Raw genomic sequence first — 72,089 nt, forward strand, 5'->3', positions numbered from 1 at the left:
GTACTGTAGCGACCCTGGGACAGTTAAATAGTTTGTGTGTTATGTGTTACATTATATTTCGTTGTCCGCTATGCCAGTTGTTCTATGTGCATGTATTGTAATGTTCTTCTTGTCAATCAGCGTGGGGGCGAATCATTAGGTCAGCTGGGGGAGGGCCTTGGAAGAACAGGAGGGTGGGGGCCTGCACGCGAGTGAGACCGTGTTGGGGGTTGCCGGGGTAACCGGGGTTTGTTTTGTGTCGGTTTTCTGCCGTTGGTTACAATGTTACGGGTTTCAGTGACCTGGTTTTGGTTCATTAAAACTACCTTCAACTACTAATGACTCGACATCATTATGTCACCGGCGAGGTCGTTACAGTACTCTAAAAAATAACGCTTAGTTTTGTACTCTAAAAAATAACGCTTAGGGGGTGGGGCATTGGAGGAAGGCGGGATGATTTGAATGTGCTGTAATTCTCAAATGCAACAAAGGTGAGAGTCCCTTTAAGAGTGAGGAATTGAATGCTGGAAAAGTTCTTATTAATCATGGGGATTATTAGACCTGATGAGGTGTGCTATGACATTGAGAAACTGAATATGAACAAAGCATGTGGTCTTGACCAGATAACAGCAGAACATATAAAACATGCTTGTGGTAGAATACCTGTCTTGCTTGCTATGTGTTTTACTGATTTGTTAATGCATGGCATACTTCCATGACTCTATGTTGTCTGTATTGTTTGTGCCAGTGATCAAAGTCAAAACTGGGAAAATCTCCAGCATAGAAAACTACAGGCCAATTGCTCTGGCAGCATACTGTCTAAAGTTTTAGAAATAATTATTTTAGGTAGACTTAGTGAGTATGTGGAAACCACTGACAACCAGTTTGGTTTTAAAAGTAAACTTGGAACAGATCATTGTATATATGCACTTAAAGAAGTCGTAAGTAAGTACAGACGACAGAACTCTACCATGTTTATGTGCTTCTTAGGTGCATCAAAAGCATTTGATAGGATTAACCATGGTAAATTGTTTGTCAAACTCCAAGAGCGAGGGGTTCCACCTTACCTGATAAGGATTTTGCAGTTCTGGTACACACAACAAACCATGCAAATTAGTTGGGTCAGTAGTTTATCTGCACCCTTTCAAGTCACTAATGGGGTGGGACAGGGTGGCATTTTGTCACCTGTCTTCTTCAATGTCTGCATGGATGATCTTTCTAAGAAGCTTAAAGAGTGTAAGACTGGATGTATGGTGGGAGAGAGTCTTATCAACCACCTCACATACGCTGATGATTTCGTCATCATGTCTCCATATAGTGCTGGGCTACAGCAACTGCTCAAAGTGTGCTCTAGCTACGGCGTTCAATATGACATTAAGTTCAATCCTAAGAAGAGCGTTATTATGATTGCTAAAACTAAAATATAAGGAGGATCAGAATCAAAAGTTTCCCTCATTCTTACAGTCTGATCGTACTCTAGAGGTGGTTAAGAAGGTAAGGTATTTAGGTCACATCATCACTGATGATCTGCGTGATGATGATGATGTCCAGCGCCAGTGCTGTAAGCTTTACGCACAGGCCAATATGTTGGCACGCAAATTCCATATGTGCACGGAAGATGTTAAAGTAATGGTTTTCAGAGCCTACTGTACTCCATTTTGCACAGCTCAGCTCTGGTGTAAATATAAAACACCAAAACTGAAGAAGCTACAGGTAGCGTATAATGATGCGTTTAGGATCATCCTTAAGCTTCCAAGCTGGACAAGTACTAGCTCTTTGTTTGTGACTAGTAATGTCCCCACCTTTCATGCTGTGTTGAGGAATTGTATGTAAAATTTATGTCGATGCATTGGAATCGATGCTTATATGTATTTTAATCTGTGTGACCTCGTATTTGTATTGTCATGTCATTTGTATTAGTCTTGTAAATGGAACTTTGAGTCCGGAATAATGTATTCATATCACTACGTTCAGTTCTGTCTTTCTGTCAGTTTCTCTTTCTCTATCAATACCTTCAGTTCTTTCTTTCTTTCTGTCTGTCTCTCTTTCTCTATCACTACCTTCAGTTCTGTCTTTCTGTAACTCTCTCTTTCTCTTTGACTACGTTCCGTATTTGAAGGGTAGCTATCTCACTACATTTTTATGTGGTTATTAGAATTTTCCAAATCAAACAAGCTGAAACAAGGGAAGAAAAGATTCATGAGCAAGAAAACATTTGGTTGACATGTTTATTTATAAGAACACAATACCAGACGTGTACATTCAGCTAAAACAATACGCCCATCAGAATAAAAGCTCATTGGCTTTGTGCAGTGCAGTCAGCATTATTTTACAAACAATACATTGCCATAACAAAAATAAAATAAAACATTATATTTATATATTACCTAATAAACATATCAACCACTCTTCATAATGTTTCATTTTATACTAACGGTCGTCTTATTTCCTTTTGAATGAAGTTTCTCTGTAACATTTACATAGCCTTGGCAATTGGCGACACACTTTAATGAGCCTATCAATTACATTGACGACTCAAACATATTGAGATTGGGAGACAATTACGAAAAAATACTTGCAGTGCTAGTTTGATGTTCATAGTTGGCACAAAATGCAGAGATCCAACTTACGAAATATACTGTAGCATTAATATGTAATATACTACAGTACGCAATATACTAGTGTGTCATATCCTGTAGTATTTGTTATATACAGCAGTATGTAAGATACTACAGTGTGTCATATACTGTAGAATTACTATCTCATATACTTAGTATCAGATATATACTGTAGTATATTATAAACCTTTACTATGTATGTAATATGCTACAGTATTTGATATACTAGAGTATTTAATAAAATGCAGTATTGAATACACTGCAGTAATATACTGGAATATACTACAGTAATATACTGTAGTATGTAATATACTACACTACAGTATGTAATACAAGACAAATGTAGAGCTATGCATCTTAGATGCGGTGGTCTAGGATACTACATACAGAGGGCAGTACCATTGTTCTGGGTTTTGGGGTCTATAGGGTCTGGGTCACTGAGGGGTCTTTATAGGCCTTGGTCAGTGAAGGGTCTCTAGAGGTCTGGTTCAGCGAGTAGTCTTTATAGGTCTGGGTCACTGAGGGGTCTTTATAGACCTGGGTCAGTGAGGGGTCTTCAAAGGTCTGGGTCAGTGAGGGGTCTTTATGGTCTGGGTCAGTGAGGGGTCTTTAGAGGTCTGGGTCACCGAGTAGTCTTTATAGGTCTGGGTCAGCAAGTAGACTTTATAGGTCTGGGTCAGTGAGGGGTCTCTATAGGTCTGGGTCAGTGAGGGGTCTTTATAGGTCTGGGTCAGAGGGTAGTCTTTATAGGTCTGGGTCAGTGAGGGGTCTCTATAGGTCTGGGTCAGTGAGGGGTCTTTATAGGTCTGGGTCAGAGGGCAGTCTTTATAGGTCTGGGTCAGTGAGGGGTCTTCAGAGGTCTGGGTGAGTAAGGTGTCTTCAGAGGTCTGGGTCATTAAGGGTCTTCAGAGGAAGTAGGGCGTGGTGGTGCGAGGAGGGATGACCCGCTCCGAGTCAGGGACGGCGCGGAACAGCTTGGGCTCCCGGGTGCTGGCGTCCTTGAACACCATGATGGAGGCGATGTTCCCACAGCGGTAGCAGTAGTTGGGGGCGGACCACACCGTCACCAGCTTCTCATCAAACATGAACTTGTAGCCCTCGTGGACCAGCTGGTGGGCCCTGCAGATCAGCTTCAGGTTGTTGATGTGGACAAACTGGGGGAAAGAACAGAGTCAGACCTGTTAGAATGGACTGGAGGGAAACATACAGAGTCAGACCTATTAGAATGGACTGGAGGGAAACACACAGTTAGACCTGTTGGAATCGACTGGAGGGAAACATAAAGAGTCAGACCTGTTAGAATGGACTGGAGGGACACACAGAGTCAGACCTGTTAGAGTGTGACACAACCCTGTTTCTTAAGAACTATGGAGTAGGCACATAATAATAATAATAATATAATAATTAATTACATAATTACCTACATTTCGCCTCTCATCTGCTTAATAGGTATTACAGTTTTTCTAAGTTGCTTTGGTACATTTCTCAGAATTGAAATTCCCAAAACGAACTGCTCAATATTCGCATCATTGTGTCACTTGTACACATCAAAAAAGCAGTTTCTCATTTATTTGAACAAGTAGCAAATGGTTTGCAAATGATGATGTACAATTCTCTGCTCTTTCCTGCATTATCAATTGCTTATGTCATGTTGCTCAAAAATGTATTAGTTTTTCTCAGTCGCTTTTGTGCACAAGTGACACAATAATGTGAAGATTGAGCAGGTAGTTTTGAGAATTTCAATTCTGATCTGAGAAATGTACCAAAGCGACTGAGAAGAACTGTAAACCACTGTGTATGTGTGTGTCTTTGTGTATGCATGTGTGTCTGTGTCTTTGTGTGTGTGTGTTTGTTATGGGGGTAAAAAAAACAAAGATAGAGGCATGGTTGTGTCTAGGATTGATGTCAAAGTGTGATTCACTTGAAATGGGTGGGATAGGCGGTGCTTGGGCTGTGAATACCTTGTGTGGTCGCTCACAGTCCTAGTAATTATTGTAATTAAACAATATTTATTTCGCGATTTTATGTTTTATTTCTAAAAAAGGTTTTTGAGAATCTTCACCAAAACTGAACCCACATGTTCATTTGTACGACATAGGAGAATACGTTGGCCTCCACACCTCGTTGGTGACCTTCGCCCCAAACAGCCAGCCGGCGCCTCTTGGACTGATGGCCCAGGTGTCCACGTCCTCCGGGTCGGACCACACCAGGTCACAGAACGCTCCCTTGTGGGGGATCTCCTGGTTCCTTTCGATGGTTCGGATCTGGTCCAACGTTTTGATGTCAGGCGATAGACCACCGTGTACACACAACACTTGCTCATCCATCAGCTGACAGACGCACAGACAGAATGACAGATTCAGACCAGTTCATATTTGGTTCTTTGGATTTTATATTTGATATATCACTTCTTTATTTGCATCATCATCCTTGTAATTGGGTTGTAATTCTGTACTAAAACATCCCAGCTCATTACTTATAAGTGAAAGCTGGCAATGAAGTGTTTCTGATTCTAATTGTAATGATGCTGATAATAATGCTCATGTGTACTAGTTTTGGTGATGCATCATCGTTTGCGAAGAGAATATATTTTGTGTCAAACCATGTTAGAGGAAAAGTGGAATTACTTTAAAACTCGAAGGATTTTTTTACTTACTGCAGCAACTGTCAACATGTCGAATACTTTGGTACAGTATCTCCAGGCGTTGGCATTTCCATATTTGGTTTGGCATTCATCTGCAAGCCACGAGAGAGGCCACCAGGTTAGCATCTGGGCTAATGGTGTCAGGAATAGGAATTTGATGACGGGACCAGGATTTTACCATAGAAGCCGTACACCTGTGTGATCTGCCGGCTCTCGTGGTTCCCCCGGAGTAGGGTGATGCGGTCCGGCCACTTGGCTTTCAGGACCAGCAGGTATGTGAACGTCTCCAGACTGTAATACCCCCGGTCCACAAAGTCCCCCTGAAGACAGAGGATGTAGCGCAAGGCTGGTTAACACACAGAACAGCCATCCTGAAGACAGAGGCGGTAACAGACGGTTAGTTAACATACAGAACAGCCATCCTGAAGACAGAGGAGGTAGCAGACGGCTAGTTAACACACAAAACAGCCGTCCTGAAGACAAGAGGAAGTGATCTATCAGTGATATACAACTAACCACTTAGTGACTGACTACTACTCATCAATTAGTGAACTACTATTCACTATTTAGCTAGTTAACTACAACTTATAACTTAGTGAATTGCTACAAAACCCTTAGTGAACTGCTAATTATCACTAAGTGTGTTGAGATTCATATATACCTTAACTTGGACATTGATATTATGGTAGATGTTGATAGTGTTAAAACGATGTTGGTAGCAGATTCAAAAATAAAAAGAAGTTGGGATTGCAGGATTTTCAGACATAAAGATCAGGTCACGAGCCAAGAAGTATTGTTAACTGCTGGTCTAGGGTAACCTTCAGGAAGCTGGAAATGAGTCTACAGTAGCAACAAACACATACCATGAAGATGTAGTTTGTGTCTGGGACCTGACCGCCTGTCCTGAAGAGCTCACAGAGGTCATAGAACTAAAACGCAAAGAGAGGAATCAGTAGAGAAAGGACATAGTATACAATATAATTTAAGTAATTAGAAACTACAATTCTGTTTCTTTCAAGTTAATTAACAAGGTATAGATATGGTTATATGAACAAATAAATAATGATATTTCAATGCTTACATTGCGATAGTTATGGTGATAGTTTAGATTTGAGATATCTAGAGGATAATTGATGATCATATTTTAATGATCATTACGATGATCATCAAGATAATTTCTCAAATCTTAGAAGAAGATGAGATCATATCCAAGAACTGTAGGAAAGATGTATTCACTAATATTTATTGATCAAAGAGTAATGGTGCAAATCTTGTGAAAAGCATAACCATCCTGGTCCTGGGGAGTACGGTAGTGTGTGGTCTGACCTGTCCGTGGATGTCCCCACATACTGTGACGGGGGTGGACACGGGCTGGACGTTGGATTCTTCCAGCAGTAGGTCACACACATAGTCGCATAATCTCTGTGATTTGGAAACAAAGCAAAACATTGAGGACAGTGTCAGTACTGTTGTGGTACGCCTACGTAGGCCTGCAGCACGGAAGTTCTACTGCTGCAGTATTTGATTCATGCAGAAGAACAAGACCAGTTGTTGACACTAGTACATTATGTGGTTTGAAGGAAATGGATCACATTTACAACATTGCCGGTGGTAGACCTTGCACATATAAACTTCATATCAGGGCACACTTAAGTCTACTAAACTAATGCCCAGGGACGTCTTTCTTAACACGACATTGTACATTGATTGAAATGATCAACCTGTAATAAATGTATAATGAATTTCTATGCACAATACAACCAAAGTTGTGATGGTATTGAACCTGAACAATAGCAGGCCTAACGTTAATATAGAGCAAATGCTACCAATACAAATCAAAGGTTGATGTGATATTTACAGATAACCAATACATCCCATCTTTCCCATGTATACGCAGTTAGTGGGCTGGTTATTCGTACAGATATGGGATACAGCAGATATGGGATACAGCAGCTCTACTGCATCTAATCGCGTTATTATTACACAACAGCGAATGGGCTGTCTGCATGTGTTGGTAAAACCAACACACACATCCCCGTCCACAATACGTACCTTGAGGTCGTTCTCTGGGAGGTATTTACACTGCTTTGCGATCTCCGCATATTTATCCAGGTCCAGAGGCGCCATTGTACCGTTGATGAGCCCCCGGAGCGCTTCCTGAACAGGGCCTGTCTGCGCCTTTACCGCCCCCCGCTGGCCGAGGGTGGGAGGGCAATGTAATATAATAATAATACTGGAACAACAATTATGTTGTTATTCAAAGTGGATAATGTTTGAAAGTGCTTTAACAGAAAATGAAAAAGTGTCATGTAGATAAACAATTCCAAATGACAAGGAAGAAGCATTATCAGGGTTCGCAAGTAAACTGAAACAAATAATTTAATAGATCATGAACAAATAAAAAAATAAATCATAAAAACACACATTCAACTATCGTTAAGTCAGAAAAGTAGCAGAATCATTTATTCAGATTTTCAGTGTAAAATTGATTGAATATTATATATTTTTACATTTCTATCAGATTGTATTGGATTAGATTAAATTATATCAAATTCGATTATGTATATTATATATTACATTTTGAAATAACATGAGATGGATACTTTATTCATCCATGAAGTTAAATAGGCTACATTCGCAACGGCATTACACATACATTAAAGTACCAATATAAAAGGTAATATCAGGTTATAATAAAAAAAAAAATAGGAATAAACAGTGACGCCTACCAATTGAGTACTACACTAATACAGTCAGGAAAATGTTATTAAAGTATCTATAATTCCACTATGACGTAGGCCTACATATATTATACAATTACAACATTAAATCTGCCTATGCGTCAGGTGAACTCCATTGTTTGTATACAGCCTATACACGCATCATGTGGTAAGGGTTTTTAGAAACGAAAGTTCAATATACGTTGTTGTCAAAAATAAAAACAATTTATTTATAATTTTCTGGAAGATGGAAAATACTTGCAATGATCAATCGTAATATAGACAGTAGATTTCTCCAATGAGAGGGCAGGGTTACGGTTAGGGAACGCCCACAGACCAGCATACGGACTCCAATTGGCGGAGGTCAGATGGCCCACTAAGGTAGGTTGTTGAGTCGCGTCTGGTTCATAGGGCATCCATCAGCCACCAGGACATCCATGGTGAAGAACACCCGCAGCAGGTCCACGAAGGGCAGTCTGAGACTGGCCGATATCAGGGCTTACATGGAGAGCTGAACCACCATAATGATGTTCATATCCGGGGTGTTACTGTTTATTCTGTATGGATCTATCGGCTTTACCGACGCGGCGCCCCGCAGCGCCTCCTACGACTCTGCGTCGCCGCTTTCCAGGAGGCTCCGCTCGGCCTCAGTGACCGAGGTGCTCCCCGGCACCTCTCTCCACCAGCTACCGGAGGACTGGGGTGTCCTGCGGGCTCTAAAAAGACTCATCCGTGCGCCGGGCCCCCCTTTAAGCGCACAGGACATCGGCGGCAGCACAACCCCGGCCAGGCGGCCGGGCACCGAGCCTTTCTCACAACATGTCTCCAGCTCGGAGTCGGACTGGAGACGGAGACCAGGAGCCGCCAGGAGGTCCACCGACGCTCAGACATCCGTGTTTTCTCCGGAGAAGATGCTGCAGATGGTCTCTATGATCCCCCAGCGCACTGCGAACGATGCGTGGTCAACGGATCACATCGACACGTCTGTTCCTTCAAAGGACCAGGGCCAGGGTGAGTGTGTATTACTGTCAAATGACGAGCCATTCAGTTCATACATACGTATAGGCCTACATGGGGCCGTGGTGGACGTTTACACAACACAACCAATCCTCACAACAACACATCTGAGAGACTACGTGTGGAAGAGACGGGCCGCGGGTTTTGACGCAGAGAGTGTCCCAATGAGCAGATCGCAACAATGGCCCCAAATCTCCCTGCCCTGACAGCTCCGCGTCATGCAGCCCACAGTCCCCGCCGCTCCGTGGGTCTTTACACCACACGCGTCTCCGAGCATATATTGGCACAGAGTCGAGATATTGTCGTTACAGCTTAGTAGCCATAGTGGATGTGGGAGAAGGGGCGCCGGGAGAGAGCTGCGTGCTGCTCTATATCCAACCTCAGAATGGAATATGCTAATCCTTTTGTGTTGCGACAGGCAGCGCTTTTTATAAGGAAGGGAGAGTCACGAGCACCTGCTGAGTACCGACCGGAGTGTTTAATAGCATCATTTTGACAATAAGAGGAACGCATCTAAACAAAATGGCCATGCAGGCAAAACCCCTCTCCCTCTCTGTCTCTTTCACTTCCCCCCCTCTCCCTCTCTCCCACACACAACCCTCAGATCCTGTTAGTGTGTGTGTGTGTGTGTGTGTGTGTGTGTGTGTGTGTGTGTGTGTGTGTGTGTGTGTGTGTGTGTGTGTGTGTGTGTGTGTGTGTGTGTGTGTGTGTGTGTGTGTGTGTGTGTGTCTGAACATGGCTTGCTGACTAGCTCCATCTCACTCCTCGTCCTCAAGAGTGGAAGAAGAGTGAGAGGGAGCTAGTTAGCAAGCCATGTTTGTTTAGATGTGTCCCCCCCATCCCCCCTGCAGAGATCCGGGCTGGGTCCTTTTGTTCTGCTCACCGCTACACACCTACAATAACATTCACCTCCTCACCTGGAGGCAATAGGAGGTCCCCCCCCCCCCCCCCCCCCTCCCAGGTGATACCACAACTCAGGGCGGTTGGTCACAGGGTTCGTCCCGGAGGTGAACCCAGGTGTGTTTATACCCCTCCCCACATCATGAGCTCTGGAGTCAGCCATGGGGCTGACATGGAGGCCAGCCTGAGGTATGGGAGCCGGGGATGTGTCATCACATACCAGACGACAGCACGCCACCTGACGTCAACCACTCAGGACAGGTTCTGCGGCTCAGCACACAGACCGGTCTGGTGGCTGCCAGACAGCCGACCGGAGTGATTTAAGAATGGCGTCTGGTCATTTCCATATGAGAGGGAGAGGGAGAGTGTAGATGTACGTTTCAATGAAAACAAATCCCTTTGAATTTGAATTGGAAGCAAGAGAGAGACATAAAACTCTGTCCTCGTGTAAGGACTGGGTGAGCAGCAGGGGGAATTGGACTCTTTACAAGAGACCCCTGCCTGATATGCACACGCACCTGCAGGTTTCAAATTTGTACCACATCCTGCTCTGCATTATCGTCGAGAATGGTTCTGAGTTGTGGTAACTCTGGTGTATCAGTTAACATTGTTTTGGAATGGATGTTTCAAATCATGGTTAATAATCTGGTTGTTAGGGATGGGAATCAAACATTTGCATTCGATGGTGTCTTGCTTTCTATTGGTTGATGACTGGAGTACTGGCAAAACACATGACTTCACACACAACGCTTCCGCCAGAGATTCTTTCAGACTAGATTGAATGTAGCGTACACCACCTATGGAGGTGGTTTCAAAAAGGGTTACCTACATCTCTTGTCAACGTCAAACAGAAAACATCTGTTGTATCGCCCTCTTGCAACTGCCTTCAAATGGAGATTTGAAAAGGGATTGAAAACCCTCTGTTACAGGGGAAGCATTGTCTCTATATGGTCAATAAAATACACCGTCTAGATTAAACTGTCTTGTCTAGGTCTCACTAAGTTCTAGGAGATAGTCTTGGGTCCCAGTCTCTCTAGGCTCTAGCCGCAATTAACTATGGGAGGATCCTGTTGTTCAAAGTTTTGTCCAAAGGTTCTGGTCAAAAAACTGATTACACTGTCTGTCTTACATGGATAACCGGCTATTGATGTTATTGACCATAAACGTAATCAGCACGGTGCTCAATATGGAATGAGCTGGGTTGGTTTCAGAAAGAATGAGCTTTATGAGATTAACCTGACGTGCCGCATACACAGCCCTCTGACGCCTACTGTACTAATTAACACCGTTATTACAATACACACATTTTGATTTCCACTGAAGAACACAAGGCAGTAGACACAGTTGGGTGAACGTTAATGAATGAAATATTGGTTGTGAGAAGATTTGTGTGAATGAAACACATGACACCATTAGCCTGCCTGTCAACTCCACCCTGTCAATCCATCTTGGTTTTCCTGCTGTCTCGTCACTCCTCCGTGGGGTGGGAGCGGGGTGGAGAGAAGGGGTAGTCCTCCTGACTGCACACCACACTCTGCTCCACCCAACAACTCGCCCACTCTGACTGTGTAATGAATAATAGATGGTGTGCAGTCCATCACCCCCTCACCTCCGCTCACCATCCACCTACACGCCGACTGCCAACCGCTCATCTACAACATACATTCACCATACATCTGTTGGAATATAACGGTATACACTTAATGTTGTGATATGAGGTGAGCTACTTCATGGACGGATATTGTGACCTTACCAAAACAAAAAAAAATTAATAATGACATGACAACATAAGCAATATTTCAATATGGTTAATAGTATAACATGACTACATTAGCAATATATAATTACTGTTAATAATAACATAACCTCAATACAAGAACATTGTTAATAATAACATTACAACCTAAACAATACAGAGCATTTGTAATAATAGCATTGCAACATTAACAGTAATGTTAATATAACATTACACCATTAAAAATCCAACAATACTGTTAATAATTACATGCATTAACACTGACATCATCACTGCGCTGTAGCCCTGTGTCATCATTGCCATGTGACCCAGTAAGGGCACCTCTAAATAGTGTGTGTATCAGCGTGTACTTCTAGAAAGCATCAAAATAAATAGGGTCACACAATCATCATCATTGGATCCACAACATATTCTGGTTCCAATTATATCAATTCTTCAAGATATGATCAGACATGCTTTGCCCGTACGGCATCGTACAGTCCGTTATCCCTGTGTCTGTGTGTGTGTGTGCATCAGAGGTGGCGTGTAACTGCAGCACCGGTGGCGAGGGCATCCTGGACCCAGAGGAGTGTGACGTCCCGACCGGCCGGTGCTCCTGCGTGTCTGGCTACAGCGGGCCGCAGTGTGATGACTGTGAGGACGGACACTTCACCAACGGCACCGGCGGCTGCCTGCCCTGCCAGTGCGACTCCTACGGGGCTGTGGACCCCCTTTGTGACAGGTGAGGTGCTTCCTGGGTTACTTGGTCACCTGGTTACTGGGTAATTTACTCTGCAGACACCTTTACCTAAAGCAAGCCTCTGGTAAAGTGACCCAAAATGGGTTTCCATCCGGTTGGAGCTGGATCCCCCAACAACATACACAGATCAGTATCTATGGGTTGAGTCCCATATACACACAGATATTGTATTGTGGGTCCCCCTGGTGTGAAGAGACTTACAAAGTATTTGAAACAGCGTTGTTGCACTAGGTTAAAGGGGACATATTATGAAAACAACCTGGGACTTTACCTGGGATTTGGGGTGTTGTTTTGGGTCTCTGGTGCTCCTACACGCATACAAACTTCGAAAAAAGTCAGTGCATGATTTTTTGAGTGAGATATGCAATTCTGAAAGTACCCCGCCTAAAGTTACCAAATGAGCGAGTCAGTTTCGGCTCCCCCTCCTACGTAAGAAGGGGGCACAGTAGTATATTACCTCCCACTTCCCAACTCCTCTCCAATCAGAGCATAGCTAAGATTTTGTGGACCAGCGGACGAGCTGCTCCGGCGGGGGGAACTCTGATGGCAGCCCAGCAGCTCAGCTCTGGGAGTACAAGCCCTTTCTCTGCCGGACTTCCGCCGAGCTCCCCCCGCCGGAGCTGCCAGTCCGGAGGAGGAGACATTGAGGAGAAAGGGATTCTAGTCCCGGAGATGAGCTGCCAAACTGCCGCAAAGCTACCGCCGCCGTCAACGTTTTTTTTCCTAAAAGCTATTTCCAGCAAACAGCTTCAAAAACATGTTTTCTGGAACTCAAATACTATGTTTACATGTTTGGAAACACCATAATATGTCTCCTTTAAGGTTTCATTCATAAACTTTGCAAAGACAATAACATTATAACATTATAACATCATAACATCATAACATCAGCAAAGTCTAATATTATAACATTAGTTAAGACTAAGATTAGAACACTAGTAAAGACTATACAATAATAACATAACTGAAGACTATAATATGAAAAAAACATTAGTAAAGACTACTATTATGTAAACTATCATAACATTAGTAAAGACCATAACATTAATATTCTAACATTAGTAATGACTATAACATTAAAATAATAATTAAGACTGATAATATTATTATACAATTTGAAGAGCTAATGAAAACTCTGGGTAAAATGTGATGTTTCTGTGATGTCACTACAGTTGGATAGTCTGTTATGAATCATGTTTTGCTTCATGATGTTGTGAAGTTTTACCAATTTTTAATGATTTGCCGGAAATCGTTTTCTCTTTATTCCGTTATTTTCTTAGACAGACCGACAAGACAGAGAGACAGGCAGACAGGCAGACAGACAGACGTTGAGATCGGCAGACAGACAGACAGAGAGATTGGCAAACAGACAGACAGACAGCTGGAGAAACAGACAGATAGATAGACGGAGAGACAGGCAGACAGACAGCTAGACGGAGAGAGAGGCAGACAGACAGACAGACATACAAGATCGTCCGACAAAGAGACAGAGAGACAGGCAGACATATAGACAGACAGATTGGCAGACAGACAGACAGAGAGACATGAAGACAGACAGACAGAGAGACAGGCAGACATGAAGAAAGACAGACAGACAGACAGACAGACAGACAGACAGACAGACAGACAGAGAGATCGGCAGACAGAGAGGGAGACAGACAGACACAGACAGAGTCAGACATACAGACTTACAGACAGACAGACAGACAGACTGACAGGCAGACAGACACCCTGACAGACTGCAATGGGGTAAAAATAGAGGTCGTTTTTATGTGCGTGCTTAGCGGTGGGGTGTGCGTTGATGTGCAGCAATGTGTCATTCTGCAGTAAACACCATCTAGCCACTGGAATGTGGGCGAGTCTTACTCCTATGTGGACCAATCACGGAGAGACAGAGGGAGTAGGTGACTTTCCAAGTGGGCTTGGAGGGTGGGGGGGTCATGGCAGGGACAGCAGGGGACACGGAACCATAAACACACACACACACACACACACACACACACACACACACACACACACTAGAAGTAGTAATGCTATCCCCCCTCGGACTGTCTAAGCACAAGGTCTCTCGCTCTCGCTCTCTCTCGCTCTCTTTTCTTCTACCTCTCTGGTTCTTCATGGCTCCTATAATAGCATATCATATTATATAATACTATGATAATAATAATACTATAATACTACTGCAAGGGGTGTGTTTAGGGCCGTCTGGATCTGCAGTTATGACCTGCTAGACCTGTTAGTGGGAGGAGCCCGGTAGAGTCTCCTCAGTCTATCATCATCACCTTCATCATCATCATCATCACACACAGCAATTAGATGACATTCACCATAGCCTTCTTTTGGAAATGTCAGCTATTCCTCTAAACACTTGTCAGACTCGTGTGTAGTTAAACCGGATTGTCTTTGTTGTAGTGGATGAACACATCCTTACTAATCTGCTATGTTTTTTGCAACTTAACCTGACTTCCCTTTAGTTTTACTTGTTTAAGATGACATCAAATGCATCTGTCCCTTCAGCACCTGTCACCCTCCTACCGTCCCTGGTAGGAGAATCTTTGTCCGGGCTCCTTCGCAAGGGCCCTCAGGATTTGGGGAGTATCTCCTCTAAGTCCTCGGCTGGGGGGGGGGAGGTTTTGTCACTATGGTTACCAACATAGGGATGGCGCTTCGAGCAGATTCTGCTGAAAAGCACTTAATCTCGTTGGGCAATTATCTCTCTAATCTGACTGGAAGAAGAGAAGCAGTAAATGTCTCATCGGCCAATCAGGATTTTTATTGAGCCTGTCAGCAAGCCTAATCTGGTGATTCACTTTTCCACTTTATTCACCATGTGCCACCACCATATTGGTGGCACCATATAGTCAGGGGGACTATATAGTTACCAATGTAGTCCCCAGTCAGGTTGTGTGTGTCTGTGTGTGTGTGTGTGTGTGTGTGTGTGTGTGTGTGTGTGTGTGTGTGTGTGTGTGTTTGTGTGTGTGTGTGTGTGTGTGTGTGTGTGTGTGTGTGTGTGTGTGTGTGTGTGTGTGTGTGTGTGTGTGTGTGTGTGTGTGTGTGTGTGTGTGTGTGTGTGTTAGTGTGACAGGTCATTAGGGAGCAGGTACAAGTTAGACAGTAGAGAGACAGGTCATTAAGGAGCAGATAGGGGTTACACAGTACAGCAACAGGTCATTAAGGAGCAGGTAGAGGTTGGACAGTGATTCTTGTAAACATAGAGCAGGTAGAGGTTAGACAGTTAATAAAGAAACAGGTCATTAAGGAGCTGCCCTGTACACAGACAGGTCATTAAGGCGCAGGTAGGGGTTAGACAGTACACAGACAGGTCATTAGGAGCAGGTAGGGGTTAGAGTAGACAGTACAGAGACATGTCATTAAGGAGCAGGTAGGGGTTAGACAGTACACAGATAGGTCATTAAGGAGCAGGTAGGGGTTAGACAGTACACAGATAGGTCATTAAGGAGCAGGTAGGGGTTAGACAGTACACAGATAGGTCATTAAGGAGCAGGTAGGGGTTAGACAGTACACAGACATGCCATTAAGGAGCAGGCAGGGCTAACTCTCTAGCCACTAGAGTATCCTGATATATATATATATATATGTATATATACAGTAGATCTACAGTTCTGAATTTGACCCAGACGTAATCCAAAATTGATTTGGGTCAGTCTGTTGAGGTGCTCATGCATTTTTCACTGCGCCTTATCGAGCCAGTGAGGCGGGGACCGATAAAATATTGATTCCTGGCCCAGATGTTTCCTCTCCTCCACAGCTGGACTCATACCATCACCACCATTCATCATCGAATTACTATCACTACCATCATGATTATTAATAATGATCCATTTGATATTTAAGCCATTTGATATTTAATAAATAAAGCTAGTAGGAAAGTTTAGATGTACTTTATCACCCAGAGAGGATACCTGGGTTTCCCAGGCAGAATACAGAATTAAAAGAAAGAAACCAACAATTTAACAAAATATTCTCCAAGGCTTACATCAAATGACTATGAACCCAAATTGAATGCTGCAAAAATGCATTCAATCCCATCCTATAACCGATATATGCTACAAATTAAAATGATGGCCCTACCTCTCTCTTTGTTTACAAGAATCTTACTATTGACATTCCCAAAGCCCAGCCAGCCAAGCTACGCTAGTATGCGTCACACAGTTGCACAGCGAGTTAGAGTTGACCGAACTCTGTTATTTCTTTTTTTTATTCTGAAGGTCTCCTGGCTACTAATTGGCTGAATCGTACACATTGCGACTTTAATGATAATAATGACAATAATAATAATGATTATAACAAATTGCATTTATATGCCGCCTTTTTTGACAATCTAATAATAATCCCTTACAATGGGATTTAAATGAATATAAGATAGAAAACCATACAACTTTCAAACATTTAAGTCATTACAGTCGCTACTCTGAGGAAATGCAAAAACACAAAGGGCACAAGGCCACTGATGACAAAAAGGGCAAAAACCGAACAAAGAAAGTAGAGCCAGGTCACCGTCAGGAGAGTAGTACAGGAGCAGGCAAAAGGAGGTAGTGTCTGGTACTTTCTCGTCTACAACATAGACAACGCACCGATATCAAAATGACTGAACACAATACATACTGTAAGGGCGTGGGTCGGAACCCAAAACATACAGTAAGGGCTTGGGTCTGAGCACAGTACATAACAGTAAGGGCTTGGGTCTGAACACAATACATACAGTAAGGGTGTGGGTCTGAGCACAATACATACAGGGATGGCTTGGAGTTTCAGAATGAGAGACAATGATCAACAGACCGAATACAACGATCCCTACCAGGCTACGCCTTTGAAGAAACCATAAGAGATTTTCTTTCTTTTTTAAGATGTTACCCTTTTTATTGTAGAGTTAAACAGGAAGCTATACGAGAGAGAGGGGAAGACATGCAGCAAAGGCCCACGGGCAGGAATCAAACCCGGGTCGCTGCGGTAAGGACTGGACCTCTACTCGGTGAACCACCGGGCACCCCAAGATTTTTCATATTGAACTAGTTTCACTAGTTACATTCATTACATTACATTCTAACAGAAGACATGCATTAGGTTTTATTTTTGGGTAGTTATGGTTAGTTAATATGCTGTTATAAATTATTTGACACTGGTTGCAGAGACCTGTTGGACCATTGTAGTTGGTCCAACAGGTATTTTTTAGTTTTGTTATTGTTTTTGCCATCAGCTGAGCAACCGGCATTAGCTAGCTATCCCGAAACACCTACACCCTCCTGTTTAGCACCTGTTCAGCAACACTCCTGTTTAGGGTAGGGCTGGGCGATATGGACCAAAAGTCATATCTCGATATCTTCAAGCAGAATATCGATATAAGATAGATATCGATATTTGTCGAAGGGGGGGGGGGGGGGGGGGGGGGGGGGGGGTTGGCGCGCTCCGTGCGCAGATTTGATATTACTATTTCTACCGTTCGGAATTGAATAGTTTGATGGTTGAATAAACCGTGGACTAGACACTGCCTTCGCCTCGTATTAGAGAATATTATAATATATAACATCACGGCCAAAAGCTTTGTGCGCCTCCGAAATATTATGAACCGTACGTGGGGGGGGCGGACATGACATGCTATTTTTTGTATTCTTTAATATAGGTATTAGTGGGCAACTAACACAGTATTCAAAGACGTTCCCGAAATTCTGCCGTGCAGCCACGGTACCATGCGCTGTTTACAGTGGATGTATGCAATGGCGAGGCGCACATAGCCTTCAGCCGTGTTCTGTAAATATTCTAGAACACACGGGAGGCATGTTGCAGTTCATGTACTTCAGCGAGTCAAAGCCAAATTTCCTTTCCCCCAATTCCTTCTCAACCATGGCTCAGATAACCCCCAATACAGTCTCGTTGTGGAAATACAAGAGAAAGTGTGTGTGTTCACACACACATGTGGCGCTCGCACGGTCGTGTCTCATTGGCGGGCCAACGTCTCTGGGCGGGCCAGGCAGAGTAAGGGGAGGAGCTTAGATGCTTTGTGACAGACCAAGACATTCCAAATCAGTGCGCTTGAGCCTCCGTTTTTTCAAAGGCGAGCAGAACAGCTAGTGCTCGTTTTACACCAAACGCAAGTTTTAGCCACTGGGGGACCATAGGCAGGCTAGGGGAACTCATATTTATGTTAGAAAACCTCATAAAGTGAGATTTTCATGTCATGGGACCTTTAATGTTTTATGTTTGGGTCTCGCGGAGTGAGAAACCTTAAAGTTACGGTGGAGTTCCCGTTATTACTTACCTACCGTTTCGATTTACAATTAATATTCGAATGGTTGAATAAACCGTGGTTGAATAAACCGTGGACTAGACACTGCCTCCGCCTCGTATTTGAGAACATTATAATATATAATATCACGGCCAAAAGCTGTGTGCACCTCCGGAATATTATGGACAGAATTGCAACCCTTTGGTTGCGACAGTTTTTAAGCACGCTCCACAAATTATGTGATTTTGTAATTCGTCAGACAACTTATATCCAAACCATTTCCATACTATGGAGCCGTTGGTCTTTCGCTTGCAAACAAGCTCCTCGGAGCTGCATGCGCAAGCGGACTCCATAGCTGTGTTCGAAATCGTTCCCTATCACGGATATAGTGCACTATATAGGGTGCTCGCCATTTTGTAGTGGTGTTCGAATTCTCAGTGGTTAATTTCATGCACAATATTGTGCACTTAAAATACCCAATGAATAGTGAACGATTTCGAACACGGCTCATGTTTCAAAAAGTGACGTGAGTCAGTGGGGGGGGGGGGGGTAGGCAGAGACTGTAGCTGTGTTCGAAATCGTTCCCTATCATGGATGTAGTGCACTAAATAGGGTGCACGCCATTTGTAGGGTGTTCGAAATCTCCGTGGTCCACACTTAAAATAGGCTACATACGATGTTCCCTACATGTTACTCCCGTATACCACAATGCAATGCGGTCGTGTTTTTCCGGAGGAGAAGAAGAAGCTGAATAACCGCGAAAACTAATACATTTAATGATGGAGTCTCCGGCTTTCGTTTAGAGATGTCAACAATTTATTTGGGATTTAACATAGAATATTTAACATTCAACATCAATACAACCTCCAGCTTTCCTCGTGAGTGCCTGGTATGTTTACATGATGTGGGCGCATCTGTCTGCGTCACACAAATACCCGGCGCATTTACTGACGCAAATGACGTTTAGAAATGTTCAGCGTAGTGTCCGAATTCTCGTTCCCTATTCCCTATATAGTGCACTATATCAGGTACACTATATAGGGAATAGGGATCGAGTGTATAGGGAACGATTTCGAACACAGCTTGTGTGTGTGAGCCGGAGGCAGAGCGGGAGAGACATAAGCAGAGTTACGAAATAGCAGGCGGCAGGCGCGGTTCGAAACTGGTGTTATTTGGAACAAATGTGCTGTAATTTCAACTTAAATTAAATTATATCGATATTGACGATATGGTCTCGTTTCATATCGCGTTTGAAAAAATATCGATATATCTTAAATATCGATATATCGCCCAGCCCTAGTTTAGGGTTTGTCCACACACAGACTGACACACAGAGAAATGTAACTCGACCTGCTATGCAGAGGAATGTTTTTTATCTAGAGTCTTAATTAAACTGTTTCTATTCTATCTCTTCTTCTATTGAATACTGAATAACATTGTGTTTCTATTCTGTCTCTGTTGAGAGAGGAGGAGGTAGAGAGGTGGTCACTGCGGAGAGTGGAGGAGGTAGAGAGGAGGTCACTGTGGAGAGGAGTAGGACGTAGAGAGGAGGTCACTGTGGAGAGGAGGTAGAGAGGAGGAGAAGGTGGGGAGGAGGAGGGTGGAGGGAGTGGAGAGGAGGAGAAGGAGGAGGAGCTGGAGAGGAGGTTCAGTCTGTGCCCTCTGGCGTTGGTCTCTTAAGCATACTGAGCAGCGTATGGCCGTGGCCATGGCAGCAGCCGCCGTGGGAGGGGGTTAATCCTTGTTGTCGCCAATGTAACACTGACCCAGTTAGCGCTGTGTGGCGCTAGCAGAGAAAGCTGCCGCTGAAGCGCCGCTGGAGCGTGTCGACAACCCACACAACAACAACCCCTCACCCCTTCTGCCACGTGCCACGTCAATAATTCATTGTTATCCGGTTCCTGTTTCTGGAAGCCCTATTGCTTATATTCGTTCAATGAGTGACTTGATAATGTAAATATGATTTTGTTTTCAAAATGTGTGATCCTTTTTGTAGGGCAATCATTTAATCTGTCTATATATATGTCTGATGGTATGTGTCTGTTTGTATGTGTATTTGTCTGTGTATGTATGTGTGTCAACAAGTTTATGTTTTTTTGTTGACCTGGCCCCGCCCCCGCCCTCTCCCGGGTCTCTCTCGGGCCCCTTCCCCTCCCGGGTCTCTCTCAGGCCTCTCCCAGTTTCCCTCAGGCCCCTGCCTCTTCCGGGTCTCTCTCAGGCCCCTCCCCGGTATCTCTCAGGCCCCTCCCTCTCCCAGGTCTCTCTCAGGACCCTCACCCTCCCGGGTATCTCTCAGGCCCCTCCCTCTCCCGGGTCTCTCTCAGGCCCCTCCCCCTCCCAGGTATCTCTCAGATCCCTCCCCCACCCGGTCTCTCTCAGGCCCCTCCCCCTCCCTGGCCACTGCTCATCATCATGAAGTGCAGTGGTTGTGAAGTCAGATCTTTGTGTGCTGAGCAACCTGGCGTTGCTCCTCATTGGTTGTATTTAGGTCATTGTGTTCATGGGCCCACAGCCAATCACAGAGTACATTGAACTATTAGCATTTAGCATCATTATTAATACTGTAGGACCCTGAACTAGTATTATACTGTAATGATTTACCATAATTATTAATGCTGTATGACCCTGAACTTGTACTGTTATGATTTACCATAATTATCAATACTGTAGTACTGTACCTTGAACTAGTATTATACTGTTATGATCTGGCATCATAATTAATATTCTAGTACGCTGAACTAGTATTCCTGCTATAATTTAGCATCATTATTAATTCTGTAGTACCCTGAACTACTTTTGTCCTGTTTGCCTTGAGCACCCTTACTGATGCTGTAGAACCCTGAACTAGTTTTATCCTTCTATCCTTTAGCCTCAGTGGGTGATCCATCTCATTTGAATGCGTAGAGTGAATGTGTGTGTGGAGGTCAAACTGTTGAAATGTCCTCTGTGGGCCGCCGTAGAGCTGAGGGTCATTGTATCGATGCAGCACAGAACATTCTTGAAAGCTTCATCAGCTGAGATATTTTAAGCCTACTGCCAAAACCACAGAGTTACGTAAAACTCAGAGTCTCTTCTTGTATTAAGGTAGTGAGCTGTACCCATAGTGCTGCAATAAAGACCCAGCTCCAGTCTCAAAGAGATTCACAGGCCCACATTAGCCCCGTACACTAAGCCCCCTTGTTCTGCTGTAGACCACACTACTCCCTGTGGACCCCCTCTTGTTCTGCTGCAGACCACACTACTCCTTGTGGACCCCCTCTTGTTCTGCTGCAGACCACACTACTACTTGTGGACCCTCTCTTGTTCTGCTGTAGACCACACTACTCCTTGTGGCAGACAGGCTGTGTGTGGTTGAGTTTGAGTGAGTGTTTGGTAGTATGTACTTATTATTATATTCACAAGTGTTCTGTGTAATGTTCTATGTTCACTAGGTACACATTTTGTTTGAACTTTTTTCTTCTCTCTCTCTCGCTCGCTCTCGCTCTCTTTCAGCTCAGGGACGTGTGTGTGTAAGAGGGGCGTGTACGGGCCCAAGTGCGACGACTGCCACCCTGAATTCTTCCACTTCAGCAGCACCGGGTGTCAACCCTGCCGGTGCAACAACCACACCAACTACTGCCACCCGCAGTCCGGTAAGACCTGGGCCCCCAACCAGATCCGCTCCTCAAGTGTATCCGTCTATATCGTGCTGCAGCAAATCTTGTCTCGCTCTCTCTCTCGCTCTCTCTCTCTCTCTCGCTCTCCCCCTCACACTCTCTCTCTCTCTCTCTCTCTCTCTCTCTTCTCTCTCTCTCTCTCTCTCTCTCTCTCTCTCTCTCTCTCTTCTCTCTCTCTCTCTCTCTCTCTCTCTCTCTCTCTCTCTCTCTCTCTCTCTCTCTCTCTCTCTCACTTCTCACTTCTCACTTCTCACTTCTCTCTCTCTCTCCTGTCTCACGGTGTGAGAAGGCAGAAGCGCGACACGCTCTTTCTAACTCCCATTATCCTCGAGTCCAGATCCAGCCACATGATATGAGCTGTTAGCGCCAGGGCTTCCATTGTCTGGTAATAGAAAAATTAAATGTCAGACAAAATTGTATCTCTCCGGTCAAATTGTCAGATTGAAATTTGCTAATAATCTGTCTAAATAGACATCGCTCCTCTTATCGATGCCGTAAGTCTGCGACGAGATGCCCTCGCTGGGATGACAGTGCTCCTCGGCTATGGAGGATTGCATTTCTCCACAGCCTGCAAAGTCCTCATATGCGATATGAACGACATTTATCCAGAGTGGGCCAAGCGCGCGAAAATAGCCTGTTTGATCCCTGTCTCTAGTGTTTTGTGTGCTTTGACCGGCAGTTGGTCTGCTTATAGGTCGGAATGAAGCGACCACCGATTATTGACAGGCTGGGTACTTTATTCTACCGGACTCGTTTGTTTCTTCACTACACACACACACACGCTACCCCTCGCTCTCCTCACTCGCCAACTCACTCGTTGAAGTCACTCACAGACACACACACACACACACACTGCCATTCTCGCGCACACACATACGCTACTCGTAACACTATGCCTTGTTATTGCGAATCGGACGTTAGGGTTTTTTCCCATCTATTTGAAAGTTAGGCTATTCAACATGTTGCATCCTATACGGCCAGATTATGTCATTGTTAAGCTAAATAGCCTAATATGAAGCGATAATAGGATATTTGACCGAAAACTAAACCTATGCAAGTCACTTTGACCAGCACCGATTTTCCTAGTGGGAACGCTGGTTAGTGCTACCAAACTATTCAAATTACTATTATTTATTTAACATTAATATTTTCAAATACATAAGCCTAAACCACAAAACCAGTTGGGGGTTTTTCCTACCTGCAAGCATCCTCCAACTGCAATCTTTGGTTATTTATTTATTAGGGGTCCAAGCCAACAGGTTGGAGCCCTATTGTTTTTGTAGTGTTTATTATACTACCCCCCCTAAAACTGGGACCACAGCCCAAACCGTAAATGGTGCACACACGCCAATTGCATGACTAGATCCAGGTCCGGCACCGCTACTCAGATAACAAAATCCAGACACGCTGGTCCCTAGGTGGCGCTATACCAAGGAATATGCGTTTGGGGCTATAACTCCCACACCAAACCTCCCACAGTCCAAAACGTTAGACACACAGATCTTTTGGCATAGGCCACGCCCATTTGCGTCTATACATTTTTTTCGCGAAAACCGCTAAACTGCCTTTTCCCTACTCTTCCCACATTTTTTGACCAATCGACACCAAACTTTGCACACGACATCTTCAGACACACACGGAAATAAATCTTCAAATACTATTTTGACTCGACCGTCGATGACGAAACAAATTTCGCCATTAGGGGCCGCCATAAACGAGGAAATTGTTTATCTCCTAATTGGCCAAAGGAATGTTCTGAAAACGCGTTTGGGGATATAACTCCCACACTGAACCTCCCACAATCAAAACCTTTATATCCACAGGTTCACGGTAGCGTTTTGAACACATGCTTTGCGTTGTGCCGGCGAAATGCACATTTCTTGTTCATTTTGTTATACTTTAATAGTATTCTTTCTGATCAATGTGTTCCAAATGATTTGTTCCTAAATGTTACATTAAGTTAATTGTAATATAAGTGTTGTTTAAATAAACTGCATTTTAAATTTAAAAAAATCTTGGGATGTATCGAACCGTGGGTCAAAAATCTTGATACAAACTGAATCGTGAGTTGGTGTATCGTTACAGCCCTAATATATATACATTCTCTCTCTTTCTTTCCACATCTCTGAATATTACAGTTCCAGTTCCGGTTCTTATTGGTGAAAAGTTTGACGTTGAGTCAGTTATGTCGAGATTATACTTAAACCAAGGCTCTGTACTGAGCTCCAACTGATATGGAGTGAGCTGATCTTAAATACAAACCCTATAAATTCACAGAAATTTCCTGAATCTACAGTACCAGATGACAAACTGCTGCGTATAATCTTAGGATGTAAGGTCTCAGCCCCTGCTGCAGCAATGCATCTCATTGGTCGAAATAACGGCAACAAAACCTTTATTATCGGCTTATGCTGACATTGCTATGACGAGTCTTTTTACGTTTTTTCTATATTCGCCAATGATTTACTTTAATAACCTTCTGGAACTTCACAGTCCAAATGACAACAGATTACATGTTACTGTAGGGCACCTTCTCTAACCCGGGGCATGTAAAGAAAACAGTTATTAATTATAATAATACATGTATTTATGCCACTGTTCTAAATGCTGAAATACACTTTGCATGAATAAAAAAGAGTAAATATTTGTATATTAATAAAGATTCTCAGGATGACTATTTTAGAGGTAGTTCAGTGGTTATGGCGTAAACATTACATAAGACTTCTGGAAGCACACACTACATTACACACGCTAGAACGCAAACACATGTCCTACTTCCCTGATGTACCTCATGCATGATGAATATTTAATGAAGCACATACTTCACACAGTCTTCAACATCAACTCTTTATGTAATTAGAGGGGGTGAACAGTAGACAAACAGAGGCCCTGCCCCCCCGGTGGCCAGAGCCCACATTAACAGGCTGCTTGAACTTGTGGAAACATGTATAAAATAGTTTTTCTCTTTCTTTTCTTTTTTTGTGAGAATGGGGGCGACTGGGTTTAGTCTACTATCTGAAATCTATCAGCCTACTGTAAATACTGGTGAATATTTGTCTGGGCCTCCTTAGAGGCTGTCAATGGTGAAAACAAACAGTAGTAGTTAGTACTAGTTAAAGATGAACTGAACTGAAATAATCAACATCGATAACGTGTTAGTTATGACCATTATAAAAAAAATGACATGAAAAAAAATCTAAAAAAAATCAATATATAACTTTTTTTTAGCAACAAAAGAAAATGCGTCTTTTTGTATTAGAGCGCCGATGACGTCACTGGCATGGTAGGACTAGGTCGTTGCTGCAGACACGTGAACTCTTCTACACTCCACTGCGGAAAATAGTGATTTTAATATGGCTGGTTACGCGTTTGAGCCTGTGCCAGGGACATGCCTGTAGTGTCCGACTGCCACCCGGTGGGGAGGGATCAATTTCAGGCTCCAGCTCCACCTTCGGATATTGTGGGTGTGACTATTGAGCGTATGGGTGCTGCTGCCGAGAGGTCCCGCTCAACCTTGACCATCTAATGGTGGGATTAGGTTGCATAACCATGCCTAGGGCATTTCGGATGCTGTGCGGCGAGAGAGAGGTTTTGGAAGTGGCCATGCTCTCTCTAAGGGACGTCCGAGCGGAGACACTGGAGCGCCCCATAAATAGCGAAAACGACCTTTCCCCCTCCGTTTTCCTTTGATGCGTTTCAGGAATATCTCCGTTAAGACGGACTCATTGCGGAAACGCAACAAGCTGTACAACCGCTGTAGTACCTACATATTGAAGGCGCTGGTTCTCCACAAAAAAAAAGTGGAGAGCATCAAGTCTGCGCGCTGTATAAAAACATTCAAGTTGAGGAGGAGATAGTAGTTGTTTAACCTTTTAGATTGAGTAGAAATACTTTTTAATGTACAGTTAGTAATTAAATTGACCATGGGGCTGTATTTAAAGCTACAAAAATAATACAAAAAAAAACCTGTAACTCAACGCCGCTTCAGGCGGTTTCGAATCCTAACACGAAACCGCATAGGTCCGGTTTTATTTGAAACCACCCTGGGACCATCAATTCAATTCAAATTACTTTATTTTTCCGTTAGGAACTTCAGATGTGGAGGAGCAGCAGGGTGTGTCCATACCCAACAGTACATACAATAAACAAAAGAAAAACACGCACATACTCGCAAACATGCACCATCAGCCCTGCAGAAAATAAAAATAAAAATCTTTGCCTAAGCCTAATAAATAAATAGTATTATTACCTCCATAGTGGAGGATAAATAAATAAATAATTTAAAACGATTCCAGGTATTAAAACAAGAGGATACAGTTCAAGGAGGGGTTAAACCATTCAAGAGTCTTATGGATGCCGGGACAAAACTTGACAGGGCTCTGTTTGTCCTTACTGTAGGGGCTCTGTATCTGCGGCCTGAGGGTAAGTGGATACTGAATACTGGCTGTGTAGAGTGTGTGTGATGTCAAGGGTGATTTGTGTTGATTTCTGCTTAGTCCTTTTGTTGTATATATTGATGAGGGATTCCTGTTGTTGTCCAATTATTTTGCTGCTCAGTTTGATGATTCTGTTTAGTGGGTTCCTATGGATGTTGAACAGTGCTCCGAACCAGGAGGTGATGTTAAAGGTGATTATGGATTCAATGAAACATCTGTAGAATACTGTCAGAACGGATTGGTGGACCTGGAGTTTGCGAAGGAAAAAGAGACGTTGCTGGCACTTGGAGTGGATGATATCAGTATTTGTTTTGAAGTTGAGTTTGTGATCGATTGTTGTCCCAAGGTATCTGTATGTGTGAACCCTCTCTCGACCATGGACCTATCAAAGAAATTACATGGTTTATTATCTGCCTAATAACATGGTTATTAAAGACATGGTTCCACGAGAAAAAATCGTCTCCGGGGGGACGGGACCGGAAAGACATGTTAGATGCACTTTAGGAGATGCACCCGCGGATGAGCATAGATCCGAGGCGGATTCACGAGTGTCACGTTTACTTAAGGTGGATGTTGGAGGTTTACTTTCTGGTGGATGTTGCTGGATATTGCACAGATGGATATTGCACAGATACATCTTACTATGAAACTGCTTCTTCGACTTTAACTCCCTCTGCATCAGCAATCGGCTAGTCGGCGAACATCAGGGTGAGTAGAAAGGGACATTTGTTGAACTTCTGTTTACAGACCTGCCGTGGTTTAATTAGCAGCTTGGAAACATAGATCTGTGATATCGTCAGAGTAAGAGTTTATACACTTTATGATCGGAGTGCTAGCTTGTGGAGATGGACATGACAGGGGCTATCGGAGGGTTAGTCAGTTTCAAGGCTGCCAGCCATGTATTAAGGTCTGGTTTCCTATTCAAAGGTAGCCTGTGGAAATGTATGATTACCCCAGCTGCCTTGGCCCTATATAATTCATTTCTGCAGCCAGGGGCAATGCAATAAGATGATCCTCCTGTAGACCTGGTTGTTTGTTTTTCCGTAGCCATTTCAGCGAGCCTCAGAGCCTGACTCATTACCTGCTATGGCTGCTAGAGCCTCAGAGTAGGAGTAGGTTACCATGCCAGTGAGGTAGCTGATTGTTGAAATCCAACATGGCGGCGCCCGGTAACACTTTCACCATACAATTTAATCCCTTTTAGTAAGTTCAGCCATTTTTTGTTATTGTACCAATGAGGAGGCAGACAATACATCTGTTATATCAACTAAACTTCAAATTTCAGTTCAGTTCATCTTTAATATTCCAGGGCCGCTCTGCTGCCCAACATGCTCTGGGTTGGACTTGGAGCCTAACCCTACTTTTAATTTTGTTGCTTTATTGTTTTTCGTTAAAAAGATTTTTGTCGTTGTTATTCATGTTTGTGGTTCATCGGTTGTTGTTTTTCTTGCATCTGAGTCTCTTTGCCCAAAGAAAGTTCTGCTGCTCTGAGGATTGCCCGCACACCATATTATGCAACAATTTAGTGTACAAATATGTCTTAGTAGGTAGACAATTAGGTTGGGTATCAAAGAGGTCTGTCAAAATGTGTTAAAGGGGCCCAACATTAATGGAATAAGGATTACATTATGAATACTACTTCAAGCAGAGCACAAACTCATAAAAATACATATTGTACTAACGTTGTTTTCTAGTTTCTATGGCTCTACTGTTGCATTTATTACTCTAGCTACTCCACTTCTGACGTATGCATCAACTGTTCCAACACTTTAGATAGTCTGCAGATGACTATTCCCTCGCCCTATCTCTATACATAGATTAAACCCTGGTCTCCCTCTCTCTAGGTGTGTGTCTGAACTGCATGAACAACACCCAGGGGGTCAACTGTGAGGAATGTCAGCCCAACTTCTATCGGCCGAGCAGCACCGCGGAGCTGGGCCAGTCCTGCTCGCCCTGCCCCTGCTCCAAAACCTCCACCACGGGCCTCTGCCACGCAGGTCAGACCCCATCTGCTGAGACAGACTACTGATACAGACTACTGATACAGTCTTCTGTTATGATACAGTCTACTGATACGGTCAACTGATTATATACAATCTACTGATACAGTCTTCTGATACAGTCTACTGATACTGTTTCAGGGGTTTTTCTAGAAAAAATTCACAAGGGGGAAAACATCAATGGCGAGGGAGCAAAGCGACCGAGAAGAGGGGAAGGTGTGGTTTTCAAAAGCTCCGCGGTGCGGAGCTTTTGAAAATTTGAGGTAGAAATGGATCATTCTGAGGCTTGTGAAGGACCAGTATGTTGACTCGTATAGTAAGGCCAAATTACTCAAAATGGCTAAGTTACCATAGATGCAGAACATTACATACAGTAATGTATATAGAAAAAAAAACACGTACTTCGGGAACCTGCTGGAAGAACACTTTCTTTATTATTTAAATTAGTATTTTAAAACACTGTAAACGAAGTCACCAAACGCTATATTTTCTTTCTTCTCAGACACTCTCAGATTCACTGAACTGATAAATTTGGTTCGGGAGAAGAGATAAAAGCCCGCCTACACTGTAAACTGATTGGTTGACTTACCTATCCAGGCCAATCAGGAGGCGCCTGAGGCTCACGTGCACACTGCCTCATGCACAGTTTCTAGATCCCTCTCTGTTGTGCTGCGCGCTCGCTACACAGATGCAAACGCGGTTAGGAGCACGTCTGTCTCCTGTGCGCGGTCTTGCTCGCTCGCTCTCCATTCCGGGAGATTTTAAGTAATTTAAAATTTTCGACAAGGAGGCGCTGGGTTGAAACAAGGAGGCGCAGCGCCCCTCTTTCCCGGTTTAGATTAACCCCTGCTGTTTATCTACAGTCTACTGATACAGTCTTCTGATACAGTCTACTGATACTGTCTACTGATTATATGCAGTCTACTGATACAGTCTTCTGATACAGTCTACTGATACTGTCTACTGGTTATATACAGTCTACTGATACACTCTTTTTGTCACAGTCTACTAATATTGTCTACTGATTATATACAGCCAACTGATACAGTCTTGTGATACAGTCTACTGATACAGTCTTCTGATACAGTCTACTGATACGGTCTACTGATTATGTACAATCTACTGATACAGTCTTCTGTTCTGATACAGTCTACTGATACTGTTTACTGATTATATACAGTCTACTGATACAGTCTTCTGTTATGATACAGTCTACTGATACGGTCTACTGATTATATACAATCTACTGATACAGTCTTCTGATACAGTCTACTGATACTGTTTATATACAGTCTACTGATACAGTCTTCTGATACAGTCTACTGATACTGTCTACTGATTATAGGCAGTCTACTGATACAGTCTTCTGATACAGTCTACTGATTCTGTCTACTGGTTATATACAGTCTACTGATACACTCTTTTTGTTACAGTCTACTAATATTGTCTACTGATTATATACAGCCAACTGATACAGTCTTGTGATACAGTCTACTCATACAGTCTTCTGATACAGTCTACTGATACTGTCTACTGGTTATATACAGTCTACTGATATACTCTTTTTGTTACAGTCTACTAATATTGTCTACTGATTATATACAGCCAACTGATACAGTCTTGTGATACAGTCTACTGATACAGTCTTCTGATACAGTCTACTGATACTGTCTACTGACACTGTCTACTGATACTGTCTTCTTATACAGTCTACTGATACTGTCTACTGATTATATACAGTCTACTAATACAGTCTTCTGATAGTCTACTGATACTGTCTACTGATTATATACATTCTACTAATGTAGTCTTCTGATACAGTCTACTGATACTGTCTGCTAATTATATACAGTCTACTAATAGAGTCTTATGATACAGTGTACTGATTATATACAGTCTACTGATACAGTCTACGGAAACAATGTACTGATACAGTCTACTGATACAAACTTTGATTAGATCATATACATGTCTATATATATTTATATATATATATATATACAATTGTCTATTGTTAATAGAAAAGTCTATTGAGCATCTACGATTCTACTTAATAATTTACAACTTAGACCCAGTTACCAATTGGGTGTAGGTGTCGCCTAGGACATTTTTTTAGATTGCCATATTGAATATAAAATATTTACCATATCAATATAAATAGGTGTGTTACATCTTGAGTCTGAATGCTATGATCTAGAGCCACCTAGTGGTTTAGTGTTGGTCATTACATATCACACAAACACACATAGCCCCTTGTCTTGTTATAAAAGCTGACCATCCTATGTGAAGATCCCTTCTGACTTAGGTGGTTCCTCATTGTTTCCTAACGTCTCTCGTTCGCTCTCCCCCAGACTCGGCAGGCCAAGCTGTATGTGACGCGTGCCTGCCCGGCTACACTGGGCCACGCTGCCTCACCTGCACCCCGCGATTCTTCCGCTCGGAGGGGGCGTGTCTTCCCTGTGAGTGTCATGGCAATGCAGACCCCAGCGGTCCTCCCCAGATGTGCGATCCAGACACAGGCCGCTGCTTGGGCTGCTCCCCCGTGACGACGGGCGATAAGTGCCAGTTGTGCGCAACGGGCTTCAGCGGGAACGCCCAGGCACAGAACTGTACCCGAGAACCAGGTACGTACACACACACGTACTGAAGGTACGGAGGAGGATCACAGCTGCTTCATCGTACTGATCACATGCTAAACTTGCTGTTTCGTTCCCTCAGACGTGCGGGCCGCGTCCGGTCCCGGGACCACCCCCCCGCCTCTCACCACGCTCCCTCCCATCATGACTTCGCCCGCTACGACCCTCGCCGACCCCTCCACCACCGCCTCCTCCCACAGCAACAACAACACCACCATCACCACCAGCCCGGGCACGCCGGCCGCGTCCACCCAGACGGTAGCCAGTACTCTAGGGGCGTGGCCCAGCGACAACACTACGGCGCCTAGCGACGTGTCTTGGACCCAGTTCAACGTCATCATCCTGGCCGTCATCATCCTGGTGGTACTGGTGCTGTTGGGCTTCGTGGGCGGGGTGTACGCATACCGGGAGTATCAGAACCGCAAGCTCAATGCGCCGTTCTGGACCATCGAGCTGAAGGAGGACAACATCAGCTTCAGCAGCTACCACGACAGCCTGCCAAACGCCGACGTGTCGGGGCTCCTGGAGGACGAAGCCAGTGAGGTGGCGCCCAACGGCCAGCTGGCCCTCACCACGCAGAGCAACTGCTACAAGGCTTAGGCCCAGCCCCACATCCACCAGACTATACACTGCTACGATGTTCAATCTAAACACAGGCTCCTCCTCCTCTTTCTCCCTCCTCCTCCTCCCCCCTCCTCTTCTTCTTCCTCCTTGTCCTCCTTGCCTTCTCCTCCTCTCCGTCCATTTTTTCTGTTTTCTTTCACTTCTGTGTATTTTCATGATGAAACAGGTGGACCATTCCAAAAAAAGGCAAAGACATTTATTTTCTTGTTTAGCCACCAGGGGCCGCTGATGCATACTAACTGCTGCTGCCTTGGTAGGGATTTTATAAGGGGCCTAGCATTTCAAAGTAAAAGTTCAAACCAACCAACTGACAAACTGTTTTGAGTTAAACCGGACCAGAAGAAATGATTGTTATTTAATTTAATTTATTGGTTGATTACTTATTTCTTTGAGAGAAATGCTGCACATGTTTATTTGAATGGTGTTTTATCTAATGTATTATTGAATATGGAGTTGTGGTTGACACACCGGATATTTTCCATGTACAGTTTGTGTGTTTGTACGCGTAACGGGAGGGAGGGGAGGGAGGGGTGGATGGGTGGAAAACTTGCTGACGCAAACCATTATTATTGTTTTATTTTGCAAATTGTATACAGATCCAGAAGGCCCTGGGTGTGTGACAGGTTGTGTTCCATTGAGACTTCTCTATAAAAGGCAGTAAAACTCACCTGGCCCTCATAAGAACACCCCTCTGTTTCCGCTGCCTACCTCAACACCAAGAGTCCAGACCTCAGCGTGGTATTGGAACACCATGATGGAGATACACAAACAATCGAATATACCTGGCCACTGTGCGGGGGAGTCAAGACACGCCTTCTGTCCACGCTCCGCTCCAATGCTGCAAGGCTCTGAGCACTCTGAACACACACACCTGTGAACTACACCTGTAGACTACCCCTGCAAACTACACCTGTAGATTACAAATGTGGATGACTCCTGTAGACTACACCTATGGACCACACCTGTAGATTACACCTTTGTACTACACCTGTGTACTACAGCTGTAGACTTCACCCGTAGATTACACCTGTAGCCTACACCTGGAGACTACACCTGTAGAATACACGTTAGACTACACTTGTAGAATACACCTGTAGACTATACCTGTGAAGTACACCTGTAGAATACATCTGTAGACTTCAGCTGTAGACTACACCTATGTAATACACCTGTAGACTACACTTGTGTCCTTAACCTGTAGACTACACCTGTGTAATTCATCTGTAGACTACACCTGTACAATACACATGTAGACTACACCTGTCCTTGTAGTTGTGTTGCTTGGCTTGTGTCTGCTGTGCTGAACTAACCCCCCTCGCTGCTCAGGTTCCTGTAAATCCACCTATCATGATCTTCATTGTAAATAGCTTGTACAGATGAATACTAGCATTAATATTGTACAGATAGAGTACTGTGTGTGTGTGTGTCTGTGTGTGTGAGTGAGTGCGTGTGTGTGTTTGTGTTGTCACTCAACAACTATTCACTTTAAAAAGGTGGCATCATTCAACAGCCTTCCTCCTCTGTGGTGACCTCCTTCCTGTCGTGGCTTCAGGAAGTAGATCACCAGTCCCCAATACTTCCAGCCTGCACTTCTTGATGTGGAGAGTTATCACACGGAACCATGTCTCCATGGCCAACAACGGCCTTAGAACTTCCCCACCACATCCCATCCTGATCAATTGGAGAGCAAAAGCAAAGAATCCTTTTGTCCATAAGTACTTTGCTAGGTTTTCCTCCCTGCAGGTCCAACCTCTCGCTTCACCACCAGGGGGGACCAATAGGGGCGGGGCATGGCGTACCTTCATCTATGCAAGTGGCAGAATAGGAGGGCTGGGGAACAAGACGAATCAGACAAGTAGTGTAAATACTGAGCCAGGCTAGACGGCCATCTCTCAAATCAACATACCAAAATAAAACTGGGTCAACTTTCTAAGCTCTTTGTGTGATTCTTTGTTTTGTTATGATTATCCTTCCTCCATCTCACCAAGAACACTGAGGTCATGGGTCAGGGGAGGTCACTGCCTGCTGTGTGTATATATATATATAAATATACAGTATATATATATATCTTTCTCTCATTGTACAATTATGACCTCCAGTGGTTAACTCAATATTTGTATAGAATCTCAGTAATTAGTCGTTGCCATAATCAACACAAATATTTTAACCCAAAAAAGAAAACTAAAGACCGTTGGAAGTCCGAGATGAGACGGGCATCCACGATGAAGCGAGCCGGAATCCAGGAGCGCTCCTCCGGACCGTACCCCTCCCAATCCACCGGGTACTGTACCCCACGTCCAAGGCGGCGGGGGCGAAGGAGGCGCTGGACAGTGTGCACCGGACCGCCGTCGACGAGCTGAGGGGGAGGAGGAGACGGAACGGGAGGAGCCAGAGGGCTCTCCTGGACGGGCTTGACTCTGGAGACATGGAATGTCGGGTAGATCCTCAAGGATCTAGGGAGCCGAAGGCGTACCGCCTCCGGGTTAATGACACGAGTGATGGGGAAGGGGCCTACAAACCTGAGGGACAGCTTGCGACACTCCAACTTCGCGGGTGGAGGTCGGGGTGGAGAGCCAGACCTTCTGGCCAGAATGGTAGACAGGGGCCGGTGAACGGCACTTGTTGGCGGCGGCAGCGAGGTGGTCCGCGGATTTGGTAAGGCTAGTGCGCGCCTGGTCCCAGGTGCATCTGCAGCGGCGAATGAGAGCTTGTGCAAAGGAGGCCTGTGGATGAGCAGGTGAGGCTGTTATGCGCATACTCTACCCACACTGGCTGGTCGGACCAGGAAGCCGGATTGCTTTTCACCAGGTAGCGAAGGGTGGTCTCCAGATCTTGGTTCAACCTCTCGGTCTGTCCATTGGACTGGGGATGGAAGCCGGAAGACAGGCTGATGGAAGCCCCAACTAGGCTGCAAAACTCCCTCCAGAAGACCGACTTGAATTGGGGCCCCCGATCAGAAACTACACCAGTGGGCAGTCCAAGGAGGCGGAAGACGTGGTGGAGGGCCAGTTCCGCAGTCTCCCTGGCAGAGGGGAGTTTAGCAAGGGGAATGAAATGGGCCAGCTAAATAAATCGATCGACAATGGTGAGGACGACAGTGTGGCTTTTGCACGCAGGTAGACCAGTAACAAAGTCCAGGGAGATATGCGACCAGGGACGATGGGGGATGGGCAATGGATGCAGGAGGCCGGCTGGTGGGCGGCGAGAGGTCTTATTCCGGTAACATACAGGGCAGGCGTTGACGAAGCCCTGGACATCCTCCCCCAGAGACAACCACCAGAGGCGTCGCTGCAGGAAGTACCGGGTCCGCTGGATGCCGGGTACAGGCGGTCAGGGGGACAGGAACTGGGGGCAGGCTGATTTAGAGTGGCGGCCCGCACCCTTTCCTCTATCTCCCAGGTGACAGAGGCGACGAGGCAGGAGCCTGGAACAATGATGGAGGATCAACCGTCTCGTCAGGGAACTCTGGGAACTGTCGGGAGAGAGCATCAGGCTTAACATTACGAGAACCAGGGCGATAGGACGAGGTGAAGTCGAAAAACAGTGACCAGCGGGCCTGTCTGGAGTTGAGCCTCTTGGCGGACCGAATATACTCCAGGTTACGGTGATCGGTCCAAACCACGAACGGAACCCTGGTACCCTCTAGCCAGTGCCGCCACTCCTCCAAGGCCAGCTTCGCCGCCCGAAGCTCCCTGCTGCCAATATCATAATTTCTCTCAGAGGGGGTTAGGCGGCGAGAGAAAAAGGCGCAGGGGTGAATCTTCTGGTCGAAGGCGCTGGGAAAGGACCGTCCCTACTCCCACACTGGATGCGTCCACCTCCAATATGAACTGACGCTCAGGTTCGGCGATCTGAAGGATGGGATTGGTGGTGAAGCGAGTCTTGAGGGTGTTGAATGAGTCTTGTGCCTCGTCAGACCAGCGGAAGGGGATCTTGGGTGAGGTGAGGGCCGAGAGGGGGGAGGCGATGGAACAAAAGCCTCGGATGAACCGTCGATAGAAGTTGGCAAACCCTAGGAAACACTGCAGCTGCTTCTGTGTTTCCGGGGCCGGCCAGGAGGTCACAGCAGAGACCTTGGCTGGATCCATCCGCAGGCAGTCCTTCGCGATGATATATCCCAGGAAGGAGACAGAGGGCGCATGGAACTCGCACTTCTCCGCCTTGACGTACAAGGAGTTGTCCAGGAGGGAGCGGAGAACCGACCGGACGCGGGTGACGTGCTCCTCAAGGTTGCGGGAAAAAAACAGGATGTCTTCCAGGAACACGAAGACAAACTTGTTTAACATATCCCGCAGCAGTTCATTGACCAGCGCTTGGAAGACTGCCGGGGCGTTGGTCAAGCCGAAGGGCATCACGAGATACTCGTAATGGCCCGTTGGTGTGTTGAAGGCTGTCTTCCACTCATCTCCGTCTCGAATGCAGACCAGCTGGTAAGCATTTCTCAGGTCGAGCTCGGTGAAGAGCGTTGCCCCCTGAAGCAGCTCAAAGGCATTGGAGAGTAGTGGAAGGGGATAGCGGTTCTTCACCGTGATATTGTTCAGGCCTCGGTAGTCGATACAGGGTCTCAGGGACTTGTCCTTCTTGCCCACGAAGAAGAACCTCGCACCAGCCGGTGACAAGGAGGGTCGGATGATCCCCGCTTTTAAGGAATTCTGGATGTACTCCTCCATGGCCTCTCGCTCGGGAGAAGAGAGGGAGTACAAGCATCCCTTTGGGGTGGAAGTGCCCAGAAGCAGATCGATGGCACAATCGTAGGGACGGTGAGGAGGCAAGGAGGTAGCCTTAGCCTTATTGAAGGCTTCGCTCAGGTCATAGTGAGCTGCAGGGACCCAGTAGATGTCCAAGGCTGGGGCAAGAACAAGGGGAAGAGGCGGCAGTGAAGGTGTCCAGAGACAGGACTGCTGACAGGTCACTCCGCACTCCCGGATGGAACAAGGAGACCAGTCAATGTTGGGGTTGTGCCTGCGAAGCCAGGAGTGACCCAAGATGACAGGCTGGTTGGGTGTAGGCAAAGGCATGAACTGGATGGTCCCTGTGGCTCCCCGGCAGGAGCATGTGCACAGGCTTAGTCCGAGAAGTTACCCTCCCTAGCACGTGTCCATCCAGGGCTCTAGCAAAAATCGACGATGGCACTCTCTTGACGGAGTCCCAGGCGCAGAGTGAGGGACCGGTCCATGGTGCTCTTGTCGGCCCCTGAATCGACGAGGGCGGCTATCGGATGGGAACCGGAGGATAGCAGGTGCTCACCGGAGAGGGTGGGTCTTCTGGGAGAGGCACAGTCTACTACGGAGCTCACCAGTATGCCTCTGGTTACTGGGAACCTGGGGAGAGGAGGGCTGCGTGGCAGGACTTGATGAAGCCTCTGAACGCCTCTCCCTCCTGCGAGCCTGGATACGGAGGTCGAGGCGGATGGCGAGCTCGATCAGGCCCTCCAGCGTAGACGGTGGGTCATGGGCGACGAGCTAGTCCTTGATGTGTCCAGCCAGACCCCACAAAAAGACATCATGTAGAGCGGCTTGGTTCAAGTCGCTCATGGGGGCCATGGTACGGAAGTCGATGGCGTAGTCTGTGACTGAGCGGCTTCCCTGGGAAAGGGCCAACAGTTCCCGTCCGGCTTCGGCCCCCAGAGGGCCGGTACCGGAGACTCTTCTGAGTTTGTCTACGAAGGTCTGGAAAGAGCGGCAGGTGGGGGTTCCTCTATGCCACTCAGCTGTGCCCCAAAGACGCGCCCGGCCAGTGAGGTTGTTCATGGTCTAAGCCACCCAGGCTTCTTCGGAGGCGAAGGTGAGCGGCTGAAGGGCGAGGATGATGGAGCAGTTGCACAAGAAGGCGTTACAAGTGGTAGAGTCGCCATCATAGCGCTCGGGAATCCCCACATTGGGCTCACAGGGTGAAGGGACGAGAGGTGGAGCGGCGGCGCCTACTTGGGCGTTCGCCAATTCCTGGCGGACGTGCGCCAGGAATTGCCGCCCGCCAGTACCGTTGGCGGGCGGGTAATCGGTCAGGCGAGTGGTCAATACCAGGTAGGCAGACGAGGAGCCGGAAACAGGGGAGCAGACAGGCCGGCAGGGACTCAACAACAGGCGGGTGGTCAGACAGGCGAGGGTTCTGTAACAGGCAAGATCAGCATTGGAGAAACGTTTCTGGAGTCGCAGGAAAGCTCTGTGAGTATCGAGAGATGATCTGGCAGAGACTGAGTGAAGAGAGAGGATTTATATAGAGGGAGCACAGGTGAAGGTGGTTGGGTTAATTAGGGGAGATCAGGGTGGCATGCAGGTGAATGGGAAAACCAGGGGCGGACAATGACAACATATCAGGAAAGGTCTGCATTGGTCTGGGGTATCTGGGTCCCATTACTCGGAAGGTATTGAGCAAAAAGCCGTTTTCCATAGGAATGAATGAGATTCTTAAAAAAATCAAAAATAAAATAGGAGGTGCAAAATATGAATTTTTAATGAGGTGTGCCTCCTTAGCACCACATAGCAGGACAGGTCTGCATTTGTCTGGGGTGTCTCGGTCCCATTGCTCGGAAGGTATTGAGCAAAAAGCCATTTTCCAAAGGAAATGAATTGGATTTTTAAAATAATTAATAAAATAGGAGGTGCAAAATCTGAATTTTTTGTGAGGTGTGTCTTGTTAGTATCACACAGAGGTGTCAAGTAACAAAGTACAAATACTTCGTTACCTTACTTAAGTAGAAATTTTGGGTATCTATACTTTACTGGAGTAATTATTTTTCAGCCTACTTTTTACTTCTACTTCTTACATTTTAATGCACTTATCTGTACTTTCTACTCCTCACTTTTTAAAAATGGCCTCGTTACTCCTATTTAATTTCGGCTTGTTTTTATTCTGCCGGCGTTCAAAAAAAATACAAACAAAAAAACCTATCCAGATTATTCGCGCCATCGGATAGAGTGAATTTGATTGGTTGGATGAGAATAGAAACATATACCATTCTGACACCCTATTGGTTTATACGCGATCCATGGCACCTGCGCATGACCAGAGCCCGTACATTCTCTGACATGACATAAATCGCGGCACATTCCAGCTACGAAATAGCAGACGTAGATGAGCGAAATGTCCCAACCAAGCACCAGTGAGGAGGTTGGTATCCAAGAAGACCAGCCAACCCTTCTACATCACTGGCCGTACCTGGAAGAATTTTTGAAAATGGTTTTATAGTCATTAGATGGCCTTTAGAAAAAAGTTTTTTTGGGGGAAGTGGGGCAATGTGCTATAGAGGTGTGCTGTGTGTGTGTGTGTGTCACTAATTCACGGATGGGATAAATGCAGAGACCAAATTCCTTGTATGTGTGGGCATACTTGGCAAAAAAGATGATTGTAATTCTATAGGCCCTGTGGCACGGCCTAAGCTTTTGTCCTTAATGGCATTTTTTCCCCCTTGCATTACTTTTACTTTAATACTTTAAGTAGTTTTGAAACCAGTACTTTTATACTTTTACTTAAGTAAAAAGCTTGAGTTGATGCTTCAACTTCTACAGAAGTATCTTTAAACGCTAGTATCTATACTTCTACTTGAGTAATGAATGTGAATACTTTTGACACCTCTGGTATCACATAGTGGGACAGGTCTGCATTGGTCTGGGGTGTCTGGGTCCCATTACTCTGAAGCTATTGAGCAAAAGCCGTTCTCCATAGGAAATTAATGGGATTCTTAAGATATTTGAAAAAAAGGGGAGGTGCAAAATATGCTATGTGGTGCCTATGCGGTGCCTCCTTAGCACCACATAGCAGGACAGGTCTGCATGGGTCTAGGGTGTCTGGGTCCCATATCTCCGAAGCTATTCAGCAAAATGACTTTTTCCTTAGGAAATGAACGAGATTCTTAAAATATTTGAAAAAAAGGGAGGTGGATAATATGAATTTTTAGTAAGGTGTGCCTTATTAGTACCACATAGCAGGACAGGTTTGCATTGGTCATGGGTGTCTGGGACACATAACTCAGAATCTATTGAGCAAAAAGCCTTTTTCCATAGGAAATGAATGGGATTTTTAATTATTTGGGAAAAAAGGGGAGGTGCAAAATATGATTTTTTAGTATGGTGTGTCTTGTTAGTACCACATAGCAGGACAGGTCTGTATTGGTCTGGGTGTCTGGGTCCCATAACTCAGAAGCTATTGAGCAAAAAGCCATTTTCCATAGAAAATGTATGGGATTCTTAAAATATTTAAATAAAATAGTAGATGCAAAACATGAATTTTTAGTGAGATGTGTCTTCTTAAACCACGAAGCAGGACATGTCTACATTGGTCTGGGGCGCCTGGGTCCCATATCTCGGAAGCTATTGAGCAAGAAGCCATTTTCCATAGGAAATTAATGGGATTCTTAAAATATTTGAAAAAAAAAAGGGAGGTGCAAAATATGAATTTTTAGTGAGGTGTGCCTAGTTAGTACCACATAGCAGGACAGGCATTGGTCTGGGGTGTCTGGGTCCCATAACTCTGAAGATATTGAGCTAAAAGCCGTTTTCCATAGGAAATTAATGGGATCCTTAAAATATTTGAAAAAAAAGGGAGGTGCAAAATATGATTTATTTAGTGAGGTGTGTCTTGTTAGTACCACAAAGCAGGACAGGGCTGCATTTGTCTGGGGTGTCTGGGTCCCTTAACTCGGAAGCTATTGAGCAAAAAGCATTTTTCCATAGGAAATGAATATCCGAATATCTGTCGAATATCTGTCGAATATCCAACAACAAACTAAGGCCAAGTTTATACGTAGCAGGGTATTTATAGAAACGAATATTTCCCCCCCTCCGTTTTCAAAAATAACATTGTGCACACAGCATCGTTTTCAAAAAAGTTGTAGTTTACATCAAAACGCATGAATACGCCGTCGAGCGCCATTATAACTATGCCAAACCTATTTGCGGCAGTGTAGTAGAGCTTAGATCGGGCCCAGAAAATCAAGCCCGACCCGGCCCGAGCCCGTGCACGTTCTGTCCGAGCCCGGCCCGACCCGACACATTAACCGTAATTATGAGCCCGAGCCCGATTTCAACCCGACTTTTTTTTTTAATACATATGTAACTTTGTGCACATTTTTTAGTAGGCATACTCTGCTAAATATATATGTCAGGGATAATGTATAGAACGCCGGTCATTATCGGGAAAATAAGCCCCGACAGGGCGAACAGTACACCGACCGACGCGCAGCGAAGGGTTCTTGCTTCGCCCTGAAGGGGCTTATTTTCGACAATGACCCTCGACGTTCTATACATTGTCCCGCTTATTACACGGCTACTTGCCAAAACGAAAAAATAACTTCACATGGTGTGTCTTTTTACCATTTATTCGTTACCAGCATTCTTAGTGTTGATCAGCAGAGAAATAATTTGTCCGCAAAGACGGTGACGTCGCTTAGCAACGTCGCTGGGCGACGCTGGGCGACGCTGGGCGACGCTGGGCGACGCTGGGCGACGCTGGGCGACGCTGGGCGACGCTGGGCGACGCTGGGCGACGCTGGGCGACGCTGGGCGACGCTGGGCTTGACAAGTCACCTGCAGCTGGTTGCACCAGCAGAACGTAAGGTCCCACTAAAGGCCTCCACACACCGGCGCCGCAGCGTCGCGTCAAAAAGTCTGCCCCCATTATTCCGGGTGTACTAGCACACACCGGCGCGGCAGCATTCCGCGCCGCGCCGCGCCGCGCCGCCCAACTACTCTTCGAGACAATGTTCTATTTCAGAGCGTCGCCGCCCCTGAAAAAGCGCTTTGTAAAAGCTGGTTTGTACATCCCGGGTCCCGTAGGCACCTCCATATCTACCCCTCACCACTGGATGTCGCCCTCTTTCGTTTGTGATAAACAATTACGAGAATGGACGATGAGAGACTGGTCGTCGAGGTGGAAAAATATGTCGAATTGTATGACCAAAGTTCCCGTCATTACAAAGACAACTCCAAAAAGGTCATTGCCTGGCGAGCCATACTGCCCTACAAAGCAAAAAGGCAGTAACTGCACAGAGCACTAAACTGAGAAAAATGACCTCAAAGTTATCTTGTTGTCCAGCCCAAGTAGTTGTAGGTAGGTACGTATTGGACATAAGGCAGTATTGTTACTCCATATAACCTTATTCTTTTCAGATATTAGTAATTTTATTATTTTTTGTATTTTACCCCCTTTTTACAGTTACTGTATTTTTGCTTTGTATTACTCCTACTTCCGAAGGTTACATACCAAGTAAGAAGGCAGTAACTTAATATTCTTCAAAAACCTTTTTTGTCATAGCTATGGTTTTGTTGTATTTGAGTTATATTGATTTGAACCATTTGTTTCCTGCAAGACAGGGATGCCACAGCTAATGTAATTAAACCTTTTAAGGTGTTTATAGTTCACTCAGAAATTGTTTTGGTGTTCATCACATCTCAAAAGTATATCACATTTCCAAGCTGCATCAAGGGCTAAATGAGCAGTGTTCATATTTTTATATGACACAATTATGGGAGTGTAATTAGGGTGTATTCTTAGTTCATTTGTATTCATTAATCTTAAACACATCTGCATTATCCGCAATACATAATATGCACTGGAAAGTTAATCGTCAAAGTAGTTGTTCAAGTTGATTTACCATGTTAATGATTTTACACAATTGAGTATCTGTTTCACTGATCTAATACAGGGATTCACAAACTATTGGGGCAGGGGCCCAAATGGACATTGTTAAAATGTCATAGCTTATAAACATTCTTTTTCATAGACCCCCTGTCAATGCACCACAGACTCCAAGGGTTTCCCGGACCTTGAGAACCTAATACACAAAAGTGATTAATGAAGCGAATACTCAGGATACATTTAAAAAAATGATAATCATTTAATAATAATTGAATTCATAGATGGTGAAAACAACTCTCAAGAATCATACTGATTTCATATGGCATACATGCCATTTTTTCCAAGTATATAATTACATTAAACAATATTTATTAAACAATATTTGGAATATGAAACAATATTTTTTATATATCTTTGAGCAAGTTAATTTTATATGGTGTGGAAGATTAAAACATTGCTGAATGAAGCATGAGTGATGCATGAATACATAGAAATGAGTAAATCAGCTTATTTGTTATTCATTTGATAAATAGTTATAATTATATATACAACTGTTAGAAATCAGGGGATAATGAAAGAACAACACACTAGGTACAAACAATACACAATACATTAATTTCATTACTCCTCCAGGACATCCTTCAGTACAGGCAGGGAATGCCAGAACCCCCTTCTGTTTGGGGGCATGAGTGGACAAAGTTTGTTAATTAAGTCCCTCTTTTTGATCTCGTCAACTCCCCTGTCCTGTGGTCGCAAGAGAGTGGGCAGGGTTGGGATGAATTTTTTTAATAGGAAGTCCATTTCTGTGAATTCTGTCTCAACATGTGACCGCTTGTAAAAAAGACTCCTGGAGCCTCGCCGCACTTGAATTTCTGCCATCTCCCCAAGCTTTGGTGCTTTTGCCTTCTTGACCTTGGTAGTGGAATGGCCATCTTTCCAATCCAGCACATTGGCATTCTGCATCAGGACAACATCCACTTTCTTTGAATTGGAGCTCGCCACAACATTCACAAAGTCCTCGAAGTCGTACACAACACCACCTGGACACTTCCTAATTTGCTGCTCGACACCATGGTGGAAACTGTCAGCGCTCATGAAAGTGTGCCCTGGCTCGAAGTATTTTAGGGTGATGTCTTCCAGTGAAGTTGTGCCACTGACTAGGGTGACGAGTGAGGAGAGCAAGCACCAATTCTTATTTTGCGCACTGCAGTTGTCCACCCAGAGAATTATGTGGCGTGCATCCCTCTCTTTCTCCAATGCTGCCATGTATGCAGATGTGATTTCTGCAGCGCTTCGCCCTGCTATTCCCTCATGCCACAAGACAGAGATGGTGTTCTTCTTGTTTTTCCCCTTCCCCACAGAGGCAAATGTCTCGTGGTATGCCACAACACGTCGCGTAAAAACACAAGATTTTACTCCAGGCATACGTGGCAGCATTATCACTTTTTGGAGGTCTGCACTCCGGACTGAGGTGCCGTCGGGCCAGCTGCTGGTCTCTGCATCCTCCTTGTACCTCAGCCGACTCTGCAGGGCAGACTGCTTGTGCTTTTGCCACCTTAGACATTCTGGGCAATCCACCATCTCCTCTGTGTGTGATTTTTCATGTTCAGCATGCTGCAAGCAAGTCTCACACTCCTCCTCTCCAAGTTTTGTGAAACTTATTTTTTTTTGCCTGACAGCCGTCCTGTACGCCTCATACGAACAGGTGTGTCCCCTTTCTCCACATAATCAGCATGCATCATTTTCATGGTGATGTCACTAGGAAGGTACCGTCGATGTGGGGCATGTTCACGCCTATAGTGGCTAACTGTAGGGTGGAACGACTCTATGTGGTCCAGTAATGACTTTGGATCGAGTTTGTTTGCAGCGGCCTGCCTTCCTCTCTGGTCCTGAGGTGGAGCGAGTGGCTTGCTGCTTGCATTGCCCATCATGGTCATCACCAGACTGTCATTTTTTGGGTGGTAGCCCAGCGTTGACAAGAAGAACATCTTGCAGACACGTCTTGGCTCTCCTCTCTGGTCTTGTAGCCTGTAGCTGAATGTCCGGCCACGTCGACTGCCTGCAGCACAAACTCTCTTCGTCTCCAGTCTGGTGACTGAGTGGAACATCCAGGTTCGCCGCTCTGTGTACGTCATGTCCCAAAACTGCCTCCATATCTCCTTCCGCCTGTCATCTGACATGTGGTCAGTGCACTTCCTATGACACTGGGAACCACATGGGCCCCTCATTGGTGGGCGTGGTTGCGGCCTTTCCTCCTCAGTTGGTTCCACTTCAGTCTGTGTCAGTTCCACTTCAGTCGGGGAATGGCTTGGGGTTGGTTCCAGTTCAGTCGGGGAGTGGCTTGGGGTTGGTTCCAATTCAGTCGGAGAATGGCTTGGGGTTGGTTCCTCTTCAGTCGGGGAATGGCTTGGGGTTGGTTCCAGTTCAGTCGGGGAATGGCTTGGGGTTGGTTCCAGTTCAGTCGGGGAATGGCTTGAAGTTGGTTCCAGTTCAGTCTGTGTCGGGGAAAGGTATGGGGTTGGGACGTAGTATGAGCCATCATCGGACAGGTCGAAGCTGGTGTCCAGGTCGAAGCTGGTGTCCAACAAAGTGTCTGGGATCACCCATGTTTCTTCCATGCAGTCTCGACTCCTCTTTGGTGGAATACCCTGTGCAGCTGGAATGAAAAATACTTAAAGTTATTGGTATGCATGCAAAGCAACAATGCATGTAACACTGGCCAAGATAATAATCATAACTGTAGTTACAACTGTAGTTACAACTAGTCCATTTTTGAGGAGTTAATAAAAAACATACTGTATTTCTATAAATGAAGAAAAAACATCAATAATCAGTCCATCTAATTTTATTTGAGCTTTGACTTTCTGTACTAATTAATGTACTAATTAATATGATATAATACAACATGGACCTATATGAAAGTGGATGTGCATATAGGGCCTACTTAGTATTAAGTTATTTTATTAAAAAGAACCCTCCGTACATGAATTAGGCCTATGACTAAAATACTGCTTTCATTAGGCCAACACAATAATAAATAAATACCTGTAAGAAATAACAAATACATTTGCATCCTTTAAACATGTGTGTTGAAGGAGTTGAAAAAGTTATTGGTTACGTTTTGTGTGGCTCACTAACTATTCATATCATTCTACTTGGCTGCTTGCCTAACCACAGGCTAAACTGATCCGTGAAACTGTTCCATGAGTGAATTTGCTTGTATTGTAAATTAAGACGTTTTCTTAGATACTGGGTTTGTTTCAAACAGCCTGGTTTTCTATGGCAAAGTGAGGCCATATTCATCTGAACGCATATGGAAAGGCAACATCTACCATTTCGTCACTGATTATTAGCATTAGTCCTCCCTTTTCAATTAGGATTAATGTGGACTGCAAATTGTGTCCCGGCATATTTCCGTGTTAGATGGTGTAACCGAGAGAAAGTCTGGCGAGTCAGGCTATGCCATGGATGCCTAAACTGTTTGTCTGCCGATCATAGCACAGAACATGACTATGAGGAGGAAATAAAAGAGAGCTCTGGCATAGGCTAGCTTAATATTAGCTTGCTAGCCTAGCTACATAGTCTAATGACCGCAGTGTATTCTGAAGTTTGAACTCTCGTGACAGCACTTGTTTGTTATAGTTTTACACCATTTAGTTGTATTATAAATAGCGATGGTCTATTCAAGAACATTACACCGATCAAACAGATGATATAAAGTTAAGGAGGATAAACTAGTTTAGAGGGGGCGGCTTGGAGAGTGGGAGGGGGCAAGTAATATCGCCTGACAGAAATCAGCGATCTGACAGGATTTTTTGTGATACGTTTAATCAGTCATAATCATACGTTGTTGTTACTTACCATACTCGGGATACTTTCTCTTTAATGCCAGTTCCACCATCTTTCTCCCCCTGGATTGGGCCATCGTAATGGAGCAGTTTTCACAAAAAAATTCTCTCTGGTAAATTCACAGCGTCGAAAGATTCCCGCGAGCATCTGAAATCTGGACATTTCGATGTTCTCTATGGCAACAGTAACTTCGCTGTGGCAACAGTGTTATTATTACGTGAAGCGATACAACGCAGAATGACAGTAACTGACACGCTACAAGGCAAGAATACAGTAATGGCGTTTACTGCCTTTTTGCTTTGCTTTACTAGCAGTTTTTGTAGTTACTGTACAAACACCCAACAATTTTCTCCAAAACGACATACATTTGAGATGAGATGTTTTGTTACATGACAAAGAATGCTTTGAATGTTACAAAAAACACAATAACTCATTTTCACCAAAAAATGCAGTTACTGCCCTTTTGCTTTGTAGGGCAGCATAGCTCTGGAGATTGGATCTTCAGAGAAATCAACAATGGTGGACTAAGTACCCAAACCATTAACCATAATGGGAAATAGACGAAATCAAGTCACATATAATCACACCATGTAGGTAGAAACCAGATTACTTGTAATATATATTTTTTTATTTAAGGCAAGGCAACTTCATTCATATAGCACTTTTAATACATGAAGCAGACTCAAAGTGCTTCACATAGAAACATTCTCATGCAATAAAATAGATAAGTAAAAGGAAACACAGGCAAAGCTCAAAAATGCATTGTCATGTATTAACTGTCTCTCTGGTATCAGATCATGTATTAACCGTCTCTCTGGATTTAGGGAAAAATAACATTAAGTGTCTCGAGCACTCAAATAAAATACACTGGCTACTGAATCCAGCACAGCAATAACATCACTGTATTTATCCCGAGGGATAAAAAAAAGTATATATATATATGCAAAAGAGTATACCAGAGAGGGATAATAACTAGATTATAGGTCATCATATAGGCTGCACCATATGGTTCTGCCATTGCACACTTAGTAGCTAATTGAAATATTGGCGTGCCTCTCAGGATCTGCACGGAGCTCCTGGACCAGATTGTGGCATACCCCCTGTTCTTGTCTCCGTTCATTGATGGGGTGCACCCAAACCCTTCGTCTTCTCCTTGGGCAGCCCCCCTCGGTCTGGCAACAGTTATTTGTTCTGTTGAAATAAAAAAACCTCAATAAAATGTAAAAGAGCTTGCTCAATTAAAATGGATAACTACTGGCTGCATACATGTAAATGTGTGGCTATGTTAAGGATAGATAGATGGATAGATAGATACTGTATTGATCCCAATGGGGATCAATAAAGCCATCCAGGAGCTCAATACAATAAATACACACAATAACAATTGGCCTTAAAAGGTGACTGCACTATATACTAAAAAGGCTTAATAGAAGGTCCTGCAGTTATTGAGATTGTTGATGCAGTAGATGAATAATGGCAAAATATAAAATAAATAAGAAATGACAGTAAATAAAACGATAAAGTGCCCTACAAACTAAGTTGATCTGATGCTTGAAAACATACTTTCACTTCGCAGATTATACATTTTTCCAATTATTCAGCCAAAAAGATGGAAAATAAATAAACTAGGCTACAATAGGCTACTCACCCATTGCGTTTCGTGTCTTTGCTGCGGTTGATTGACAGGTGACTTCCTGATTTTATACTGCAGCGCGGCCGTCGCGCCGCCTCCTGTTGGTGCTAGGGCCTTTAGGCTACGTTGAACGTAAATCACCCAAACGTTCGACTTTACACTCTACTAAAAAAATAGCAGTTGCACCAAGCAGATAGTTTCAACGTAACACTAAGTTATAACTTATCTTTTACACCTCCCCTCTAGCTGGTGTAAGTTCCATACTAACGATAAAGAACCGTTAAAAGAAAAAAACGTAAAAAGATTTCAACACTAATGCAGGGTAAAGATGGCTATTCGTTTTGAGCAATGGGAAGAGGAGTTTCAACGCGGTTTGCGCCGGGAACGGATTGTCCGTGACCGTATCGATCCATTTCTTTATTATGATGATGTTGAATTATATGCGCGATTTCGGTTTTGCCGGGCGGAATATTATATTTATTTATTTATTATAAAATCCGCCACACACATACACACACAAACACACACACACACACACACACACACACACACACACACACACACACACACACACACACACACACACACACACACACACACACACACACACACACACACACACACACACACACACACACACACACACACACACACACACACACACACGAGTAAAAAATTGCCAATAACAACGTCCACCAGGGGGCAGTCTCTGAGTGAGACTCTGTTGTACGTTCTCTAGTAGGTCTAGTTGTAGCTCAACATTTTCTCCCGTTCGATTGGTTTAACAGGTGGAACTTTGCCAGAAAACTGCCTTGTTAGTGAGGACAATGGTTGTGTTCCACGATATTTTGTGGCTTGTAGGAGAGTGGCGAGTAGGCTTAACTATCGGTCCGGTTACGGGTAGATCTACCGTCACCTGTCGGTCCGGTGATAGGTAGGAAGTCAACCCTCACCTGTCGGTCCTGTGAAAATTTGGCCTACCGTCACATTATGGTCCGGGATGGATAGCTCTACCATAACCAGGGGTGAAAAGTTCAAAGTTATTGATGACATCCCAATTTTTATTTATGAACAAAACCGATCTATAAAAAAATATATATGGGCTCGTTTCTATTCTGAGGGACCACGTTGGGTTTGCCCTACTCATTTAGGATGTCAGAAATCATGGGATCAGCAGAAGTGATCGTAACTTGTGACAGGTCGCCCGGTAGGCCTCCTGTTTGTTTTTTTTTTTTATAGAAAGGCATGGAACGACTTCAAAGTAAATACGAGACATTCCACCGCGGTAGTCCAGTGGACCATTGTATCCTGTGGACGGGGGAGGGGATGGAGGAGGGGATGGAGGAGAGAAAATGACAAAAGTCTCGGTCACCAGATTTCTACCACCATGTGACAACAAGGAATCTGAGCCTTAAAGTGAATGATTCTAACAATGACTAGCCCTAAGCATGCTGAATATAACTTACTACAAACCTCACTGAGTGGTGAGTATTGGCTAATGTGTATGTGTGTGACCATAAAGTGTTCCATAGACCATGTGCCCTCTCACCGGTATGACCAGTGTGTGGTTCTGACTGAGCGCATCTCTGCAGCAGACAGGCAGTGCTGTGATTTGAGTCCTCTAAAAGAGTTGGGCTTGGGGGTGTAACGAGGGGTGGGACCCATGGGCACTGGGACGGCTCCCACCACCAGGACCCATTCAGACGGCAGCTGTGTCGTGCGAGCCGTCCTGTCTGTGTAGTATGCTAATTATAGGGTTAATTTATCTGGACGCGATTTAATCGCCTTGCTGGTCGAGCTTCGCAGGTTGGAGAACACCTGCCGGTACCGGAGGGGAAGTTAGTCCGCCGAGGGAACACTTCGGACCGCATTCCTTCAGACCGCGACGCGGAGAGATCGGTGCGCTCCTCGACTCTACAAACCCGTCCAACTCTTTTTCTGCAGTAGACTATATTAATTACTCCCTGGTCCGGTGGCGCCATTTGTTTCAACGTTTGAAGAATAACAATATAATGGTGGTAGTTCCGCTAGGTATTGTAGTGTAAGTCAAGCGAGACGGCGTTTCCTCGGGATCGGGTCGTATTCCCCGCTGGTCGCCGTGATCATGGCTTTATGGTGGCTCGTTGTAGCCGCGGTGGTCTGCGGCTCCCCCGGAGCATACGGTGGGTATTCTTTGGTCCAGTGCTGGTTTATCTTTTTGAGGTATCAAATTTCAAAAGGATATTTGTTTTGGTGATCCTAAATAGAGCATCAGGTCATGGGATAGGCCTGATGCGTATAGCAAGACAAAACTATGTTTATATAAGATTAGGGCTATGTGTTGGGGATAACGTTTTTGGCAAGGTATCCATGAAAATAATTCCCGCAGAATTTAAATCCCCAGGTGTGTTATAACCCGGATTTAGGCCGTTATTACAGATTTCTGCTGTGCACCACGCTTGTGTGGTTGGTTTAGGAGTCATCATGAATGAGTAATAGCCTCCCTGCCACTCATGTAAGATCATCAGAGCACGGATGAAGACCTTTTCTCCCCAAAATGAGCTCGGTTAAAGTCTACGATGTTAGCAACCCATGTCTTGTCAACCTTATTTCTGAATTTATAGTCATCATCAAAGTCTATTCAAAAAGTGTGTGTAGATCTCCCTCACAAGATGTATAGTGAAGATAACCTCTTTGTGACCACTTCTCGATTTTTTTTTATAGAAACTCCAAATAGAAAAACACACGTTTAAAGTTAGATTAAATTAGATTTTACTTTACATACCTGCAAATAGGGATTGTATGAATATAAGCCAAATGTAAGCATATTAGTGAACTTCAACAGCTAGACTTCTGTTCAAAGGATGGTGCAGAAGAGTTTTGTGAAACGGGACCATCTTGTCAGGCAAGAGCAGTCTGGCGGGAACAGGTTTAAATTATCTGTAGGTGTTTCAGATAATATGCCCTACAGGTATATTTCCTGCACAGAGTCGCAGTATGAAACACTTTGAGTAATTTCTCCCGAAACACTAAACCCTAACAGGATTTGGATTTATGTCGCTGCAGGGTCCAACTAGATGGACTTTTCCTTTTACCATAGTCCCTGCTTTCCCCTATAGTCTTACTAATTACCTTAACAACACCAAACTCTTTTCCAAAACTTAAATGCCTGAATTTTGTGACAATCTGGTGTGATGTTGATTAGCCATTTCGCCATTTCATAATGTACCCATATATAGTGTCCACACAGATAGATGACCCTAGTCAGCGGACTTTACAAATGCCTATCTGCCTTATTTGGGTGGACACAGGCCAACATATACATGCACATAAACCAGATTCTGACTGCAGATGAGAACATTGTCGGTGTTTATGAAGCAGTTTGTGGCCATGAATCCTTGACCTGTATGGGGAACTTCTTCTCACTGTGGCTCCTCACGCTAATGCCCACCCCATCTCTTCTTACAGGAGCCTGTGTTCACCATGGATCGCTGTATATGGTATGTACCCCACACTCACCATCACTCGCCATGGTCATCACAGGCCCGGACCTGCTTTACAAAGCATAATGGGTAATATGCTCATGTATTATTCACATGACGGAATCATGTTGAGAGGTAAAGTTGTGGGGTTTTGTTGATCAGGTTGTATTGATGTGTTAGCTGACAGGATGTGAGTGATCAATAATTGATTTGCTCTGACTTTGATGATGATGATAATGATGATGATGATGATGATGGCGGTTCTTCGATGAGCTCCCTTTGAGGTAGCATGGTAGTTGGAAGCCTTCAGTGATGACATCTTGTGTCTAAATCCTTGTGTCCTATCCTTGGCTGCCATTGGTCAGTGTGTCTATTAGAAGTTATACTTACGGAAGGGGCGTGTCTTGGAGTTTAAGATTCAAATCTTAACCTCTCAAGTAACCAGATTAGTAAAATTATCTGGTTTATTCCTTGACCTGTTTAGTTGAAGGCCGTGTTGCAGGGTTTATTTTCAAACGAATTTTTGCAATTTACTTGTTGGTAATAAAGATTTAAACTGTTATTTATTGTATTTAATGTTGTTAGGTATCACAAAACGGAATGTAATACGAAAAAGTAGGTTCTATTTTAGCTGTTTGCTATTGATTCTCATTTCCCCCAGAATGCATTGCATGATGTCACGTTGGGGAGAAACGACCAAAGCCGCATTGAGAACCTTGAGAGTAGAGACTAGTAAATGAGGGTTCAGCAGATTATACAGATGCATAGATAAATGCATAGATATTATATATAGTTAGTATATGCTACCCGTGAGCCTCCTAAGATGGCGCAATTTGATTGGTTCGCTATCTCGGGATATTGGGCAATTTCCCATGATTGACATCTCAAACTCGATATTGTTTTCATCACAAAATGTCCGCTAATAACTACAAATAAACCTTCGCTCTCGGGGGCTATTCACCACTATTCACTTCGCCTTTGGCGAATAATTGTTGACTAATAGCCTAGATCATTGGTTCTCAAAGTGCGGCACGCGGGCCAATGGCGGCCCGCAGAAACATTCCTGGCGGCCCACAATGACATACAGCTGAAAGTAAAAAAATATATATATTTTTATTATATTATTTAATTTTTTATTAATTCAATATTAACTTAAAAAAAAGTAAACTCTCTCTAGCCTTCAATTAAATCCTATTACATTTGTTAGTTTTAATCCAACTGTTTATAACTTTGTAAGGATTTTCCGTCTGATTTTTTTTTCTTTGGCGGCCCTCAGTCAAATTTTGGGTTCCTAAATTGGCCCTCAGCTGTCCAAACTTTGAGAACCCCTGGCCTAGATAGATAGATAGCCTAGTCAAGTCATTATTACTACACAAATTATCGGGAATTAATTTAGGTAATTCGGCTCACACAGTATAGCCTACAAGACCACACAGAACAAGGGAGACAACAAATCTGACTGGACACTAGTGGTGAAACGGATCAGTGTGCGGATCAGGCCTACTGGACACACACAAAACACCTCACATTAAAACTAGACACATGCGTTGATAGATAGACAGATAGAAAGATAATTAAATATGTTATATTATTTGCCTTGCAGAGGCAGCCAATCCTGTGCGCGTATGCAAATTAGCCATGTGCGCCTAACACAAGAAAGACGTAATGTTGAGAAGTCATACTAAAAACGGATAGTAAACGAAAGCCAAACCAGACCATCAATCACATATTTTGGGTCCATTCTAACTTATGGTAAGAGCGAGGCTAGTCTTTAAATCTTTGCAGTGACTGAATGTTGATGATAAAACAGATTGTTTTGCATAAGATGAGTGTGTGCGACCGTGTGTGTGTCGTTTTCGGCTTCGGCATACTGCATGGTTATGAAGGCCTTGTGGTTACTTGTGGTCTTAGTGAAGCAGCCTAGCCTTGGAGTTGGATAAGTTGGAGTGATTGTGTGCGGGCGTGCGAGAGTGAGAGAGAGAAGGAGAGAGAGAGAGAGCACGACCGCCGTGGTGATGTTTGGCTTGTTGTGGGCTGTCTGTCAGCATCCGCCGGGTTGGACGGTGTGCTTTGTGTATGTGTTCAATGTTCATCTGTTTGGTCGTATTTGCGGTAGATTGATGATTAAATAAGGTCATTCCACGACCGGTTATACTTGCAGGCACATTTGCAAGTGCACTGATTGCGTGTCCGATAGGCTAAGTTAGCCCATAGCTAGCATCAGGAGCGTCGCTAGCAATTGGAAACATTCGGCGCTGTAGCCCAGAAGTTAGAGTCCTTTAAAACAGGGGGTTCGGGGGTTTCTCCCCCAAGAAAATTTGAAAATCTGGGTGATGAACATGCAATTTGAGAAGGAAAGGAAAGACCAATCTTCATGTCTGACTCACGTCGGGGCAGGCCTATTGGTTAATGTTTACGTTAAAGGGGACCTATTATGCTTTTTCGACTTTTATGACCTGTAAACGTTGTTACAATGATTGATAGTCATGTTTAACCATTCTAAAGTGTCAAATAATGACGTACATGCATTTCGTCGTATTCCCTGCTGACAGTCTGGGGTGGCTGTGCAGAGCGCTAAACACTCGGGACAACGATTGCGATTCACTTGTTCACATTTCCGGGAAACATCTACGTAGACTTACTCCTGCCACGCCCCCATATGCCTGGTCAAATCTGCCCCCGTGTGCGCTCCAAGGAAGGCAACCAATCACAACTGAGTTAGGTTGGCAGGAGGGGGGCGAGGGGGCGGAGAAGGACGAAACGGAGCGTTGACAGAGAAGGCTGAAAGCGCCCAGATGAGAGGAAGAGTTTCCCGAAAATCTACATCGTTTTTTGTGTATGGTTAAACACGACTATCAATCATTATAACAACGTTTATAGGTCATAAAAGTCGAAAAGCATAATAGCTCCCCTTTAAGGATAGGGAAATGCACCACATACACCAGCAGCCAAAATTAGACATTAGAAAAGCCTGTAGCTAAAAAGTCATACGCATATACCCGATGTCAAGATGACAGGGTTGAATTCACTCTGCGGGTCTTCTGAAGCTGTGCAAACTAGAGCAGCACTAAACCGCAATATCAAAGTGATGCGCTATGCATAGAGAATACAATTTTCAACATTTTGGAACAAATTATTCTAAATCTGCCCATAAATGTACAAGTCAGAAATTTGCATTTTATATTGCATCTGTCAGTTGCCAAATTTGCTGAACAAAATGTTAAACTTCAATAATTGTTCATAGTCACATCCATGGAATCAGCCGTTCAAAACCAGTCTACATGAATCGTATGACAGATGGCAGGGGATGCGGGCAAGGAATACACTGCAGGGGGGAACAAGAGAGCCCCAGCTCGCCGCATACTAGTAGCCTGGGTGCTTAAAGCCTGAAACAAGCTGGATACGGAGCGGGTGAAAAACTTCTTAAAAGTGTGTGTGTGTGTGTGTGGGTTTGTGTGTCTCTGTTGGAGCCTGCACGAGAGTTCAATGTTGTCATTAGCAGTGTTTGTAATAACGCTGTTTAAAATAACGGCGTTAGGTAACGCCGTTATTTTTTCAGTAACGGGTTAATCTAACTAATTACTGTTTCCGTCGTTACAACGCCGTTACCGTTACTGTACGTTAAATGCGGTGCGTTACTATGAATTGATTGAATAAACTGCGTAATCCGAACGCACCCCTGGCTCCAAACACAAACTGCTAGTGAGGAGACCGGGTGGGTTAACAACAAGATAAGCGATTATGATTAGCTAAGGCAGAGTCATGTTTCATGGTAGCCTATCGGAGCCAGTGTTTTTACACCAAAGCCAGGACACGTGCGCCACATACACGCACACGCACACTCCAAACAGATTCGATGAAGCAACAGAAATGGCGAGTCCGGAGCAATCCGATGAAAAGTGGGTATTTTCTGTAGTATTTGGCAGATGTTCCACAGCCTTTGCAATCAAGCAAATTAAAATTCAGTTAACACATTAAGGCCAATTGAAAACTGCTCAGAAAAATCCAAATTCTTTGACATATAGCAACTTTATTTTTTTACAGTAACGCAAATAGTTACTTTCCCTGGTAACTAGTTACCTTTATTATAGAGTAATTCAGTTACTAACTCAGTTACTTTTTGGAAAAAGTAGTGAGTAACCATAACTAATTACTTTTTTAAAGTAACGTTCCCAACACTTGTCATTAGCTGTTACGTCTTTCTGAACAATCGCAGTTCAAGGCCGACCTGGGCTGTACCACTTCGGTAGGGGGCGCTCAGTTACTCCCCTTTAGACAAAATCGAATTCGTTGCGACGTTGACCCCGCGGCCCGAAACGTTAATGACCCACAGGGAATTCTCCCGACTACCACTGCGTGCGTGCGTGCGTGCGTGCGTGCGTGCGTGCGTGCGTGCGTGCGGGCGTGCGTGCGGGCGGGCGTGCGGGCGTGCGTGCGTGCGTGCGTTATTCGATTGCCTGGTAAACATGTATGGTAATATTCATACTGGTTTAAATAATACATTTGATAGTATTTCCCATCGTTGCTGAGCAAGTGTTTTGTTCGAAATTTCAGTGATAGAAACAAATAAAAGCCTGGGCTATTGAAGTTTTACGGCACACGGGTCTCTCCTATATATCCATCTTACCAAAGATATTTTATTACTGTCCTTCTCAACACTCTGATCTCACTAAAAGGCTACACAAGGGCGTGGCTGGCAGCATTATCGACGAGATGCGCTATGCATTTCACTCGCTACAAAGAAGTAAACTCTACGGGGCTATTTTCAGCATTATGTTTTTGTTTTTTTTGACGGCACCGCGATCCGGGGCTATTCCCAAAATATCTGGGGCTATAGCCTCGAAAGCCCAGGTCTAATGATGCGCCTGGCTAGCATTATGCCTTCTATTTCTAGATCTTCTGACTAAGTTTACCGGTATTTACGACATAATCGCTGTCACTAGATATCTTCAATCAAAAATAACACATACTATTTATTTAGAGATTATTAAAGCTACAAATGTTCCACTTTGACAACGTTAATGCGCTAAGAAATGAGCGTGATAAATGTTGGGTAACTGACCACCGGGCATTACGTCATGTAACATGTAAGTTTCACTTTGGACAAGTTGCGATGGCAGCTAACACTTAACAGCGAAGTGCGGCGTGGAGGTTTTCTGAAAAAAACGCGAAAGGAGACCAAGTGAAATGAACACTGTGGTGTACATGTAGCTTTTAAAAACAGCACAGGGTCGATGAACAATCACCTGCGCTGGAAACATCTGACAAGGTGGTCTGAAACGGAGACCGGTGGTGGGGCTAACATAGGTGCTAGACGTTCTGGGGCACGACCGACGACCATGCGGCATTTTGAAGGCAAGAAGTGTGAGAAGGGACTGAACGACTCAATCACCAACTTAATTGGTGAAATGGTGGCCCTTGACATGCAACTGATGTCAGCGGTAGAGGATGAAGGATTTAAAAAGCTCAGCAGTTTTCTTGAGCCAGATTACACAATGCCCTGCAGGCAAACAGTTACATCTAGGGTAATAAAGCTTTACCAAGATTGCTCGGCCAAAATTAAACGCCTGCTCGACCAAACCATGTATGTCGCACTGACAACCGACTGCTGGACATCCCTGACCACGACATCTTATGTGACAGTAACATGTCACTATATAGACCAAGAGTGGCAAATGCAGGCCCATGTATTGGCCACACAAAATATGGAAGAGAGCCACACAGCAGAAAATCTGCAAATGGAGTTGGTGGTGGTGGAGTGGAAGGTCAGTGGACGGGTAAGTGCGTGCGTGCACTATAACGCTGCAAATATTGTAAAGGCCAACCAAGCCTGTTATTGGGAGTCGGTCTGTTGCTTTGCGCACATGCTCCAACTGGCTATCAATGACGGGTTCAAGGCTGTCCAGATCCTGGAGTGCATGATTGGAGCATGCAGCAAACTGGTTGCGCATTTTCATCTTCATCACAGCACAACTACTACGCAAGCACTTGCTGTGAAGCAAAAGCAGATGTCCGTCAAAGAACATGCACTTATACAGTGCTGCAAGACCCGATGGAATTCCATATATGGAATGTTTGAGTGGCTGACAGAGCAACGGTGGGCTGTCTGCGCTGTGCTGTCAGACCGCTCTGTTACCAAACACGCGGATGCGTGCAACCTCAAGTTAAAAGATGAGTACTGGAGACTCATGGAGGAGCTGGATCCTGTCCTGAAAGCATTGGCGATGGCCACAACAGCAAGCTGCGGTGAGGAGGCGGTTCAGTGGTCTACCCGATGGTGTGCGGTGGTAATGACAAAGGTGGTAATGAAAAAGTCGCGACTTTTGTGAACACTGTGCGAGAATCACTGGCCAAAAGGTTCCTCCATGGGACACTATAACTGCATCAAAGCCTGCTGTCGTGGCTGCAGTCCTCGACCCCGACACAAGAAGCTCAGGTTTCTGTCACCTGACATGCAAGCTGCGGCAAAGACCCACATGGAGGCGGTTTTTGAAGATGAAAAGGACAAGGAAAGGGCAAGTCGAGGATTACAGCTGGATGAGGAGAGCGGGGACGATATTACAGCTCCAAAACAACCAAAGAAAAGCAGTGCCATGGCCTACCTCTTAGGTGCGCCATATGAGGAAGAGGAGCACCCCGAGTCAGAGTTAGAGAGGTATCTCTATCTCCCTGCATGTCACCTGGACACAGACCCCTTGCATGGTGGAAAACCATTGAACAGAAATATCCCGTAATGTCCAGGCTTGCCAAAAGGTTTCTGAGCATTCCAGCTACTTCCGTCAGAGAGAGTTTTCTCCACTGCAGGCCTACTGGTGCCAAAGCAACGCTCTCGGCTTCTTCCCGACAACGTGAAAATGCTGATATTCCTTAACAAAAATCTGCCCAGGTAATTAATATAATTATTATTCAGGCTTTTCCCACTATGGGAATTATCATCATTGTTTGATTAATGTTGATCTTGGCCATTTATAAAAGCTTATAGACTTTTATTATTTGTTTTCCAGACCATGCAACGATAACGAAAAGAAGACACGCTGAGAGAATCAGCATCATTAAACTTTTTCGAGGCTGCCGTTTTCGTTGCTGCTGTTGAGTTGATCTGTATATGACACGGAGAAATGTTTCCATTAGACATGTTGATATTATCAGTGCATAATAAACTGGTATTGAAAAATCCTTTGTTTCTTGTCCCTTATAAATAGAGATTTCAGTTTTCTGTGTGACTTATTTAGGCTAGCCTACTTTATAAAGCATAATTGTATATGTCTGGCATTTGAGTGGCGGCAGTGATGCAGAGGAATCTTTCTGAAAAGCGGCTGCACCCTCCATTGGTCGTATAGTGCGACTGCGGTCCACTTTAATAAAAAACAAAAAAACGGTTAACCGTGTACACAAATAAAAAGGAGTCGTGTAACCGTTTACACATTTTTGTAACCGTTCACAACCCTGGTCTGGACCAGCAGCAGCTCTGGAAGACAAGCGTGTCTACACCACAAGCAGGTCTAGCTGTTCTAGGACCAGCAGACTGGGCCTTCTATGTGCTACAGAGAGGACAGCTGTGTGATCCTCTGTGATCAGGGACAAGGACCTTTCAGGACCCACCAGGGGAAGGTGTTTTTTCTATGAGCCTTTGATTGATGCTCGGAACCAAGGACTCTTAAATCTTTTCACAGTGGGACCTTTTTTCTTCAAACAAAAGGATCACCAATTCAGGTTTGCTCAGTATTTGTAAAGTATAGTATAGTGTTCTCATCATTGCGGTTGTACTGCATAATGACCAATTGAAAAGCTACTTTAGACTCTAGATGGTCTAGATTAGTTCCTAATGACAGACCACTGGTTCCCTGCTGCTCTGTCATTCCGTCAAGCCATCACAGTAGAGCTCATAAGCCACATACAAGTAGTGGACACACACACACACACACACACTCACACACACGCACACACACACAAGGACACACATAGGGGTTAGAGTCAAGCCCCCAGGTACAGTGCATACTTCCGCAAACCATCAGTGCTCAGCGGCAAAGCCTGGTATTGCAGCTGTTTAAGCGGGCTGTGGACAGGTCCCTCGATTCAAGGGGCCCGGAAGTAGATATCTCCGTTCACTCCACTGCAAGTGGGGAATTTGTCCCCGCAAAAAATGTCTGGATATCAATCAGAGGCTCATAATTATCTTTATACAATGTACTAATGAAATGTAATTTTTCTCTTTCCAAATCGCCACCTCAAGCATTTTATTAGCCGTTTTATTTATTTATTTTTTGCAGGAGAAGGAGGGGAGGGCAGCTGAAAGGAGTCGTAGTGAAACAAATGTTTTTTCGGCCTGGCATCCGAGAGGGCTCAGTGGACGGCTCAGTTAACTCTCGTGTCTGAGGTTTTTCCTTTTGCTTAACATGAATGACGTTGATGTATTTAGGCACTGTGTTGACTTTTTGTCACTTAAAGTCGCCGAGGGATGTGTAGATAGACCGCTCGCTTATGATGCTACAATACTAACAATGCTAGACAACGAGAATATTTCTGCATCCGGCACGTCATGCACAAGGGCGTGGCTGGCTCCCATGATGCGGAAGCAAATCTCTCCTTGATGTTGCCCTGCGCCATTGAGCAGTTTTCATCGGAATGAATGGACGCCATTTTTTAATCTGCTGTCTTTTCTTTAATAGGTCCATGGTTAGGGTACCCTGCATTAAGTATAGATGTTCCTTCAAACAGGGCGAGAGAGAGAGAGAGAGAGAGAGAGAGAGAGAGAGAGACCAACACTGCCTATATGTCTAGAGGGAGAGGGAGGAGAGAGTGGCATGTGGGCAGATAGATAGATGGAAAGAGAGAGATAGAGAGTGAGAGAGAGAGGGATGCAGGTAAGGGAAGAGACGTTGAGAAAGAAAATGAGAGAGAGAGAGGCATGCCACTAAGGGGAGAGAGAGAGAAAAGCCTGCAAGTAGGGGGAGAGACAGGGATAGAGAGAGAAAGGCATGTGGGCAGAGTGAGAGATCGGGAGAGAGGGATAGAGACAGAAGAGAGATAGAGATCTAAAGAGAGATAGAGGCCTGCAGGTAGGGGGAGAGATTGGGAGTGAGAACTAGAGATGTACAGCGTGACAAGGCCAGTGTTTACATCCAGTCTACGTTGCCATGGTGAGCTCTGAGCTCCCTAGACATCAGGAACTCTGGAATCCAGTTCTTGACTTTTATGTTTTAGTCAGAGGAAGTTTGCATGATCAACATTACCACCAACATCCCCACTAGCAACACCACCACCAACATCCCCACCACCAAATTCCCCACCACCAACATCACCACCACCAATGGCTTGTTCCTGCTTATGCACCTAGGCATAATGATCCATCCTAATGTAATAATTTTTTAAAACAAGGATGTGGTGGTAGTCTACTACCTCCCTTATGTCAATTTCAGACAACAAAATATCTATTAATAATAATACAAATGATATTATATCTGTAGTTTATTCTACCTTGCAACGTCATTCCATTACAACCTGAAGTCGGTAAGCAAGCCTGACTATTGGTGCATATTATTATCCCCTCTTTAGATTATGAGGGTGAATGTCCGGTATCTTTTATGGTCGGTTTGACAGCTAAGATGAGTTTGAATGGCTCAGTTTATATTTATGTTGTGAATACCAAGGTGGGGTTTTCCTTCTCAAGAGCTGTGCTATACCTTGTGTATGGCTGTGTATTGCACCTCAGAGGCCTCTGTTAAACTGTCTTGGAGCCTTGTTTCTCAGACCGGGAACTGTAAAACTGTAAACTGTCAACACGCAGGACCAGCTCCAAATATATCACTTGCCTCTTGGCTTGAATTCCTGAAAATGCACACCACTGTTGGATCAAAATGTAAGCCACCGCTTAAATAGCCCTGGATGCAGCCTCAGACAAGGGGCCAGGCTCAAACTACAGACCCCTTAACCAGACCAAGGTACCAGGCCCCAACTACAGAGGTTGGGGATGAGGGAGGTGAGGGAGGAGTTGAGGAAGGCGATAAAGGGGGGGAGGAGATGACAGTGGTGGGGAATAGATGAGGGACGTCAGGGAGAAGGTGAGGGAGGCGAGGGGGGGAGGAGATGAGGGGAGGGAGGCAATAGAGGGGGGGTGGAGATGAGGGAGGAGAGGGAGGTGGGGAGGAGATGAGGGAGGTGAGGGAGGCGATAGAGGGGGGTGGTGCAGATGAGTGAGGTAGGGAGGAGGTGAGGGAGGTGGGGGAGGAGATGAGAAGGGTATTGAGGAGATTAGGGAGGTAAGGGAGATGGTTTGGAGACAATGGGGGATGGGGACTGAGGAGGACAGTCAATCCCAAGAGAAACAAAGAGCATCATGGGTAAGGATAATAATAAAAGGTAGAGAGAGAGAGAGAGAGAGAGAGAGAGAGAGAGAGAGAGAGAGAGAGAGAGAGAGAGAGAGAGAGAGAGAGAGAGAGAGAGAACGAGAGAGAACTTTGCACCTTTCTTCCAGATGATAGCGGTGGCAGACAAGTGTGACAGCCTTGCAGTGATCATTTGGTCAATAAAGTTGCGTGAATCTGGATAATAGAATGATAATATGTATCTTTCTCCATATTGTCAGATGACCCAACCAAGGTTAATTACATCATGCTACCAGCCTCAGAAGGAAGGGGCTATGATGGTACTCCTGTGGTTCCAAACGCTGCTACCTACCATCTTCTACCTAGTGGGCTACCTAGCATGTACATAGTGTGCTACCTATTGTATGCTACCTAGTGTGCTACCTAGTGTTTGCTGAATAGCGTCTGCTACCTAGCATGTGATACTGTGTTGCATAGTCTTTCATAGTGTGTGTCACATCCTTTCTCATTTTGGGTAAAGTTTCAAACTTTCAGCTCAGTGTGTAAAATGTAGGATCTTTTTCTCACTTTGAACTGTTGACAGCAATTCAAAATAAGAAAGTGTTCTTAGTGTTTAGAAGTCTTCTTCAAGACGAGAAGGTTAGAGTTAGAGGTCTATTGAGATCTGTTAGGGTCTGTGAAGCAGTAGATCATAAATAGACCATTCTGGGAGCTTCTCTCTCAGACTCTGAATTATTAAGATGTGGTGGTTGTGAAGAGCCTTCAGTCTGCTCCTTTCATGACGCTTTTGAGGAGAAACATTTCTCACAGAAACTCTTTCATGGTTTAAAGCTTGCTACTGAGGTGTTGATGCCCCTGCAGGTGGAGTGCCTCAGTTGACCTCGCCCCCCGGCCGACTGGCCCTCGGGAGAATGGCTGCTTCATTCCAGGCTGAACCGGTTTGCAATATTATGTATTTTATAACCCCAAGGGTTAGGGTTTGGGTTAGAACGATGCACGGCCCTGGGCTCTGTTAGAAATGTCCAGCAAGCGCTAGAATTTGACTGCGGCGGTTTACAGGCGGAGCATAGCGCACTGAGCTCGGCTCATAGCAACACCGTAGTAGCAACGGCACGCTGTAGCACAATGAGTTCGAGCCCATTGGCCCACAGTACGTCACCTTTTTTGCCTTTGTATTGTCTTAAGGTAATTGATGAAGTAGGTACTTTAGTGTACCCGTTTTCTTTTTTTATAATGTTGTATAGGGGTGTAACGGTAGGCCTACACGTATTTGTACCGATCAGTCATGGTACAGGCACTTCAGTGCGGTTACAGAGGTGTACCGCGGTACGTAAATGTGACGTACATAGCGTTAATATTGCGTATTGTGGCAACCCGGTACTCGATTGGGCCGGGTTCCACGGATAAACGACACGTTTAGCGGGGGTTAAAGACAGCTTCAACAAACAAGGTACTCGCGGTCTCTAGGGCCTCCGTGGGCCTCTAGCTGCTCGCAGACCCGATCGCTTCCTCCTTCCTCGCTCTCCTCCCTGGTCTGCCCAAATGACAGTCCTTTTATATTGCCTCCTCGGCTTTCGGCCAGGTGTCCCCCAATCACACTGATTGGGGAGGCGAAGGGGCTGCTCTCGGTCGCCGTCTGGTGGGTGACGGCGGTACACGCCGTCCAGGATCAACCCTCGGGCTGGTCCGGGCCGAGGCTTACGGGGCGGGATGCCACAGTATGTAAAGGCTTGTTTTGGGATGCGGAATTTTAAACTTAAAGTCAGAGTTCCACCCGGACCATTTAGCCAAAGTATACTCCGACTCTGTAATCCGACTCCGTAACTATGGAGACCCCTCAGCAGCTCTCCGTCGGGATGTCGGATACACAATGCAATTCGCCGCCCGATCTATCTTATATGTTGACTACAAACCATGTAAGCAGTGTTGTAAATAACTTCCAAAGCTTTTCAAATCTTATTTGGTGTTTTATTGGTCCTTAAAGGTTGGGTATTGAATTCTCTTTTTTTGCCATTTTTGCAAAATTACTTGAAATCCTTATCATAACCCGCTTACAGCCACTGAGTCAGAAGTACTGACATGAAAATTAAACAAGTCAATCATCTGTGGAACGGGCAGGGCTCGAAAAACTGTCCAATCCCACCGAGTGGCATTGGACAGTAAGTACGTCAATCAAACGGTCGTACTGCACACCCCTTCCCCCGCTCCCTGCGCGACCCCTTCGTGCACGTACTCAAAGCTCCTGACCCAGAGCAAGCTTCTGTTGTTAACCTGCGGTAGCTACTGGAGCTAGCTAACTAGCTAATGGCTTGCTCTCGCGCATCTAAATCGCATCTGTTCGCTCGTGCATGATTGCGCGTCCATGTACTTGGAATGGGTGGAGTCAGAGTCAGCGTTGAGGGAGAGGGGGTAGGACCATTTGAGTTTGTATTTTCAAAATCTCCTGGCGTTTCGCAAATCCCATACCCCACCTTTAAGGTGCAAAGTAAACAATGTACAAAGTAATTAAGGTGCAAAGTCAAACCGGAGAAGTGATTCCAGAAATGAGAAATTTTGTTAGAGGACCAACCACAGCCCTCGCCGTCTCCGTTGCGTCGACCAATAGGTCCATGGCGTCGACGGATAGTTAAAAAATATTGGATGCGCACGTATGCTACGGGGAGGGTCTCCGATAGGCTCTCCGGCTAGGGGGAGGGCCCTCCGTGTCTACGTACAGAACTTTAACATGCACACGCTAGGGATGGGCAGCGATCGTCGAATAGTCGAATAGTTGGAGTCACGTAGAATATCGAATAATGAATGTGACTATCGGTGGTGAATAATTGTTTGATAATTCACCGTTGCTAAGCATATAATGGCCGCTATTTTTTGTCGTATCACGCATGTAGTCCGGTAACTTATCAACCCCAGCGTCCTCGGTTGCTAAGCGACGTCAACGTCTTTGGCAGACTATTTCTCCGCTGCGAATGCTGGTAACAAATAAATTGTAAAAAGACACCGTGTAAGTAATTTTCTTGACGTGTCTAGTTCACCGTCATGCAGGCTGTGTTCAGTAAAATAAATGAATAGCGATCTGTTTTCGGCGCATGTAGGTCTATCTGCCTAATCCGCCCACATTGAAATAATTTTGGTGTTGAATGTTGATGGCGTAGTTGTTGAAATAAACATTGATTACATACAAATCATAAAAGCCTCTCCCTGTGTCATTGTGTGCGCGTGTATCCGAGGTGCGTGCGTGCGTGGGGGGTTCTTATTCGAATACTTCTCAGCGAATATCGAATAGTATTTTTGCCAGAGATGCATATCCCTAGCACACGCATTTGAAAAGGCACAATCCAGGTGTTACTATCAGCATTGCTGTGGAAAAAAAGAAAAGCTGTGCAAACCCAGTTCACAACACTAGTTCAACAACCCCTGTCTGGGAATTCAGAAATGCAAATGGCATAACCAAGTTTATTGGTGTTTTCATTGTTGCTGATCTACGGCCATTCTCTGTTGATGACAAACAAGCAGTTCTTTTTAATTTTCCCCTTAACTATGAACCATACCGTACCGTGACTTAAAAACCGAGGTACGTACCGAACCGTGACTTTTGTGTACCGTTACATCCCTAATTTTTTAGTTATTTAATCAGACCCTTCGGACTGGACTAAGGCTGTTTGAAAGAAACCCAGACAGGGCTAATTGTCAACCAAACAGGCTGGCCCCCATGCCCCCAGCCCCCACAGTTCTTTCACAGTTTCTTGCCTCGGGAGCGGGGGTCGAAGTTTTTTTGTCTCTCAGTTCATTCTGAGGGTTTGAGTCTCTCTATTCTGTTATCAGTGAATACCAAGGCATGCAGTAGGCCTAGGGGCTGCCTTACCCAGCTAGGATTTGGAGCCCCGTCACCCAGACTGGAGCTAAGTCTCTGGGATCCCACAGCTCTGCACTCAGTTTGGAGACACCACACCAGCTTTTCCACCTCCTCCACCCTCTTCTCCGTCTTCTCCAGTCTCTCCTCCAGTCAGAGCAGGGGATGGAAGGGTTAATCATTCGATTTTTTGTGTCTGTGATTGCCAGACCAAACATTCCTTTCCTTACTTTATTCCACCGCTCCTTCCCTCTTACCTTCCTTCCGTTCTTCATTCCTCTTCCCTTCCTCCTCCTTCCACTTGTTCTAGAAGTTCAAATTGCGGCCATTGTCTTCTCTGTAACGTGATACTGTCTTTAAAAGACCGGGGTGTCACCTAGCATCCGCCAGCTGTCTGCTGGAGATGGAGGTGAAGCTACAGATGAAAGGTGGAGATACGATTTAACCTGGGGTGCTCATGTTGGCGCCAGATCCAACATGTTCAGGCCTTCATCTCATCTTAGCTCCTCCTCCGCCAAGCACCATGCAGGACCCCACAAGATGCTGGAATCATACCTGCGCACGTTGGACTGCTCCACAAAGAAGTCTTTCCACAACCGCCCAGCAAGCTCTGGCACGCTGTCCCAAATAACAAAGAACATAAGAGGGTCTATGTCCCCCACCCTCCCTGCACCCCACCCCTGAACAGCTTCTCCTATCCTGACCCCAGCCAGCCTATCCTTACCCCCCACGTCCCCCACCCAGCGTATCCTACCTTAGCCTTCTCTGTTTCTTGGGTTCTTTAAAGGTCCCATGGCATGCTACTTTATGGATGGTTTTATATAGTTGTTAGTGGGTCCCTAATACAGTATTTGAAGAAGTTCAAGAAATTCTGCCTGGGTGCAGAATTACAGCCACCACAAGCCAGTCCCAAAATGAGCTTTCCATAAGCGTGCCGTTTCTGTGTCTGTAGCTTTAAATGCTAATGAGGAGGAGAGAGGCGGGTCCAGATGGAGGGTGGAGATGTGGCCCTGAGCAGCTGAGCATGCCCTGAGCACGAACTTGCAAAAATGGCGGGAACTTGCGAAAGAATGCGTGAACTTGCGAAAAATTCAGCTTTTCAATGACTTTCACGTGTGTGAACTAAACGCAACATTTTTCAACTTTCTGCTAAGATGTATGTGACTTTTTTGCAACGAAAATGGGGGGATTATGAAATCATGCAAGCCCTGCATATTTTTGCGCGGAAATCTGCAATTTATGAGGTGAAAGTGGGGTATATTTGGAAAAAATGCGGCCCTTGCGTGAATATGCAGACTTTGGCTGATTATGCGTTGAATTAATGCGATCGCATAATCGCGTTTTTCTGGAGGGACTGGTATGTCTCCAAATATCAACCATAAGTATCAAATAATAGTTAAATTCACTATCATTCCGTTTGGGACTTTGAATTTCTCTCCTGAAGCGAGTGGATCATAGTGGAGAAACGTGAGAATATCTGTTTCTAGTTGACTGTGCTGTATGAGACTATTTTGCATTAAGACAACTCCCACCTGATTTCTTAGTGATCAGGGCATCTCAGATTGGTTCTGAGAAGAGATTTGGCCTGTCAATCATGTATAGCCAAGCTCCTCCACAGAGGCCTGAATGCAACACTAATGGCAGAAAAAGTTTTTTCTTGCTCTAATCTGCTCTATCTTTCCAACCCTCAAGGATTGCTTCAGCAGCCTCCTTATCATTAGATCTGCTGATTATTGTGCACATGATGATTTTTTTTGTAAACCCACCTAAGCTATTGCTTGCCTCTCTCTCAGAAGCACTTCCCCCTCAACTCAACAAATTTTATAATCCATGGCCATTGAGTGTTCCAGAATGCACCACTGGCTAAACTAGAGCTTGCATTACCAAGCTTGCCATCCCGGCCGAGTAACCAGCTCTCTAATCCCGCCACTGTATTTCACAAAGGGACGGTCGAAATGTAATCGCACATGTTGTGTATTGTATCCAAATTAGCATACTGACAAATCAAAGCTTTCACATTAATAATAAAGCCTGTTATGCACATTGTTACAAAACATTTGATTAAAATATAACATTTATAAACCTACCATTTACAGATCTGGAGCAGATCGCAGAAAGCCTGACATATTACCCAGTTTCAAACCGGAAATATCCACCTTGCCTTGGACTTAATAGTAAATCAATGTTATACATTGTCTCACATTGTGTGTGTTTTTTAGCCTGTATTATTCCTTTAAGATGGAGGTGTAGTTGACCTGTGTCCTGCAGGGTGGGGCTGTTGCTAGGAGCTGAGGGCCATTCGGTGCTTCTGTGCCCTGATACTGTGAGTTTAATTCCTGTCTGACCCATCTTCCATCTTCTGGTCAGGTCTGGTTGGATATATTTCCAAGCCTAAAGTGAGTGAATGGTGAACCTCGGGGTGTTGGAGTGTTGTAGCATGGGAACCAGTCTTGACCGGCTATTACCGACTGACTCATACATAAACACGGTGATGTTCCCAGCGCTTCTGAAAGGGGCCAATTTGAAACAATTACAGGTACCATAATGTGTGTCTGTGGGGCCGTTTGAAGTCCAAGTGTTAAAGAGAAACGGCAGAACGGCAGAGTCCTTGGTCCTCTGTTATTTCCTCCTGTCTGTGGGCTAGTGATTGACTAAATGTATGATCATCCGTTGAAGCAGTTTCCTCTAACAAGGTTACTCTTGTTAGAGTATAGTACCTGCAGTGGAAAGGTGGATCTGTTTTATATTGGGGATATCCCCCCCCCCCCATCTACAAGGGGTTAGGTGGGGGTGGGGGTGGGGGGGGGTTAGGGCTTGCATTTGTCAGAGGAGGTGTCTGAGTGGTGTTTGTGTGTGTGTGTGTGTGTGTGTCTCTCCCCCTGCCCTCAGCCCTGTGTGTGATAATTATGGGATACAAGCCGTAATACGACTCAGACATTCCTCCTGTTGTTTTCAACAGTAAACAGAGGTGTTCTCCTTAAGTGCAAACATTCAATAAGCCCCTTTACCCCACCGGTCAACGGAGGACCTTTTATAACCCCCCCACCCCTCCCCAAACGCACACCTTTATTCTTTGACAGAAAAAACACAAAGGGTTTGAAGGGAGCATTGTTGTGCAGGGAGGACAGTGGCTGTGGGTTGTAGAAAAGTACAGAAACCTGAACCATTTTGATCCTCGTTATGACCCTCAGAAAGGCCCTCGGTTCTGGAGCGGAGGGAACATTTACATTTAGATATTTTCTATCGTCTCCCAGCCTGCTACCCACTGAGTCAGCACTTCTACTCAGCCCCCTCTCTCTGTGGGGAGCGGGGGGGGATCAGGAGTCTGGTGAGATTTCACATTGGACACAGCTGGGCTAATGGGCTAATTCCAGAACCTGCTCTCCTGTGTCTTCTGCCGCTATTCTCTTTGAAGAGATGTGACCTACAGTAATACAGAGACAGGTCGTTAAGGAGAGTTGTAAGACACTAAGCAGGTCATTAAGGAGCCGGTAGGGGTTAGACAATGATAACAGAGACAGGACATTGACAGGTAGGGGCTAGACAGTGAATTCAGAGACAGGTCATTAAGGAGCAGGTAGGGGTTAGAAAGTGAATGCAGAGATAGGACATTAAGGAGCTTGTGGGGGTTAGACAATGAATACAAAGACAGGACATTGAGAGGTAAGGGTTAGACAGTGAATGCAGAAATAGGTCATTAAGGAGCAGGTAGGGGTTACACAGTGAATACAGAGACAGGACATTAAGGAGCAGGTAGGGGTTATACAGTACAGAGACAGGTCAATAAGGAGCAGGTAGGGGTTAGAAAGTACAGAGACATGTTATTAAGGAGCAGGTAGGGGGACAGTACAGAGACAGGTCATTAAGGAGCAGGTAGGGGTTAGACAGTACAGCGACAGGTCTTTAAGGAGCTGGTATTGGGTGAGACATTGATGTCAGTTCTATTTGATTCTAAACTAAGAGTTCAGTCTGGTTGGGATGCCATCAGCAGCCCTGGGGATGCTTAAAATAGCAACACAGCCCTAGTGGCATGCCCCTCTGTAGGGATCTGGGGGGCCCCTGTCAAACACTAGTACAGCATGGCCCCTGGGGCCAAACACTGTCAATCTATCCCTCTCCCACTCCCCCCGACTATGGTGTGGTGCTTTGTAGTGTAGACAGTCTGAGGTAAGATGTATAATCAGAGGCGTACCAGAACATCATTCCAGGTGTCATGTAACCATGGTGCTGTGTAACATCTGGACCCAGACCCCATTCAGATCACATGATCAGGGGCTTTACTTTGCCTGAGGCGGATGCAGGAAGCTGCTGTCCTGAATGCTGTTTATTGGGAGGGAAGGAGCTGAAGGCAAGGGGGCAATAGGAGACTAGTACGCTAGGCTGGGATCTTCCTGCTAGGAGACTAGTACACTAGGCTGGGATCTTCCTGCTAGGAGAATAGAATAATAGGTTGCTAGGAGAGTAGGCTGCTAGGAGACTAGGAGAATAGAAGACCAGGCTGCTAGAAGGCAAGGAGACTAGGAGACCAAAAGACCAGACTGCTAGGAGACTAGAAGACCAGGCTGCTAGGAGACTAGGAGACTAGAAAACCAGGCTGCTAGGAGTCTATAAGACTGGGCTGGAGACTAGGCTGCAAGGCTTAGGCTTTGATGTTCCTGCTAGAATACAAGACTGTGATGTTCCTGCTAAGAGACTAGGATGCTAGGACACTAGGCTGCTAAGAGACTAGGCTGCTTGGAGACTAGGAGACGGGGCTGCTAGGAGACTAGGAGACGGGGCTGCTAGGAGACTACTCTGTGATCTTCATGCTCAGATAAGGTTTATGGTGTGTGTTGTCCGAAGGTTAGCATTAGGGGACCCTGGGAAACAAGGTGACAGTCATCGTTATTACCCTTGTTCCTAACCTCTCATTGCTAAAGCCTTACAGTCATAAATTATACTTTATTCCCATCCTACCACCAACCCAATCCTTACTGTGACAAGAACAAACCGAGTCTAGGCGAAAGCAGGACTGGTGACTTTGTTCTCTAAGCCTGATGGGAACGGCAGACAGTGCCTTTCTCAGGACAAGGGGTAATAAAATGTATGGGCCCCCCATTAGAGCACCAGCAGAGGGAACAGGTGTGTGTGTGTGTGTGGGGGGTTACTCAGAGAGATGGGTGGGGGCAAACCTCTTGATGATGTGCTAGATGAGGGGTCAGGGCTGGTCGCATGCAGGAATGCATACGGCACACTAGAAGGTGCCACCACACGGAGTATCAAACTCGCGATCATATGACAACATGCAATACATAATATTGTATTTATATTATTTATATGCCTTAAGTATTTATTAGGCACAGGCTTGTAAGGAAATCTGCAGCACATTTAAGCAGAACCTATAAACATATTGTGGAATCTCTTAAAGATCCCATATCATGCCTTTTTAGGGTTAATAATTGCATTTGGGGGCACAAGTAGAATAGGGTTACATGCCTGTATGTTATAAATAGCCCTTATTATTCTCACACTGTTCTCACACTCAATTTCTTTAAAACCTATTTCAGCGTCTTTCAAAAACGGGCTGTTTTGTATCATGTTGCTCTAAGGCCCCCCTCCCAAGTAGCCCAGTCTGCTGTATTGGTCGAATGCTTTGCGCGTGCGTCGGCAAATTCAAACCCACGAGAAGTTGTAAACATTGCGGGTAGCCGGGAGGCGTGACTTTTGCTCTTCAGCACCGTCCATTGAACCTCACAATGTTACTGAGGTAAAGTTTGAGCTGCTTCACACACTTATTGAGGGGCGTTCTCGGTGGGGCGAATACTCCCCCTGGCTCAAACTTAGATTTCCCTTAGCAGACGTAAAACATGCATGCATACGTAATTTAACAGTCTAAACCAAGGGTCAAGTCGAAAAAGCATGATATCAACCCTTTAATTAAACTAGAGATCCACCAACTCTGACTGGGGCAGGTTGAGGACGCTGTGCCGGGAGGTACTGGACAGCAGACTATCCTGGACAGACCACTGATATTGTGCCTTGTTTGAACCGTACCGCACCGCTCGGTTGAAACGTGCAATTGGTGAGGTCAGGCGCTACAAAAGCGTTCTAGGAAGGCCACAGCTGGAGCAGAACAGAGCAGCTGGGCTGCCTGGCCCCCAATATAAGTGCAACTTATGTTAACAAGATGCATCAGATTCTCTGCCGGTTGAGAGTAGAGCAGAGATGAACAGCTTCACTTCACTATGCTTCATCAGAAATATCACAGACAGAATATCACATTACAGAGAGAACAGAGCTTGATGACGTTGTGATTTAGCGTGGGAACAGAGTTGTTAACATCTCATCATTGCTGGTGAAAAGTTTGAATGACATTACGTTAAGTCATATTTACTCACGTTATGTCATTTTGTTTGAATGAAATAGCCGCCAGTAACAGAGCGTTAAC

At 44.9% G+C, this 72,089-nt stretch overlaps 3 protein-coding genes across 4 annotated transcripts in view; 2 read left to right on the top strand and 1 right to left on the bottom strand.

The window, feature by feature from the left end:
• Positions 1-2,193: 2,193 nt before the first annotated feature.
• LOC115545283 (serine/threonine-protein phosphatase 6 catalytic subunit) lies at positions 2,194-7,440 on the bottom strand. Its single transcript, XM_030358278.1, has 7 exons — positions 7,294-7,440; positions 6,568-6,663; positions 6,105-6,170; positions 5,420-5,561; positions 5,254-5,333; positions 4,718-4,927; positions 2,194-3,751 (listed from the first exon to the last, which is right to left on the bottom strand). The coding sequence occupies exons 1-7, from the start codon at positions 7,366-7,368 to the stop codon at positions 3,503-3,505; spliced, it is 918 nt and encodes a 305-aa protein (XP_030214138.1). The 5' UTR covers positions 7,369-7,440; the 3' UTR covers positions 2,194-3,502.
• Positions 7,441-8,339: 899 nt separating this feature from the next.
• Positions 8,340-33,902, top strand: si:ch211-158d24.2 (multiple epidermal growth factor-like domains protein 9). The gene is made up of 6 exons (XM_030358277.1): positions 8,340-8,972; positions 12,151-12,355; positions 22,110-22,249; positions 28,554-28,706; positions 31,061-31,333; positions 31,428-33,902. The coding sequence occupies exons 1-6, from the start codon at positions 8,486-8,488 to the stop codon at positions 31,943-31,945; spliced, it is 1,776 nt and encodes a 591-aa protein (XP_030214137.1). The 5' UTR covers positions 8,340-8,485; the 3' UTR covers positions 31,946-33,902.
• A 15,793-nt stretch (positions 33,903-49,695) lies between these two features.
• Positions 49,696-72,089, top strand: part of fras1 (Fraser extracellular matrix complex subunit 1) — a 159,418-nt gene continuing 137,024 nt past the window's right edge. For both annotated transcript variants that reach the window (XM_030358483.1, XM_030358484.1), the window contains exons 1-2: positions 49,696-50,188; positions 51,474-51,505. In XM_030358483.1, coding sequence (XP_030214343.1) covers positions 50,131-50,188; positions 51,474-51,505 — 90 coding nt within the window. In that variant the 5' untranslated portion in view covers positions 49,696-50,130. The remainder of the gene's footprint in view (positions 50,189-51,473; positions 51,506-72,089) is intronic.

Source organism: Gadus morhua, chromosome 6 (genome assembly GCF_902167405.1).
Source record: "Gadus morhua chromosome 6, gadMor3.0, whole genome shotgun sequence".
Taxonomy (NCBI): Eukaryota; Metazoa; Chordata; class Actinopteri; order Gadiformes; family Gadidae; genus Gadus; species Gadus morhua.

Excerpts from the sequence above, each read along its gene's own strand:
- LOC115545283 (XM_030358278.1), bottom strand. The coding sequence starts at position 7,368 with ATGGCGCCTCTGGACCTGGATAAATATGCGGAGATCGCAAAGCAGTGT. Across the intron at positions 5,562-6,104 it reads ACACAAACTACATCTTCATG|GGGGACTTTGTGGACCGGGG; the intron begins GTATGTGTTTGT and ends CTCTGTCTTCAG. Across the intron at positions 4,928-5,253 it reads ACATGTTGACAGTTGCTGCA|CTGATGGATGAGCAAGTGTT; the intron begins GTAAGTAAAAAA and ends TGCGTCTGTCAG.
- si:ch211-158d24.2 (XM_030358277.1), top strand. The coding sequence starts at position 8,486 with ATGATGTTCATATCCGGGGTGTTACTGTTTATTCTGTATGGATCTATC. Across the intron at positions 12,356-22,109 it reads GTGGACCCCCTTTGTGACAG|CTCAGGGACGTGTGTGTGTA; the intron begins GTGAGGTGCTTC and ends GCTCTCTTTCAG. Across the intron at positions 31,334-31,427 it reads GAACTGTACCCGAGAACCAG|ACGTGCGGGCCGCGTCCGGT; the intron begins GTACGTACACAC and ends TCGTTCCCTCAG.